We start from the raw sequence: 72,089 nt of genomic DNA, 5'->3' as shown, positions 1-72,089 counted from the left end.
CTGTCACGCCCTGACCGTAGAGATCCTTTTTATGTCTCTATTTTGGGTGGTCAGGGCGTGAGTTTGGGTGGGCATTCTATGTCTGGTGTTCTATGTTGTCCTTGTTTTGTATTTCTGTGTGTTTGGCCTGGTATGGTTCTCAATCAGAGGCAGATGTCTATCGTTGTCTCTGATTGAGAATCATACTTAGGTAGCCTGTTCCCACCTGTGTTGGTGGGTTGTTGTTTTCTGTTTAGTGTATGTCACCTTGCAGAACTGTTCGTTTATCGTTTTTGTTGTTTTGTTCTAGTATTCGTATTCATTAAAAGGAATTATGAATACTTACCACGCTGCACCTTGGTCTTCTCCTTCTCCTATATACGACGATCGTTACAGAACCACCCACCAACAACGGACCAAGCAGCGTGGTAAAAAGGAGGAATGGACATGGGAGGACATTCTGGACGGCAAGGGATCTTACACATGGAAGGAGATCCATGGGAACAGGTGGAGGCAGCCAGGAGAGCGGAGGCAGCAGGAGAAAGGAACCGGCGGTATGAGGGAACACGGTTGGCAAGGAAACCCGAGAGGCAGCCCCAGAATTGTTTTGGGGGGGTGGCACACGGGGAGATTGGCGGAGTCAGGTAGGAGACCTGAGCTAACTCCCCGTGCTTACCGTGGTGAGCGTCGTGCTGGTCAGGCACCGTGTTATGCGGTAGAGCGCACGGTGTCTCCAGTACGTGTTCATAGCCCGGTACGTTACATCGCAGCTCCTCGCATCTGCCGGGCGAGAGTGGGCATCGAGCCAGGAAGGAGTGTGCCAGCCCTGCTCTCCAGGCCTAGTGCGTCTCCTCGGCCCGGGTTATCCTGCGCCAGCTCTGCACACTGTGTCTCTAGTGCGTCTGCATAGCCCAGTGCGTCCTGTGCCTGCGTCCCACACGTGCAGGGCCAAAGTCACCATACAGCCAGGACGGGTTGTGCAGGCTCTTTGCTCGAGACCTCCAGTGCGCCTCCACGGCCCAGTGTATCCGGTGCCTCGGCCAAGGACAAGGCCTCCTGCATGTCTCCCCAGCCTGGTGAGTCCTGTGCCTTATCCCAGAGCCAAGCCTCCAGTGATGATCCATGGCAAGAAGCCTCCAGTGATAATCCATGGCACGAAGCCTCCAGTGATAATCCATGGCACAAAGCCTCCAGTGATGATCCATGGCAAGAAGCCTCCAGTGATAATCCATGGCACAAAGCCTCCAGTGATGATCCATGGCAAGAAGCCTCCAGTGATAATCCATGGCACAAAGCCTCCAGTAATAATCCATGGCACGAAGCCTCCAGTGATGATCCATGGCAAGAAGCCTCCAGTGATGATCCATGGCAAGAAGCCTCCAGTGATAATCCAGGGCAAGAAGCCTCCAGTGATAATCCATGGCACGAAGCCTCCAGTGATGATCCATGGCAAGAAGCCTCCAGTGATGATCCATGGCAAGAAGCCTCCAGTGGTGATCCATGGCACGAAGCCTCCAGTGATAATCCATGGCACAAAGCCTCCAGTGATGATCCATGGCAAGAAGCCTCCAGTGATAATCCATGGCACAAAGCCTCCAGTGATGATCCATGGCAAGAAGCCTCCAGTGATAATCCATGGCACAAAGCCTCCAGTAATAATCCATGGCACGAAGCCTCCAGTGATGATCCATGGCAAGAAGCCTCCAGTGATGATCCATGGCAAGAAGCCTCCAGTGATAATCCAGGGCAAGAAGCCTCCAGTGATAATCCATGGCACGAAGCCTCCAGTGATGATCCGTGGCAAGAAGCCTCCAGTGATGATCCATGGCAAGAAGCCTCCAGTGGTGATCCATGGCACGAAGCCTCCAGTGATGATCCATGGCACGAAGCCTCCAGTGATGATCCATGGCACGAAGCCTCCAGTGATGATCCATGGCAAGAAGCCTCCAGTGATGATCCATGGCACGAAGCCTCCTGTGATGATCCATGGCACGAAGCCTGTGAGGATCCATGGCACGAAGCCTCCGGTGAGGATCCATGGCACGAAACCTCCAGTGAGGAGTTATGGCACGAGGCCCCCAACGAAGGACGCTAGTCCGGAGCCTCCAGCGACGCCCTCTAGTCCGGAGCCTCCAGCGACGCCCTCTAGTCCGCAGCCTCCAGCGACGCCCTCTAGTCCGGAGCCTCCAGCGTCGCCCTCTAGTCCGGAGCCTCCAGCGTCACCCTCCTGTCCGGAGCCTTCAGCGTCACCCTCCTGTCCGGAGCAGCCAGAGTCTCTCTCCTGTCCGGAGCAGCCAGAGTCGCCCTCCTGTCCGGGGCCCGCGTTGCAGAACTGTTCGTTTATCTTTTTTGTTTTGTTTTGTTCTAGTATTCGTATTCATTAAAAGGAATTATGAATACCTACCACGCTGCACCTTGGTCTTCTCCTTCTCCTCTATACGACGATCGTTACAATGACACTCCAAATTGAGCTCAGGTGCATCCAATGTCCTTTGATCATCCTTGAGATGTCACTACAACGTGATTGGAGTCCACCTGTGGCCAATTCAATTGTTTGGACATGATTTAGAAAGAAACACATCTCTCTATATAAGATCCCACAGTTGACAGTGCATGTCAGAGCAGTAACTAAAACATGAAGTCCAAGGAACTGTCCGTAGACCTCCAAGATAAAATTGTGATGAGGCATACTGTATATCTGGGGAAAGGTATAAAACTATTTCTAGAGTGTTGGAAGTTTCCAAGAGCACATGGTCTCCATCATTGGGAAATTGAAAAAATATGGAAGTACCCAGACTCTGCCTAGAGCTGGCTGTCCAACCAAACTGAGCAACCGGGCAAGAAGGACCGTGGTCAGGGAGGTGACCAAGAACCCAATGACCACCCTGACAGAACTACAGAGTTCCTTGGCTGAGATGGGAGAACCTGCCAGAAGGACAACAGTCTCTAAAGCACTTCACTAGTCTGGGCTTTACGGGAGAGTGGCCAGATGGAAGCCACACATGAGAAAAAGGCAAATGACATGACGCCTGGAGTTTGCAAAAAGGCACGCGAAAGACTCTGAGATCATAAGGCAAAAGATTCTGTGGTCTAATTAGAAAAATTTAACTATTTGGCCTGAATGCAAAGCGCTGTGTCTGGAGAAAACCAAGCATAGCTCATCGCCCGTCTAACATCATCCCAACCGTGAAACATGGTGGTGGCAGCATCATGCTATGAGGATGCTATTTAGCGGCAGGGACAGGGAGTATGGTAAGGATAGAGGCAACAATGAATGGAGCCAAATACAGGCAAATCCTTGATGAGAACCTGCTTCAAAGTGCAAACGACCTTCGACTGCGGGCAAAGATTTATGTTCCAACAGGACAATGACCCCAAGCATACAGCCAAATCAATGCTGGAATTGCTTCAGAACAAGAATGTGTAAGTCCTTGAGTGGCCCAGTCATAGTCCAGACATGAATCCCATTGAAAATCTGTGGAAAGACTTGCAGATTGCTGTTCACTGCCACTCCCCATCTAATTTAACAGAGATTGAGAAAATTTGCAAGGAAGAATGGGAGTACATCCCCAAATCCAGATGTGTAAAGCTGATACAGACATACCCAAGACGACTCAAAGCTGTAATCACCGCCAAAGATGCTTCTACAAAGTATTCACTCAGGGGTGTGAATACTTGTGTAAGTGAGATATTTATGCATTTCATTTTCAAATAGATTTTCCACCATTTTTAAAAACTTGATTGAGATTTTTGTTTTTATCCATTTTGAATTCAGGCTGTAACACAACAAAATGAGGAATAAGTCAAGGGGTATGAATACTTTCTGAAGGCAATGTAGCCTTGTTCTCTCTTTAGACATCCACCTTTTGTTCCTACGAATCTGCAGCAATGATGAATGAACTAATAAACAGTGTGCCATTCCACTTGCTGTGCTGCCCGCCGTCAACGTAATGGTGCCTCTGTACCAGGGCTGTGAACCGTTCACCAGTACTTTGGCACTCGCTGGAATGCAAGGGAAACACAATTTGTAACACTTCAGCTATTCCGGTTGGAACCACTCGTCTGAAACAAATCCAATGGCTTTGACTAATACACACATGCAGATGGTGGGACAGAACTAGCCGGCTCATTATACAGTGATCCTACGAGCTGACCATAGTCTCTGCTTAGATATTATTCAATCAATTTGCTTACTCTACCCACAATTACTGTTCCCGATAATATTGTTTTACACACAATGCATGCATTATATCATAGTATGTCTACACTCTTAGAAAAAAAACATGCTATCTAGAACTTAAAAGGATTCTTCGGCTGTCCCCATAGCAGAACCCTTTGAAGAACCCTTGTTGGTTTCAGGTAGAACCCTTTTTGGTTCCATATCGAACCCTATATGGAAAGGCTTCTACATGGAACTCAAAATGGTTCTACCTGGAACCAAAAGGGTATACCTGGAACCAAAAAGGGTTCTCTTATGAGGACAGCCAAAGTACCCTTTTGGAACCCTTTTTTCAAAGAGTGTAAATATACATAGAGTATGTATTTATGCATTAATGTTTCATGTATTATGCTCTAGTTATTATGGCGTTATGTACACCTTATGTGAGGCTTGAGTGGGATAATTTCACTAGTCGCATTCTATTTCCGAACACACTTAAATCCCATACTCTCTGACTCATGGCAAACATACCCAAGAACTGTACAGTATAGTCAGTCACTGCAGGGAGGCACCAAGAACCTCCTCACACTACATTTAATCTAGGAGTCAACACAGTATGACAGCAGCCTGAGGTTGGGCTATCATCATAATCCACACTGGGGAGAGAAGCTCGGGAGACAATCATCCAATCTGTCATCAGCTATTCATGCCACTATTAATACGAGTATCAACGTTAGTCATCTACACACAGGGCTGAATGATGTGCCAAAAAGGTTCAAGTTTACCGTCGCATGGGCTATCAATTTTAGCCACATGTCCACATGTTAAAATGTTTAGAACTCAGGTACCAAAAGCAATAGATATCAGGGCTTGGGTCATTTCGAATTGAAGGCAGTCAATTCAGGAAGTAAACTTAAATAACAAATCCACATTTGAAAAAACAGCATATATTTTCAATTACTTCTCAATAAACTGATGAGTAGAAGCTTTTTATTTGAAACGTGTTTCCATTTTTGAATGATTTATTAAAATCGCTTCCTGAATTGACTGATTTCAATTTGAATTGACCCCAGCCTTATCAATAAATGAGACATAAAAGGAGGCTAGACTTTGAACATCGTCCCCATGTGCAGAAACAGGAGCTGAAATAACATAAGGTTCATGAACATTAGGCTTTGGGCCAACAGGCATTTTAGAAATGTAAAGCAATAAAATTATTTTCACAGCACAGAAAATTTACCAGAAAGCTAAATATGGGTTGTCCGTCAGAGCTTGCCTTGAAGATTCAATGGACTTCCTGCATAGCCAGGGGCAAACACTGAAGTGCATTGCCATGTAGTATGTCATATAGACTAAGTACACACGGGAGCACACTGACTCTGCATAGATATATATAAATATATAGATACAATAGACCAAATTACATTTCAACCAACTGATATCTCTTGTTAATTTCGCGTATTACATAGAGCTTTTGCCAGAATGTATATTTTTTACCTCTCAATATGTGTGTTTAATACACAATTTGTGCCTATTTCTAAACCATTTTTTGATTCCACATCAGCAGCAGTCAGTTAGAGAACTATATACTGAATAGACTATATCTGCTATTCATGTGACTGGAGAAACAACATATTCTGGGAGTAACAATGTTGGACCAGGGACAAAGGGAACTTCATTTTTCATGTTAGTGTTGTCCATTTTCTATTCTCTACAAAGGCTAGGGTTAAGTGGTAGAACATCCTTTTGTTCCAAAGATAAACAACACTACTCATAAATATCAGTGTTTACTTGGTGAGTACAGTGTCCAAGCACAGATTCAACTGGACGGGTGGGATGCTTTCAGCCATCCATTATTTACCGCAATAATTGCAGGGGCCCGCAAAAAAAGAAGAAGTTTGTGTTTATTTTATTTATTTCTTAATTCCATAAATAGAACCCTTTGAAACTTTCTCTATTAAATATGTATTTGGCCATTGACCATAGGCGTACAATTTGTGTGGTCCCCTGAACAAATCATAACAACAAATTAAACAAATTCCTTCTCTGCCTTTCCAAAACCTTAGCGTTGAGAAACAGGGTAATTAAAAATAGATCACAAGCAGTTTGATGAGTCCACGTCTGTACTTTCAGGAGGACAACTAAAGCGTCTCACTAACGTAAATCCCAAGATGTATAAATATTCTGTGTATTTCAAGTGTTCCCCAAAGTACATTAAATATGAGTACATTTACTTCAAATCTTTGAAGTTGAGTGGTTTCTCATCTTTTCACTCCATTATCCAGGCCAGTTAGGCAAGTTAGGCAAGTTGACATGTATTCCTTAGTGTAAGATGTCAATGAATGCACAAAGAAATCCTTGAAAGTAGGTACTTTGGGGATTGTGTGTTCAGATAGACTACCAAATTATTTTCATCATGTCAGAAATAGAAGTTAAATATATACATATTTGTCTCAGATTGTAAGGTTGAGAATATAATGTTTTCATATTATGTAGGTAATGGGTTATACCAGTCATATATCAGGGGGTTTCTTTTTCACACATACATACATACATACATAGGGTACACACAAACACACAATATAGCTGTCTAAGAGCAATTGTTCTCAAACAAGCAATCAAACCAGTAGTCACTCAACATTCCAGTAGTCACAAAAAATTCCAGCAAATCATAAACACACCCAATGTCATCCTCAAGACCCCATTCTTCCCTTGCTATTTTATTTTATCCCCCGAAATGTTTTGAGATTTGCCGAAGTGCTTCAACAGATTGTTATGTCACCATTAGGGGGCTATAATAAAGTCCTATTTCTTTTGCATTTTGCATGACTGGAGGGCCTTCCACTCTCGCCTGTCTGCTCCTCTCACATCACGCTGCATTAAGTGGAGCAGTTCTGCAGGTTTTGCCTCGCTGCCGCCAGAGAGTGTTTGTGCCAGATAGCATAGCACGATTACACTCAACAGAAATATTTTGCAGACAGCAGTAGCAGGAGAATAAAATATCTTAGACCTCATTAGTTGCCTGCGTATACACTGGCAATTTGCACCTGTTATTTGGCTATAGGAGTGGAAGAAAACGTGTTTGAAAACATATAGAGTGGTGTGACATTATTAAGGATTTCAGGGGAATGTCCTCCATCTTTTTTTTACTACTACTGTATAGTAGTCAACATATACAGTAGATATCACAGAAATAATACTGTTGTTTATTGGTGTATCAAAACATTTACTATAGTAACTAAAAAACATAACTTTTTGCATATTTGTAAGAAAGCCTGTCCCTTTAAGGGTAAATGATGACGGCACAGCTAGCATGGGCTTGCAGAGTGTTCAATGTATTACCAAGTTCAGCCATCTGCTGCTTTGGCCACAATCTCTCGTTTTTATGCTAGCTCTGTAACAGTGGTAGCTACATTTTTGCCAGTCCATGTTAGCTGGCTAGTCTTGTTGTAGCTAGCTACCTGTGTTATCATAACAGATCATCATTGTATTGAGAGCTGTTTCTTGCTTTGTTGTGCTTCCTAGTATTGATGCCATTGTATTCATGTTTATTATTTCCAGACCACATCGTGTATGGATAAATGGATAGGTTATTGGATAATCATAGCTGAGTGATAATGGCACAGAAGTGTGAACCTTTGCTAAACTACGATCAACATTAAAGGCCCTAAACTGAGGAACTGTCTCTCTCAAAGTCTCTCTAATAGGAGTACAATCTCCATATCTCTGCCTACTCAAATCAGGGTAATAATCTCATAGGCTTCATCCTCTTCAACATGGTCCTTCAGAGCCGGATTAAGTAACCACCTAAAGATATGGCAACAGCACATAAGTACACACCTGACCCATCCATGCGGCCCCGTAATCCCAGAGAGAGACATCCCTCAGCATGCCTGGTCTTTGCAACAGGAAAAACCACAAAACACCAATCCAAAGGGAAGAAGCTCCTCACCTCCCCTTCGTCTCCCTCCATGGTACCCTGGACCAGCAACCAAGCTCCCGCTGGCTGATCCAGCATGACTATCTCCGCAACCAGCTCCAGCACCCACAGTTCCACATCCCAGCTCCAGCATCTGCAGTTCCACACCCCCTCTCAAACCCCTGTGGTTCCACACCCTGCTCCAGCTCCCATGGTTCTGCACCCTGCTCCACCTCCAGAAGTGCCTCTTCTGGGATTTCCACCATACCCGGTTACGGTAGCACCCTACTTCCATCCGGGTTATCCCAATCCAGCACAACACTCCAGACCACACACTTCCCTGTACCTGCTCTGCCACCTGGCATGGAACATCTGATCGCCTCATCATATGGCCTTCCAAAGTCGTTGATGCCCTATTTCAAGAGCAGCAGAAAGAGTGACTTTGCATTCCTCAAAATGACACTGGTGAACATGATGAGCAATCACAGACACCTGAATGAGTTGTACAAGCATCAAGTGCTCCTTGGACACCTAAAACTATCAAGTGCACTCCAGCTCTCCAAGACCTACGTGCATGAGCCGAGACCTTACACTGCGGCCTTACAAGCCTTGCAGGATAAGTACGGTCATCCCCGGCAACTCATCCAGTATGAGCTAGCCACCATCCTAAACTCCCCCGCGGTCGAGCTCGATGATGCAGAAGCTTTTGATGATTTTGCACTGTCTACCTACGCCTTCGTAGGCATGCTTAGGTCCCTTGAAGGCCAGAACGGCTATGAGCTCAGACGCGGATCCCATGTCAACCGGCTCTTAAGAAAGATGCCACAGAACTACTGGTATGCCTTTGTAGTGTATTGCTTTACTCACAGCATTCTCAAGACAGGGACAGACCAAACGTACACTTTACCTGATCTGGCGGCCTGGTTGCAGAGGAAGTCCCAGGCTAAGCGTATTGTAAGCAGAGCTGTGGCCCTCTACGAATGTGTCACGCTCAAGCCAGCTAAGAAAGACCAACGTGCCTCTTCTCGACCAAAGGAGAGATTCGCTTCGACCTACTTCAACTCAAGTGAAGATCCCAACTCTCAGGAGTCTGCGTCATCCATTCCCCCTTCCAAGCCCAAGCCATACTGTCCTCACTGTGATAACAAAGAACACTACCTAAATGTTTGTTCTGAGTTCAAGAAGCTGAACACAGGAGAGATCATTGAGTGGATAAAGGACGGACAACTGTGTTGGAACGGTGGACGATCCCACAAACCGGATGCTTGCAACCTCAAGTGACCCTGCAAGAAATGCAACAAGCTGCACCTAACGGTGCTTCATGAATCCATCCAGCAAGATCAGAAAGTGATGTTGAAGGTTGTGAAAGTTCTACTACACAACGGAGATGGAGCCATGGAGATGGAGCCATACACCGTGCTCGACGATGGCTCAGAGCAAAGCGTTGGCCTGCCACAAGCTGTGTTACAACTGAACCTCACTGACTCACCCTCAGAACTATTTGCCAAGATGTTGTACAACTCCAAGGTGCCTTAGCATCCTTTGATGCTTCCCTTCTGCTCGAACCCTCCAAGAAGTATCAGATGCATCAGGCATCCACCGCCGACAACTTAGGCCTTACCGAACACTCCGATTCAGTTGCAGCTCTCCAAAGGCAACACAACCACCTCCAGAACCTGCTCAACCTCTGCTGCTGATCGGTTCGGACATGCCTCACATACTGATACCTTTACAGCCAGTATGTGAAGGCCCATCAGGTGGACCCATCGTAGTCTTTACAAGGCCCCACCACAGTCCCGCATGCTCTTGAGCTCTTCAGAAATGTGGAGTTCCCCAAACAAATGTGGATTTCTCCCAACAATGGCCAACAATGATCTCTGATGAGCTGGAGCCCATTAACAGCAAACTGAATGAATCAGCCTTCTGTGGACCTGTGCCTGTTAGTTCCAGTGCTCAGCTCCCAAACATCAGCAGGTTCACCAAATATAACGTCCTCATGTAGGCAACAACCCTTAAATAGTTCAATCATATTTTCGGCATTACTAAAGCATTTATGTATCTCGTTTTTATGCTAGCTCTGTAACATTGTTAGTTACATTTTTGCCTTTCATTGTTAGCTGCCTAGTCTTGTTGTAGCTAGCTACCTGTATTTTTGTATCAGTCACTATATTAACATAACAGATAGGAGCTGTATCTTGTTTTGTTATTGCTAAATAAAATGTAAAAAAATTAAATTATTTCCAGACCACATTGTGTATGGATAAATGGTTAGGTTACTGGATAATCATAGCTGAGTGATAATGGCACAGAAGTGTGAACCTTTGCTAATCTACGATCAACATTAAAGGCCCTAAACTGAGGAACTGTCTCTCTCAAAGTCTCTCTAATAGGAGTACAATCTCCATATCTCTGCCTACTCAAACCAGTGTAATAATCACAGAGGCTTCATCCTCTTCAACATGAATGAATATAGAATATTGACAATGTATTAACATTTCAAAACATAGTTTATTCCCCAGTTAAATAACACTACTGTAGGTTTAGAGTCATACCTGAGGCACTATGTGTAACTGTCTTCAAAATGTCAATTGCAAGTTAATATTAGCTAACGTTAATTTGGTGCTGACATTTCCCTTCAAATGGCCTATAAGTCTTTGACTGTCTTTCTATTTGAGCGAGAGTCAAAAAAACATAATTTCAGAGAATACAATTTAGGAAATATTACTGTTTCAATGAAGACACCGTTTGGGGAATGCGAGGAGTAGCCTACACTCAAAGGAATATAGTATAATAAACCTAACAAATCACCTCAGAAGGAGATATATTGTAATTTATTTACTGTAGTCCCATGGGCACCGATATCAACAACAAAAGATGTGTAGGTAATGATGAATTACCAAGCCTTATGATCAAAGCTGGACTTTCAAAAGGATATCATTACGAGGCACCCTTCCTTTAGTGGCATTGTTGCAGCCCTGGTCTTTCTCATGCCTATCTGGGTTTGATTTTAGCCCCGGACCCACAGGATACGTCTCCCAAGGCATTAGCATTCCCAGCAGTCCCCCAGCAATATTTCAACTCACATTAGTTTAAACTGACGTGCTGCTTAAACTACAGTACATGGGGTCTGAAACAAGCACCTCTTGCTAACCACAAACATATTATGTAAGACATAGTGGAGGGGCCCCAATGCCTTTTTCATCTATACAACACCATGTTTCATATTCCTCAACACTATAACGTTACTCCTCTTAGGCATGAACATGCCAATTCCATTTAAGCCTTTTCTAATACTCCCACTTTTGTTCATTTACAATAAGTTAAAAGTGTAATGATTGGCAGAACATCCTCAAATTGAAACTCAAGGCCCGGAGTGCCCCTATTCAAACACAAGTCATTGTACAGTACAATACCTAAAGAATGTGTCACACCTTGTAATCTAGATGAAGAAGTGTTACCGGCCTCCAGTTCGTGTTTAATTCAAACTGGTCATCAGCCCCCTGTTGGCTGTACCTACACCACTTTTTCCATTTCCTGTCCTCCATTTCCTATTTCGTTCTCTTTGATGTGAGCTGTTGGATTGTGGGAACTGACCAGCATCAGTGTTATTCTGCGACCCATTAAGAGAGCAGGGGGACACTCTCTCCCAGAACTCTGCCTGCAGTGACAATTAGTAGTAATTGCAGTGTGGGTGAAAGCTTTGAAGACACAGTTTATCTTAAGACTCTCTGGCACTGATGACTTTAAGGACCCCTTTCACTTGTCATTAGCAATAAAGAATAACATTCATATTTATAAGGCAGATCCCTACATTAAGTACAAAGGGTAAATAGCTAATGCTAACTATGGTTTAAAAAAAAACACCCCTATGGCTTAGTCATAGTGTTATAAAATATATTTAGATCATTCATGCTAATGAACATAAAGTGGACTTGCAGGCATATTGCCAATGGCTATTGTCATCTAAAGGACAGACTAATAATGTCCAATATAGGATTTAATGATGTATTTACAGGGTAATTCATAAACAATTTGATGATATAATATTTCAGTGCCAAACCAAGAGGTTGCATGGTGAAAGCAATGGTAGAGGTTTGCACAGCTACCGAAATGGGTCACCCCACATGAAATACATTACCTTTGTGGAGACCTGGGCCTCCATTAGGACTACTGTTTGATCTCAATGGCACAAATTGATCCAAGGTGATGAAATTGTTAAGTAATTATGATTGATGATGACAAGTGGGCAAAATAATTTGTTACGTTACATTCCCTTTGACTAAGTATTCTTGTTTTTGCATATAATCTGTTTTGGAATGTAATGAATTATGATGATGTATTATGATGAATTGCAGAACATCAAATAAATAACATAGTACAGTAATCTAAAAAGAGTTTTAACTTTTAAATGTAACGTAGGTAAAATGACATGCGACAATACACACAATTCAGGAGCAGCTAGTGCTGTGATATAAATGTGTTATAGCACAGTATAGCGTAACACTAGAGGAGTGATACAAATTAATATTGCACTTTAATACAGAAATAGTTTTTCAAGTCACATGATCCTACAAATGCAGGAGAGGCAAAACAGAACCATGTGGCCCAGTAGGCTGGCGCCCAACCATGACCAAGCTCACCTCACCTCCACTGTGTACAAAAGTCAGTTATTAACATGATTAGTAACGCCATGACATTTTGTAAAAAAAATCGAATAAGAAAAGGGGACAAAAAGCCCTTTCTCACACTGGGACACACCTCCATAGACAATAGAACAAACCTACCAAAATAACATTTTCTTTTTCGATTCATAGAGAACATCAAACAGTTATAAAGAATTTATCATGGGCCCCTCAGATCCTAAAAAAGTTCTACAGCTGCACCATTGAGAGCATCTTGACTGGCTGCATCACCGCTTGGTATGGCAATTGCTTGGCATTATCAAGGATCAAGGTAAGACCTAGATGCAGACTGTCGAAGTAACACTGTTTATTGTAGCAAACAGGGGCAGACAAAGACAGGTCAAGGCAGGCAGGGGTCTAAAATCCAGGGTAAGGCAGAGGTACAGGACGGCAGGTAGGCTCAGGGTCAGGCAGAGAGGTCAGGCGGGCGGGTACAGGGTCAGGATAGGCAAAGGTCAAAACCGGGAGGACTAGCAAAGAGAGGCTGGGAAACGAAAGCAGCTGACAGGAAAAACGCTGGTAAGCTTGAACAAACAAGACAAACTGGCAACAAATAGACAGAGAACACAGGTATAAATACACAGGGGAGAATAGGGAAGATGGGCGTGAGAGTACCCTCCCCCCTCTCGGGAAGCCACCTGGCGTTCTACCTGACTGGGGTGCCGGCGGTGAAAGTCGGCGATGAGGGCCGGTTCCAAGATGTCTTTAGCGGGAACCCAGTACCTCTCCTCCAGGCCATAACTCTCCCATTCAACCAGGTACTGGAAATCCCTGTCCCGTGGTCGAACCCTCAGGAGGCGTCTCACTGTGTATGCTGGCTGGCCCTTGACACGGGGGGAGGGATGGGCCTAGAAACAGAAGACAGGGGGCAGTCAGACATGGTTTTGACTCTAGACAGAGAAAGGGTAGAAAGAATACGGAGTGTACAGGGCAACAGAGGATGAACAGCAGAGGGGCAAATGATCTTGGCACGGGGGGGACAGGTCTCGGCTTCCGTGGGTGTAGCCGTGGCCCTATTGCGACGTGCCAGTGCCTCCGATTTGACCTTCTCGGATACCGGTCGGTGCTGCAGAAGCGAAGTGGCCCGGGCCTTGCTGAACCCCTCCCGGAGGTCCTGCTACTCTGCGGAGCTGACGGAGAGGTCCGGGACAATTTCCAAGTCCCCAGGAGACGTCCCTGGGCAGGCGGAACTGACTTCAGGCAATGAGTGTGGCAGGACGGGCTCCAGCCCACGATGGCACCAGTAGCCCAGTCAATGGAGGGATTGTGCCGCTGCAGCCAAGATAATCCCAATACCACGGGGGCCTGCGGAGACTAAACCAGCAGGAATTGGATAGCCTCGTTGTGGTTTCCCGACACTCGTAGGTTGACAGGGGTGGTTTGGTGGGTGACCCAGCATATAGAGCGCCCGTCCAGCACTCTAACACCCATGGGAATGGGGTGGGGTTGAGTGGGGATGCACAGCTTGGACGCCAGGGTAATGAGACTCACATCAGCCCCCGAGTCGATGAGTACCTGAAGAGACTTGGAGGACTAGCAGAGGCTGGGAAACGAAAAGAGCTGACAGGAAAAACGCTGGTAAGCTTGAACGAACAAGACGAACAGGCAAAGAACACAGGTATAAATACACCGAGAAAAATAGGAAAGATAGGCGACACCTGGAGGGGGGTGAAGACAAGCACAAGGACAGGTGAAACAGATCAGGGCGTGACAGGCATCCAACCTATAGGCGCTACAGAGGGTAGTGCGTATAGCCCAGTACATCACTGGGGCTGAGCTCCCTGCCATCCAGGACCTCTATACCAGGCGGTGTCAGAGGAAGGCCCTAAAAATTGTCAAAGACTCCAGCCACCCAAGTCAGAGACTGTTAACTCTACTACCGCACGGCAAGCTGTACCAATGCACCAAGTCTGAAACCAACAGGACCCTGAACAGCTTCTACCCCCAAGCCATAAAACTACTAAATAGTTAACCAAATAGCTTCCCGGACTATTTGCATTGACCCTCTTTGCACTAACTCTTTTGACTCATCACATACGCTGCTGCTACTGTTTATCTATCCTGTTGCCTAGTAATTTTACCAATACCTACAGTTGAAGTCAGAAGTTTACATACACTTAGGTTGGAGTCATTAAAACTCATTTTTCAACCACTCAACAAATGTCTTGTTAACAAAATATAATTTAGGCAAGTTGGTTAGGACATCCACTTTGTGCATGACACAAGTAATTTTTCCAACAATTGTTTATAGACAGTGAATTATAAGCGAAATAATCTGTATCACAATTCCAGTGGGTCAGAAGTTTACATACACTAAGTTGACTGTGCCTTTAAACAGCTTGGAAAATTCCAAAAAATGATGTCATGGCTTTAGAAGCTTCTGATAGGCTAATTGACATAATTTGAGTCAATTGGAGGTGTACATGTGGATGTATTTCAAGGCCTACCTTCAAACTCAGTGCCTCCTTGATTGACATCATGGGAAAATCAAAAGAAATCAGCCAAGACCTCAGAAAGAAATTTGTAGACCTCCAAAAGTCTGGTTCATCCTTGGGAGCAATTTCCAAATGGCTGAAGGTACCACGTTCATCTGTACAAACAATAGTACGCAAGTTTAAACACCATGGGATCACGCAGCCGTCATACCGCTCAGGATGGAGATGCATTCTGTCTCCTAGAGATGAACGTACTTTGGTGCGAAAAGTGCAAATCGATCCCAGAACAACGGCAAAGGACCTTGTGAAGATGCTGGAGGAAACAGGTACAAAAGTATCTATATCCACAGTAAAACGAGTCCTATATCGACATACCCTGAAAGGCCGCTCAGCAAGGAAGAAGCCACTGCTCCAAAACCGCCATAAAAAAGCCAGACTACAGTTTGCAACTGCACATGATCGTACTTTTTGGAGAAATGTCCTCTGGCCTTTTGAAACAAAAATAGAACTGTTTGGCCATAATGATGGGGGAAAGGGGAGGCTTGCAAGCCAAAGAACACCATCCCAACCGTGAAGCACGGGAGTGGCAGCATCATGTTGTGGGGTTGCTTTGCTGCAGGAAGGACTGGTGCACTTCACAAACTAGATGGCATCAGAATTATGTGGATATATTGAAGCAACATCTCAAGACATCAGTCAGGAAGTTAATGCTTGGTCGCAAATGGGTCTTCCAAATGGACAATGACCCCAAGCATACTTCCAAAGTTGTGGCAAAATGGCTTCAGGACAACAAAGTCAAGGTATTGGAGTGGCCATAACAAAGCCCTGACCTCAACCCTATAGAAAATTTGTGGGAAGAACTGAAAAAGCGTATGCAAGCAAGGAGGCCTACAAACCTGACTCAGTTACACCCACTCTGTCAGGAGGAATGGGCCAAAATTCACCCAACTTATTGTGGGAAGCTTGTGGAAGGCTACCTGAAACGTTTGACCCAAGTTAAACAATTTAAAGGCAATGCTACCAAATACTAACTGAGTGTATGTAAACTTCTGACCCTGTAACGCACTTCTATGCGTAGTGGGTGCGGAGTCAGGCGCAGGAAGCAGAGGGTAAAGGACAATGTTTTATTCCGGCGCAGGAAAATGGTCACGCCAAAACACCAGGCGCAATAACAAGACCGGCCCAAAACCAGGACCCAACCAGTCCGGAGAAAACCAAAAAAAACACACAACCACAAACATGAACAGAGGAAAATAAGCCCGCACAAAGAGCAGGCGGGCATTACCAGCTTAAATAGCCCAACTAAAACCTAAACAAGAAACAGGTGTAACCAATAAGACAAAACCAACAGAAAAGGGAAAAGGGATCGGTGGCAGCTAGTAGACCGGTGACGACGACCGCCGAGCGCCGCCCAAACAGGAAGAGGAGCCATCTTCGGTGGGAGTCGTGACAGACCCACTGGGAATGTGATGAAAGAAATAAAAGCTTAAATAAATTATTCTCTCTGCTATTATTCTGACATTTCACATTCTTAAAATAAAGTGGTGATCCTAACTGACCTAAGACAGGGAATTTTTACTTGGATTGAATGTCAGGAATTGTGAAAAACTGAGTTTAAATGTATTTGGCTAAGGTGTTTGTAAACTTCTGACTTCAGCTGTACATATCTACCTGAATTACCTCATTCCCCTACACATCGAATCGGTACTGGTACCCCGCGTATATAGCCAAATTAACGTTACTTATTGTGTATTTATTCCTAGTGTTATTATTTTTCAAAAAAAATAATATTTTTCTCTCTGCATTGTTGGGAAGGGTCCCTAAGTAAACGTTTCACTGTTACTCTACACCTATTGTTCATGAAGCATGTGACAACTAAAATTTGATTTCAAGAATCATACCATTTCAAAATGGTTCCCCAGACCTCATGTATGCAGTCTAATAACATTCCCAAGTGTGAGTGTGACATAGCGTGATTATCAACTTCTCATCCTCTCACAGTGATTAGTGTAGCTTTCTAGTATCCTTACCATGATAGAAACCTGTCTAAAGACAAACGGGAAACCCTGAATGAAGTGTTCTACTCTCCCACAGAGCCTTACTGTTTGCCCCAGATATTCTATCCACAACAGCCTCAATTGAGCAAGGCAGATTTACATCAGCAGGGCATCTGTATGACTCACTGGCTAGAATAACTCTCTAAATAAAGAATCAAAACAATCTTCTCCTGTTTCACTTAGTGCACATTTTCTTCTCTTCCCTGTTGCTAGGGGGATGACCAAAAGCATTTTGTATGCAAGCATGCGCTTCAGTGCCCCCAGAGCACGGCATGGAATCGTGTTCCACTTTAAAAACGTTAATTTTACATTTTTAATGACGCGGCTGATGGCTTAAGTGAGTGAGTAGCACTTACAAGGGGAGCTGTAACATTCTAGCAAAGTTTCTCCCTGCCTTCAATCACTCCTGATGGATTAAATTATTTGTCCTGGTGAATAAAGAATACAACTGTGGCTGCCCGTTGAGGACAAATTCTGATGAACTCCTGTTGCAATGAATGATTTTAAACATCTGTTCACACTTGGACGTCAATAACTTTTAGTACATACGTGGTCCTTTCCCAACTATAATACATGTATTCAAGAATACTACATTTAAATGAGTGTAATTAGCAAAGGTTTGACCTCCTTGTTCGACCTCCTTGTTTGACCTCTGATTGCTGGATAAGTATTTTTGCATCACGCATGAGTTGACAAATTGAATTTGTTGCAGCGGCATCCAGCTATGGGAGTCTCCTCAATTTCATGACTGATAACCACTACGATAGGATTATCTATTTTTATTTTAAGGCAGATAATACAAGATTAGATAGAATATACTAGGTTACTCTCTCAAACAGTAACCTAGTGTCCGGGATGGTAAACCTTGGCAACATGCAGTTCATATTTATATAGGCCTGCTGTATATCAAATTACAACTACAGTGAACCCTCTTGTTGCACCCTGACATTGGTACGAAGACTTGGGAGCAGGCGGTTAACCACTAATCTATGTCCGAAGAGGGGTTTTGGCACATTAAATAATTTTACTAGCAACATGTGAATGCAGTACATAGTATGCAGTTGTGGGGGCACCATGTTCCCATTGCTATCCTCATGTGCTCTGTTTAGTACTTAGAATTCCTTGTCTGAAGTGCATTTTCATCAGATTAGGCTCATTGGCTTTATATGGCGGACACATGTTATGTACTCACTATATACAATGTTCGGGAATTAAAGGATGTGTAAAGCGTCACATACACTAAATGACCAAAAGTATGTGGACACCTGTTCGTCAAACATCTCATTCCAAAATCATGGGAATGCCTTCCCCAAACTGTTGCCACAAAGTTGGAAGCACAGAATCATCTAGAATGTCATTGTATGCTTTAGCGTTAAGATTTCCATTCAATGGAACTAAGGGGCCTAGCCCGAACCATGAAAAACAACCCCTGACCATTATTCCTCCTCCACCACACGTTACAGTTGGCACTCTGCATTGGTGCAGGTAGCGTTCTCCTGGCATCCGCCAAACCCAGATTTGCCCATCAGACTGCCAGATGGTGACGCGTGATTCATCACTCCAGAGAACGCGTTTCCACTGCTCCAGAGTCCAATGGCGGCGAGCTTTACACCACTCCAGCCGACGCTTGCCATGGAGCATGGTGATCGTAGGCTTGTGTGCGGCTGCTCGGCCATGAAACCTATTTCATGAAGCTCCTGACGAACAGTTCTTGTGCTGACATTGTTTCCAGGGGCAGTTTGGAACTCTGAAGTGAGTGTTGCAATCGAGTACAAACAATTTTTACGCGCTACGTGCTTCAGCACTCGGTGGTCCCATTCTGTGAGCTTGTGTTTTCTGCCACTTCGCAGCTGAGCCGTTACTGCTTGTAGACGTTTCCACTTCACAATAACAGTCCTTACAGTTGACCAGGGCAGCTCTAGCAGGGCAGAAATTTGACTAACTGACTTGTTGGAAAGGTGGCATCCTATGACCGCTCCACGTTGAAAGTCTCCGAGCTCTTCAGTAAGGCTATTCTACTGCCAATGTTTGTCTATGGAGATTTCATGACTGTGTGCTCGGTTTTATAAACCTGTCAGCAACGGGTGTGGTTGAAATAGCCAAATCCACTAATTTGAAGGGGTGTCCACATACTTTTGTATATATAGTGTACCATTATATTCCATTTCTCATGAGCAGCCCTCTACATTAGCTGTCAAGTGTTGAAACGGGAAGTTAAAAGTGTCTCAGATATGAGCTAAGCGGTTTAGCGCACAGACAAACTGTGTTTTTTTAAGGTAATTAGCTTCTGCTCATTGCTGTCATATCCATAAGTGCAGTTGCTCTTGAAAAAATGGGACAAGAAAACAAGAGCTCAGGCATCCCTCTGGGTCAGTGCCCACCAAGGCCTGGATTACAGCACCAAAGGAACCCTGGGAAGCGTATATTGATTTGACCTGACACTTGCTGCCACATTTAGCCTAGCCGCAGCCTGACTCGCAAAGGCTTCAAGCAGTTATCTGCCATATCCTCCGCTATCTTTTAAGAGCATTGAGAAATTGCCGTAGAAGATTTATCATCACATAATTATCTCAGTGCACCTAACAGCAGATCGGTTTTGACTACTAATACGAGCTTAAAGTTCATGTGCAGAGGATTACGCTTAATTAACTTGTTAGCTTGTACACGCTATGATGAGCATTACATTTTTTTCGTTTACCACGTTTATAATACAAATTGTCCAGGCTCGGTGCTTGTGTGTTATGTTATACCTTCATAACAACTGCAGGGTGGCATGGGCAACAGTTTAGAATGAGATATTGCTTTGACAAGTACAGAAATGATGTGTCAAAGTGACAGGCGTTCGGAGTGGCTTAAAGGTGCTGTCTGTAACATTCAACAACCATGTCGACTTCTCTTTGGTTTTTGAAGAATTTTACTTAAATATGCCTGAAATAGCTTAGGGCAATTTTCTTGTCTCATCACAGCAGGGATGTGAAATATCGTTATCTCATTTATATTCCGAAAACAAGAAGCAAGAGTGAATCTGGAAGACACTGCTGCTTACACAAATGTGCACATGAAAGTTTTTGCAAGGCTTTGCAATTGGTGCGTATTCAAAGTTAGTTCCTCAAAAACAGCATAGGTGTTTTGTCTTTAAAATAAATCTCCCCCCGAAAACTATCTTTTGGTATTTGTTTCATTCGTCCATTGTTGATATAGTCCCAAAATGTTTGGCATGTCAGAAATCAAGTCTTCAAGATATGTAACTTTCAAAATACAGAAAGTTACAAAATGCATCACACGGGCCAGATTTCTGTATTTTGAAATGTACATCTTGAAAACTTGATTGCTGACATGCCAAACATTTTGGGACTATGTCAACAATGGACCAATTATACAAATACCAGAAGATTGTTTTTGGGTGGAGTTTACCTTTCAGAACTGGTCCAGTACCTTATATTAAGTTTGGACTTTAGGAAAGGAAAGCTGATCCACGGGAAGTGTTTCCGGGCAATGGATTATTCCATGATAAACACAACTAGTCAGTCTTCCTTTTCGCTCCAATAATGAATTTACAGAAGTGATAAACAAAAAATATAATAGATCCGCACACAAAAATATAAATCAGTTTCACTGCACAGGGGATCATACACAGATGTTTCGACTTAACAGCCTTCTGATTCTGGTGACCAACAGGGCTCCATATTTGGTCCCCTGCTGTTGTAGCTTTCATCACATTTCTACTGTACTCCACTAATACTACATCATTAGTCTCGTTTTCACCCTCTTATTATCTAATACAATCTGGAGATTACCGAGAAAAGATGGAAGTTGACTAAATGACCTCAATTGCATGTATGTTAGCACCAGAAGTATTATGCTGCCCTGTAGGCCTTAGCAGCCACAGTTCAACGTCATATTCTCAAGTGCCTGGTGCTTTTACCTCATTAACCATTGTACCACTTGCCTTATTTGTTATGTTCAGTGAAATTTAGTGCTTGATTAATTCAGACATTTCACATGCCCATTGGACAATTACACTTCTCCAGTTGATTGTAAACATCAGAACATCTTATGACGTACTGATGTGGAACCACATGGATCTGGGTAACTACCCTATTAAACAGGCAAATCTTGGCCAATATTAGGCTGAAACCAGCCTGCACTTTACCCTATGGAGCACCCATTAGCTCAAAAGGCCCCAATGATGTCTTGTTTAATTTGAGTTATAGCACTTTCAAAGCCTTGGCTTTTGCATCCTTGGCTATTTGTCATTTAATATCCCTCTCTGGGCAACATTGGCAACATCATAAGGAATCTTCATCTGTATTTTTGTCAGCTACAAATGCAGTTATGGGGCTTTGCTGGGACGAAATTCACAAAGACAGCTTCACACTCGCCAGGGGTGTTTTTCTAAGATCAGGCTGGAATCAGAAGTTTTGTCAGTTTCAGTTAACCAGGGCGCTGCTAAATGGCTTAGGCCAAGCATCAGTGCACTCAGCGAATGCACTGAGATATTGCTGCATGACAGCTAAAGTAGCCGGGTGCATCACGGACATGTACCCAGCTTCCAGAGCCCTCCGGCTTTTCTCTTCTTCCTGACTCACTTTTAAGTGTTTTATCCGTGGGACACGGCAATAATGTGCATTAAGATCAAGAACACTTATTTTGATTGCGCTTTATGTTTTATTCCTGCCCTTTAATTTGGCTGTGTCTAGACTGTGCTGTGTCTAGAATAGCTCACATATGCAAGAGAGAGAACCCCCCATTGCGAGAGAGCAGTTGGGTGTATGAGCTTCAGTGTATTAGCACAGTCCCTCCCATGCTTATTGAGTTATTCACTCTGAAAACCTGAGGGCACTGAGAAATCTTTCCTCAACAGATTGCAAAGAGACGAAACGTACATAGTGCCATAAGGGACTGAGTTCAGAGGAAAAGTGCTGTACAGTGTGTAATGCATTTGATGTTGGAAGGACACATATGGCAGCTCTTGCTTCAGCCCCTGTGGCTTATTCAGACAGGCAAACCTCTGCAACGTCTGTTCAGTAGTGACACAGTCACAGCTACAGGCTGCCTCAGGAACATTCAGGGCAGTCAAATGCCTGAACACGAACACTTGACATCAACTGTGAGTCAGTCGACTGTGTATAATAGACAACATGACACTCGTCATCATTTCCATCATAGTTTCTGACAAATTATGTGTTCTAATTTGTTGCAAGGCATTTTAGGAAGTATAGTATAGAATGGTTAATAGTTAATGGGTTTGAAAAGTAAAAAAAAAAAAATTGAAGAAAGTGTATGAATAAATTGACCATGTAAATGGTCCAAAAATTCAAATGTTGTGCATTTTTTAAATGTTTGGATTGTTTTCTATAGAAAACAGAACCAATTAGTACAGGCTTTGCCCCAACATAACACTGTGTACACTGAGTGTACAAAACAAGAACACTTGCTCTTTCCATAACATAGGGGTTTCAGACACCTGAAACCCCACCTCTTTAAGGAATACCTAGGATAGGATAAAGTAATCCTTCTAACCCCCCCCCCCCCCCCCCCCCCCTTAAAAGAGTTAGATGAACTATTGTAAAGTGGTTGTTCCACTGGATATCATAAGGTGAATGCACCAATTTGTAAGTTGCTCTGGATAAGAGCGTCTGCTAAATGTCTTAAATGTAAATGTAAATAAACTGACCAGGTGAATCCAGGTGAAAGCTATGATCTCTTATTGATGTCACTTGTTAAATCCACAAGTCAGTGTAGATGAAGAAGATGATGCAGGTTAAAGAAAGATTTTTAAGCCTTGAGACAATTGAGACACGGATTGTGTATGTGTGCCATTCAGAGGGTGAATGGGCGAGACAAAATATTTAAGTGCCTTTGAACGGGGTTATGGTAGTAGGTGCCAGGCGCACCAGTTTGAGTCAAGAACTGCAACACTGCTAGGTTTTTTATGCTCAACAGTTTCCCGTGTGTATCAAGAATGGTCCACCACCCAAAGGACATCCAGCCAACTTGACACAACTGTGGGAAGCATTGCTGTCAACATGGGCCAGCATCCCTTTCAACATCTTGTAGAGTCCATGCCCTGAATGGCTGTTCTGGAGGCAAGGGGGGGTTGTCATTATGCTTAAAAAAATAAAGCCCATTGTTGTCTGGCCCTGATTTGTTTTTAAGCCAGCAAAGATAGAGAAAAGGCTGATATCAAGATCTTAAAGCTTTTACACAAGATATTGAGAACACTAAACCCGAAAGCCAAAGCGAGAAACTGAACATGAATGGGGGTTGTAATAGAATACTGTTGGTGACATGCTTTCTCCAACGATCACAAATAGATCCTGGTGTAGAAAAGCCCAAATATGAATAAATACCTATACTCATAAGCTGCAGACACTGGCATCCCCCCCAAAAGAGGATCACGTTTTAGCAGACAGTCACAGTCACTGTAAATCTTAGTCAGACAGAGTGTTGACACATGATCTACGATCTCAGTGCATCACAGGACACCATCTGATGCCAAGTGCACCACAACAACATGTCACCAAAGTGGCTCTAGTGAAATGTGACCGTACGTCTGCCTGGCGTCACTAAAACAGCTTGCAAAATGTAATACAGGTCTTTTACAAAAAGTAAGCAATCACATTTTTGTTTTGCACATTGAAACTACCACTGAAGCCTAGTCATCTACTTGTTATCTGTTTTAATGTGTTTATACTACAAGCATTTATTCATTATTGCACTGCGGAAATAATGCACACTCTTGAGTGTTCAGTACAATGCATAGCCTAAAGAAATAGTTCATAAAAGGTTCCCTGTATCGTATTCAAAAGCAAGCATAATGTTCACAAGCATGTATTTGGTAGGCTAATGTGTTATGTAAGTGCATGAGAACTTCAGTGATGAAAAAAGGCTGCATCACCATTGCCTAGGGGCTGGATCCAATTGAATGGAATAGTTACGGCACTAAGTACATTTATGCAAAAGCAAAAAGTACTGCCTAATGACTAAAAGTGTTTAATGTAAATAAGACTCAATTACAAAACCCCATAACCCACATCGTAGTGCTATTAATAAGGCATTTCGATTATTTACCATACAACAAAAATTGCTATGCAATTATAATGCATTATCATCTCAGATCATATAATTTTTTTGGTGTGTTGTATAATCCATGTTCATGTATTATATTCACAGCGAGTTCACACACACACACACACACACACACACACACACACACACACACACACACACACACACACACACACACACACACACACACACACACACACACACACACACACACACACACACACACACACACACACACACACACACCAAGGATAGGGGCATGGTGGACTGTGGAATTCATCTCCTGCTATGTTTACTTTACAAAAAATGTAAATTTCATTTCGCTCAAGCAAATGATCCGATTATGACTTTTTACCTTAGGCATATGCATTCATTACTATCTTCCCCAGTGCCCTAATGTTCCCACAGACTTCAGAGTCCACTTGTATTGTTTGAACTTCATTTGCTTCAAGGCATGCACCTATTCAACCTTGGAAAATTGGGTTGGACTGTGGATGCATGTAAATAGATTTTTAAAGCTTCAGTTATTTTAAGCAAGGAAATACATAAAATTGGTCGAGACTAAACAATCAAATAATGATTCTTATAGAGCCCAGTTGTAACTACTTTATCATGCTTAACCTAAGGTTAATTTGACTTGTGTCAGTATGACTAGCTATGCTACTGAACATTACGTTTACGATCAATTCATTTTCGCTTTATAATGCATAGATGAGGTACATTCTTCCAGTTTTCCTTAGTAGAGCTACACACTACTACAATGTAGTAGGATGCTTCTCTTGCTGCAATTTGATCTGAAGTGGTTGTGCCTAAGGCTCCTCAGACCTTCTGTTGGGTTAGACTGCTCCGCCTCACTGCCGTCTGGGTTCTGTGAACTGAGTGCCCTATTTTTCACCATTGCTCTCTATGAAATCCTCTCAGGTGTTTGGCAAAAACGTCTGGATGTATCGTACAGCATACAGCTATTGTCAGATGGAAGACGGAGGCAGACTTTTGTAATTTTCCTCTGGGTTTTATAGTATCTGTCTCAAGGGGGCAGAACTCACATGAGAATAACAGAATGTCTACATTACATAGAGGTTGTTTGATGCTGCGTGTTTGTCATCAGTCAAATACATACCTCCAGCAGTATTCTATTTCTTGTGAAAAACATGTTTGAAACCAAACTCTACCACTAAGGTTAAGGTGATGTATACACTTCTGCCTAGTTTAAGTTTATTTACAGCAGGCCTATGGATTAGGTGGATTCAGAGTAAAATGTTTACAATTTCATACCTTTCTGAAATTAATGTGAAAATTATTTTTAGGCCCCGTTGCCTGCCCAAGCCCCATAAAGTACTGTATAATATAGCAAAATAAATCCTTCATTCTAATCACACCTTCCCTTTCAGTGTTTGATAGTGTTGTCAATTGAAATAAGTAGGTAAGCTTGAATTGGGTTAACACTGGGTAGAGGGTTAGCTGTCTCACACATTTAAGCTGCTCCTCTGCCAAGAGGAGGGGCCTACTAGGGTCAGGTTTTGACCTGGAAAAAAAGGCCCACTCGTTATAGGGCCTCGCCTTTGGTCAGGAACAACGAGGAAGTAGCAGAGCGTTTCAGAGACGAATCAAAACAAACAAAATAAAGACAAACTTGGCGGCTGTATCTCAGTCATCATTCACAAGGGAGTCAAATTAATCTTATGGTCACGTCTGAACAGGCCTTTTTGTACAGTGACCTCCGGTCGTCATGCTTCTGGAGGGAACACCAAATAAATCAATAGAAACCCACCCATCCTTCCATAAGCCACCCCGGTTCATAAACCACTGGTGGTCAATCAAGCCGTAAACGCCCTCTTTAGATTCTCAAGGAAGTGACTTCCACAAACGAGCAGCTGTATTTCGTCTTGTTATATTTCTATTGTGGTCAGGGATCCCAACACTATTAAAGTGGAATCACCTTAACTCAGTTGGACCTGCTTTTGTTATAGTTGAGGAGTTTTCGACAACGAACGATCTGCTGGTTTCTGTATGCGTTCACGCTCGACTTGGCACATTATCTCTGCTTCACGTGTTTCACCCAAGTTTGTTCAGGGTCTGTAACAAAGAAAGTGGCTTATTATCGCCCGCTGGAGGAGTTGTCTGCACATGTACGATTCAGTAATTGCTGCCGCTGAACAAGCAGACTGAATTGGACGTGACACTGAGCCATTATTAGGAAATCAAATGCTGTTTTTGCAATTATGTTAGTTTGGCTGAGCACAGTGAATCGCCCTTGTGAAGCCCATAAAAAGTTAATCTAGCCACAATCACAGGGCTTCAGCGGTACCACGTGAAGGACAATGAGGCCGCAGGAAAAGTTTGAGAGGAGCGACTCGGAGCTCCACTATCCAAACCCAGAATTGTGGTGCCTCTGAATGTGAATGGGGTGGGGGGGTTTGTGAAATGGTGGATTGGACATTAAAGGTACATCCCTACCACAGTTTTAAAGTTTGTTTGTTTTGACTGTGGGGGCATCTGAGTTCATTTCATTCTTTTCAACAAGAAAGGGTTATTTAGGGCATTGGTGGGACATTTCTACAACTGTGATGTGGTTATATCTACTTCAGGACTGATTATGAACACAGCTGTCTACTCAAAATAGTTACAGCTTTCAGGTGAACTATGAAGTATTTCACTATCGGTGTTTAGATTCAATGCTATGATCATGTTGATAAACAGTACTGTAGGCCTACTAGGGATGTAACAATGAGTTTCAAACTTTGTTTTGTTTAATGTCTTTTTTCTCTTGCTTTTCTTTTAAAACAAAAACAAAATAAGATGTCATTTATGGTACCATCAGTTCATGTTTTTGAATTCAATTCAAAATCCAGACTGGTGGTGCCTCTGAATGGGAATGGGATGGGGCATATGGCTTGAGGGAGAGACTTTTACAGCTGCTTTGGGAATAAAAGCAGCAGATTCATTGAACTGAACCGAAGCATTGCTTTGCAGTAGGCTCTACTTACCTCAGCAGCCTGATGCTAACATAACATAGCAGAGAAGGGCAGCTCCATGCAACTTTCTCAGCCTTCCTTAGTAATTGGTGACCCAGCACCCCAACTCACATGAGCAGGTCCCACCAAGGCAAACAGGTCAATCACATATAGAATTGTCCTCAGACCCACTAGGAAGCATGTGACCTTCTTCCCATTATTCCCTCTCTCATAGTCAGAGAGGAAGTCCTTGGCTGGCCTCAGGCCCATGAGATTGCAGTTTGAACAGTGCACGCTGTTCAGTTTGTCTTGAGCATCAGTCCAGTCAGACGTACAGGAGCAGCCTAATGTCAGTGTAGGCCGACAGTGAGAGTTGGTAGGCCTGCAGTGCTTGTGTCCACTGTGCCCACACACAGTGAATATTTTCTATGAAACTTTTCTGCTATATTTTCTTGTGTTATGTAAGGGATCATCAATGAGGCTTTGTGCAGTTTTATGGAAATATACCATAATGCAGGAGGTGATACGGCTCCCGAGGCATAAATTGGGAAGTGGTATTTTCCATAGAAGTGGAGTTGATTATCCTGCTTATACCTCAGACTTAAACAAAGACTAATAAACTCTGTTCTATTCTACAGTACCCTACTTTCATGTAGATGAGTACCTTCAGGTTATGCTCAAACCTTACACACCAACCTGAGGACAACAAAGTCTCTGCCCATCTTCCAACATTTTTTGAAACCCTACCTCTTCAAAGAGTTTGCTAAATAATCCCACAGAACCCCAAAACCAGCCCCCTTACCCCCCGCCCCAAAAGAAAATAACTCACTTGCATTTCCTGAACTAACACTTGCACTTGATACTTTTTTTACTGTTACTGAGATTCAGGTAACTTCAAAAATAAAGGAAACACCAACATAAAGTCTCTTAATAGGTCACGTGGCCACCCTGAGCCAGAATCAAATCAAATTCAAATCAAATGTATTTATATAGCCCTTCTTACATCAGCTGATATATCAAAGTGCTGTACAGAAACCCAGCCTAAAATCCCAAACAGCAAGCAATGCAGGTGTAGAAGCCAGAACAGCTCCAATGTAACTTGGCATAGATTCTACAAGTGTCTAGAACTCTATTGGAACTGCATTGTTGGTTAAGGGCTTGTAAGTAAGCATTTCACTTTAAGGTCTACATCTGTTGTATTCGGCACATGTGACAAATACAATTTGCTTTTGATGAGACACCATTCATCCATGAGTCCATAATTTGGTGTTTTGTTGATGGTGGTGGAAAACAGTCTCAGGCGCTGTTCCAGAATTTCCCATAAGTGTTCAATTGGGTTAAGATATGGTGACTGAGACGGCCATGGCATATGGTTTACATCGTTTTCATGCTCATCAAACCATTCAGTAAACACTTGTGTCCTGTGGATGAGGGCATTGTTATCCTATGGGGGCATAGCCATGGTAGCCAAAATAATAGCCAAAATAATGACCTGCCCAGCATTTTTATACATGACTCTAAGCTTGATGGGATGTTAATTGCTTAATTAACTCAGGAACCACACCTGTTTGGAAGCACCTGATTTCAAAATATTTTGTATCCCTCATTTACTCAAGTGTTTCCATTATGTCAGTTACCTGTATGTGGTTGTACCACAAGCTATTTTAAAAATGCACTATGCAGAAATTGCCACGCCATTTCCTGGTTGCTAAAATTATAATATTTATCCTAATTTCAGTTTATGTAACATAACAAGCAGTCATTGTGTAGAGAATCATTGTTCCATCTAAACCGCTGTGAAATATCTTTTCCATAACCAAAAATATTGTATTTTCAGCTTTTGACGCTGGTGTACAAAACCGGAAGTACATTCTCAAAAACTAAATTTAAGAACAGGAAGCATAGACATAGCGCACCTAGACTTGCTTTCAATGGGAATGAAAGACCTATAACTCACATTTCTATATGAATTTGGTCAGGTCGCCCAAAAGGTTACATGTAGCTTTAAGATGAATGCACTGGATAAGAGCATCTGCTAAATAACTAAAATGTAAATGTTATGTGTTATTTATTTATAACAGACTGAATTCCATGAATGATAAATGCACAACATTGTGGAGCAAGAGAGAGAAGTCCATGCCATTGGGTTATCTAAAAGGGATAGACCACCTAAATTACAATATTACTGAGAAAAAAATTACTATGCAATGTGTGTGATTTGTGCATGCAAACAACAAAATGCTAATTGGGATCCATCCACTCGAATACATTTTTGGTCATGAATTCTAAAAGGGTCTATGGGAAGCCATGTTTGACTAAGTGTGGGTCGCAATCTCCCTTTGCCCATGCTTTCAAGGTAATGAAACACACAAGTCATTTCATAATTTGTGTGAATAATCCCTTTAAAATAATGTATATTTATGCATTATTGAAGTGCTTATAAATTCTTACCAGCAGCGGCTCAATGAGGGATGTGTTGGCCATGGTTTGGTCTAGCTTTGTGATTCAAGGAGATGATGTTTGGTCAGATTGGGTCAAGGGACAACAGCCTAGTAAGTACAGCAGACAGTGGTCAACTGTTTGGTATGTCAGGAATGCTGACATCTGGAAATATACACAAACACAAATGAGATTAGGCCTCCGTTTACTAATCATAACTGAACATCAGCTCAAGTGTATGGAGGGAAGATTGAAGAAAGCATTTATTCTCATTGCTAGCTGAATACTGTGGAGTGGTGCACATGGTATTAAATAATGTAAGCTATTGCAAGCCTATACAGCATCCTTTAACATTAACAAAGGGGATTGTTCTATTCTTTCAAGGCACAGTGTTTGCATACCTGTTAAGGGGTTACCTTAATGATATACACAAGTTAACATCAGTTGTGGCATTGGTGGCAAAACAAGACATAACAAGATATGACTGAACATTTCGTTTCAGATCAATTCATATCTAGGTAAAATGTAAGACAAATACTGAAGGTAACAACTAGATCCACAAGAGTAAATTGATGCCGAGCGCTATGTGAAATGACACTCTTTCTAGTTCATAAAGCACGGTTGACTGGTACCACAGACTGACATATCACAGCCTCTGGTTCTACTTTAACAGATGCTATACGTGGTCGTGTGGTAGAGAGGGGGGGGGGGGGGTGCAGTATGGGGTTGGCTGGAATGGTTGTCTTGCTTGGGATGGCAGTTCAGTTGAATATGTAACATGGGCGACAACAAGTGAAATTAGGCTGCCCTCTTATGGCCAATCAGTTTCATTACATCTTTTAAAGAGACGGGACCCATTTACTACCATGTAAACACATTTTAGGGACACTTATTGTAAAGTGGAACTGGGACAGTTACTGTCTGAGAATTAGATACTTTACAGTGTTATAAGAATTAAACTTGCCTCATTTTGGAAGATTTAAAGGGAAGTAAAATTTAACTGAAGAGATTGTGTTAACAATGTGTCTCACTTTTATTTAACATACAATAAGCCAGTAGTAGCAATAGTTATTGTTATTTAATCATTTTTTATTGTAAACTCGTACAAATATGTGAGGATGGAGAGACAACTGGTTTGAGCCTTTCAACCTTCCGGTGTTGCATTATGGGCATAAAGTGAAGCAGTATAACAGGGCAAAAGCTTGAGAATGGGGGCTACCTTTAGGAGAAAACAATTTAAATTAACTATGCCTTATTAAGCTTACATATTGCTATCATGAACAACTTGATGGCCACCCAACTAGCTATTTCCTCTTTTGCTTCAGTTATGACAACTTTGAAGCAACGGATAATAATGGTAACGTTAAAATGTGTTACTTTTATGATAACATTATGTAAATCATATTCAACTCAAATAGTAGCCTGTCTTTGATCCTGTAATGCAGTGTTCTCAACTCTGGTCCCCGAGTACCCCCAGGGTTGCACATTTTTTATTCAAGTCCTGTACAGGCACACATGATTCAACTAATTATCAAGCCGTTGATTAATTGAATTATGTTTGCTAGTATTGAGTTGTAACAGACATCTGCAAACCTTGATGGTACTCAGGGACCAGAGTTGAGAAAGGGGGCTATAGGAGGAACGGGAGCCATAGAATTAGCCATAGAATATTCTATTTTATTGGAGTGGAGGAGCTCTAATCAATTCTGAGAAGCCAGGTGGGAGCAGATCCGTGGGCGCGGCTAAAGTAGCTCCACCACCACGGTTTCTCCTGCCTCTCCTCTCTGTTCTGGTTCTGCTCCCTAATGGCATAGCGCTCAAACTTGTTGTAGGGGTCAAAGCGCTCATAGGTTCCCATGGAAGGGATGTTATAGTCCTCCTCTATGTCAGGCTCCACCACTGCCTTCTGCAGAACAAAGTCCACCCGGCCTGCTTTCTGCATGCGTGCCGGGAGGTGGATCTTTTTCATGGCCCTGGTGTAGCCTGGTGCAGAGGCAGTCAGGATGTGGATGCCAGCAGTTAGCATGCGCCAGTAGTCTCCGTTTTCAGCTAGAAAGAAAGGGTGGAAGGGAGAGAGGATCTTTTGACTCAATGGGTTACACACAGCCTGACATCTCAAACATTACATGACTGTTATTTTACACAATTAAAATGGGATCTCTTAGAGCTTTAGCATTATAGAAAATGAAACTACTTCAAACTACTACTAAAATCCTCAAAGCTACAGTTGAAGTCGGAAGTTTACGTACACCTTAGCCAAATACATTTAAACTCAGTTTTTCACAATTCCTGACATTTAATCCTCGTAAAAATTCCCTGTCTTAGGTCAGTTAGGATCACCACTTTATTTTAAGAATGTGAAATGTCAGAATAATAGTAGAGAGAATGATTTATTTCAGCTTTTATTACTTTCATCACATTCCCAGTGGGTCAGAAGTTTACATACACTCAATTAGTATTTGGTAGCATTGCCTTTAAATTGTTTAACTTGGGTCAAACGTTTCGGGATGCCTTCCACAAACTTCCAACAATAAGTTGGGTGAATTTTGGCCCATTCCTCCTGACAGAGCGGGTGTAACTGAGTCAGGTTTGTAGGCTTTTTCAGTTCTGCCCACAAATTATCTATAGGATTGAGGTCAGGGCTTTGTGATGGCCACTCCAATACATTGACTTTGTTGTCCTTAAGCCATTTTGCCACAACTTTGGAAGTATGCTTGGGGTCTTTGTCCATTTGGAAGACCCATTTGCGACCAAGGTTTAACTTCCTGACTGATGTCTTGAGATGTTGCTTCAATATATCCACACCATTTTCCTTCTTCATGATGCCATCTAGTTTGTGAAGTGCACCAGTCCTTCCTGCAGCAAAGCACCCCCACCACATGATGCTGCCACCCCAGTGCTTCATGGTTGGGATGGTGTTCTTTGGCTTGCAAGCCTCCCCCTTTTCCCTCCAAACATAAGAATGGCCATTATGGCCAAACAGTTATATTTTTGTTTCATCAGACCAGAGGCCATTTCTCCAAAAAGTACGATCTTTGTCCCCATGTGCAGTTGCAAACGTAATCTGGCTTTTTTATGGCGGTTTTGGAGCAGTGGCTTCTTCCTTGCTGAGCGGCCTTTCAGGATATGTTGATATAGGACTCATTTTACTGTGGGTATAGCTACTTTTGTACCGGTTTCCTCCAGCAACTTCACAAGGTCCTTTGCTGTTGTTCTGGGATTGATTTGCACTTTTAGCACCAAAGTACGTTCATCTCTAGGAAACAGAACGCATCTCCTTCCTGAGTGGTATGACGGCTGCGTGGTCCCATGGTGTTTATACTTGCGCACTATTGTTTGTACAGATGAACGTGGTACCTTCAGGTGTTTGGAAATTGCTCCCAATGCTGAACCAGACTTGTGGAGGTCTACAAATTGTTTTCTGAGGTCTTGGCTGATTTCTTTTGATTTTCCCATGATGTCAAGCAAAGAGGCACTGAGTTTGAAGACAGGCCTTGAAATACATCCACAGGTACACCTCCAATTGACTCAAATTATGTCAATTAGCCTATCAGAAGCTTCTAAAGCCATGACATCATTTTCTGGAATTTTCCAAGCTGTTTAAAGGCACAGTCAACTTACTGTATGTAAACTTCTGACCCACTGGAATTGTGATACAGTGAATTATAAATGAAACAATCTGTCTGTAAACAATTGTTGGAAAAATTACTTGTGTCATGCAAAAAAACTATAGTTTGTTAACAAGAAATTTGTGGAGTGGTTGAAAAACAAGTTTTAATGACTCCAACCTAAGTGTATGTTAACTTCTGACTTCAACTGTATGTATTCATCTAATAACTACCACTTAGATTCCCAAAGCATACAATAAAAATGACCAATCGCAATCTGTAAGGCTGACTATAGATATTACCTGTTGTGATGTCATGCCTTATTCCTCGGACAGATATCCTTGCGCCTTTGATTCCATTCCCATCCGCATCCTTTACTATTCCCTTTATTCCACGGTGGACCTGGGAAACATTGAGAAGCAGTGTTAGTGGAGAAGTCCTCTCAGATTTGTGAAAATGAGTGATTGAAAACAGAAGGGTTGATTGGGGGATGTTTTGGAATGAATTGCTGGGTTTGAGGTCTCTCACCGACTCCATGAATGTGAGCAGAGCCTCTTTGTTGTCCTGCCAGCCTCTGTATAACTCCTCCTCAGCTGGGAATTTATCACAGCCCAACTCCACCGTCACTTCCAAACAGTTAGTGTGGAGGTAGTTGAAGTCCTGCATACCTGGCCACATTACAAGAGGAAATATGTACCAGTGAAAGAAATGACAAACTCATCATCGCAATAATCCATTACTGTAGAAAGAAAATAACTAGAAATACCACCAGGTGGCATTCATACTTCATAATACAACTTGCTAAGTAAGTAAGTGCAGGTTTTCATTGAGCCTTCATCAGCTATTTTAATCTAATGTTATGAACTCACTTCAACAGTCTGATAGACTGATTTGACCATGTTTTTTTAAAGTAAATGTCCATTGAAAATCTAACTTATAAAAGTTAATATTCTGTTAACTCATACCCAAATAATGTTGTTGACTCATCTTACACTCCTATATGCTATTCGTGGCCAAAGCTTAAAGTGGAGAAGAAAAAAAAACATTTTATATATTTGCAATTTTCTCATAGAGGATGATGTCAGGCTCCTGAGATGAGCTTTTTCGGAAGGAAAACTATTCCAATTAGCGAAGCTGTGAAACCTATTGTCATTATACATTTTTTCCCCCTTGATATGGTCAAATAACTCAAGCATAGATTGGTAACTTTTTTCTAATTTGACACAGAAACTTGAGGCCATAAATAACTTGGTCAAAAAGAATGGCACTGATTGGCCTATAGGTGGCGCTGTTATTAGCAGTCTCACTTAAACCCTCATATCTGTCGCCCCATTTGACCTAGATACTTGAAACATTGTATGTAGGCGTCTTTCCTGATGATTAACACATTTGTATCAAGGACCCATAAGGTCCATCAGTATAGATTTTGGAAAACCTTGAGAAAACTTCTCATGAACCATAAGTCCAAATAACACCACATGTGTTAGTAGGCCCATGGTACATCTCTTAATTTAGTTTGAGAAAAGCTAAGGCATTGGTTAAGAGATGGCTGAGTTAATGATAAATCAGGAAATCAGATTTTATGCATCCATTTAAATCCTTTTTAAATCCACTTCATGGCTTATCAACTTGAAACTTTTTAGGGTCATCAAAGACATTACCATGATGAGCCATGTTAGTTTGGCATTGATATCTTAAAGAATAAGGAAACTATGAATAACTTTTTTGACTATGTAATGCTCATGCTTAAAATACACTGAATAAAAATATTAACGCAACATGCAACAATTTCAAAGATTTTACTGAGTTACAGTTCATATAAGGAAATCATTCAATTTAAATAAATAAATGAGGCCCTTATCTATGTATTTCACATGACTGGCAATACAGATATGCATCTGGTCACAGATACTTTTTTTTAAGTAGGGGTGTGGATCAGAATATCAGTCAGTATCTTGTGTGACCACTGTTTGTCTCATGCAGTGCGACACATCTCCTTCATATAGAATTGATCAGGCAGTTGATTGTGGCCTGTGGAATGTTGTCCCGCTACTCTTCAATGGCTGTGGAAGAACTGGGACATTTTCATATTTCAGAAATTCTGTACAGATCCTTGCAACATGGGGCAGTGCATTATCATGCTGAAACATTTTGTGCTTATGGAACATTTCAGGGATCTTTTATTTCAGCTCATGAAACATGGGACCAACACTTTACATGTTGCGTTTATATTTTTGCTCAGTATTAAAAAATAAAAATAAAAATAATAATCTAAAAGTCAGATTCACTCCAAATTTGGTCTTTGGACTCATTACAATAGTCCCTAAAGAGTTTGAGAAAATAACGTTGATGCATTCAAAGATGTCCACATAATACCAGTAGATGCATATGAGTACATACGCTAAAATATGCTAAATGTTACGTTCCCCAGTTTCTGTGTTGTAGTTTCTATTTGAGTGTGTGTGTTTCAGGAGATGGCTTCCTGGAATTTCTCCCCAAGCAGCTGATTGGTCGGCCCCAATGGATGATTGGAGAGCTGACCCCGCCCCCTCGTCAAGATACAGCTGTCTCTAATTACCATTGCCACCTGAAGCTATATAAAAGCCAGTGTTCTGTTCAGGGAGAGAGAGAGATCATTGCTGGCAGAGATCATTGCTGGCAGAGATCATTGCTGGCAGAGATCATTGCTGGCAGAGATCATTGCTGGCAGAGATCATTGCTGGCAGAGATCATTGCTGGCAGAGATCATTGCTGGCAGAGATCATTGCTGGCAGAGATCATTGCTGGCAGAGATCATTGCTGGCAGAGATCATTGCTGGCTGAGATTGAATGTGATATAGATCATTGCTGAGAGAGGAGGTTGATGGCTGAGGGGTATAGCATGTTGGTCGTGAGTATGTACTATGTTAGTTGTTATTGGTAGCAGCTTTGGTATGTTCTGTGTTTGTTGCTTTGTCAGAGCTTCTTTAATGGCCTGAGTATTTTCTCAGTTTTGTTGTGAAGTGGATTGTTTAATATTCTGTTTCATTTGTTCCCAGGGGGGGAAGGGGAAGGCACCTAGGGAGTGCTTAGGCAAGAGGCCCGCGGGCATACATATACCCGTAGTATATTCAATGTCTAGGCACACTAGGTAAGACCTGGGCGGACCACCCCCTGTATTTTGGTTAGTGCACCAGGTGGTGCTAAGTTAGGTAAGTAGTGGGTAGGCAGGTTAGATAGGAGAGGGGGAGCTTTGATATTTACTTTCTTTGCTTTGGTTCCGTCCAGCCCCTTTTCCCCATATTACCGTGTAAAGGAATACAGTCCTAATAAACGGTCAATTCTGCTTTTGTGTCAGCCTTACTTGCACCTACAGCCCATACCTATTTCACTTCACGGGAGTTGAGTTGCAGCAGGGTGTTGCGTTCCCTCTTCACAGAGGCGTGCGTAACACTAAAGAATACTTTACAAAATCTTCTCATGAACCATTAGTCCAAATGGCACTACATTTGGAATGTAGGCCCATGATACATATATATTTTTTTTGTTTAACCTTTATTTACATGTCTTAATTTAACTTGAGAAAATCAGATTTTACCTGTCCATTTAAACATGTCCATTTGGCCTATTCAACTTGAAACTCGCTATCATGGATGTCCCTAAGACACTGAATTTGGTATTGATATCTCAAAAAACAAGGAGATTATTGACAACTCATTCTTTGCATATGAAACGCTTACGCTCAAAATCATCTGCAATCATCTTCTCATGAACCATACATCAGATTCTCTCCAGATTTTGTATTTAGACTCATTACATCAGTCTTTAATGGTTTTGAAAAATAATTGATGCTGCATTCAAATACGGCTACACTGTACCTATAGATGCACATCATTTTTTTACATTAGCATATTATCCCAATACTAAAAATACAAACAAACAAAAAACTTCTCATGAATCATAAGTAATAGGGATGTAACGACTCGCTGATAAGCATCGGCCCCGGGTCAAATGTTTAATCCTGGTTCAAATGTTTAAGATACAAGTGCATCGGTCCACGGGAGCCCAAACCGATCCAAACGGTAAGAAAATTGATTAAAACGCTACGAAACATTGTTCTGAAAATACAGATAATCTGCTGTGACTGAATTGATGCGTCCTATCCTTCAGCCTATCGAACTTTTATGGATTTAACTGCATATGAGATTTAAATATTTTTGGTAGTTCTGCTTTAACCAGTCAGTGCATTTGGTCATTTTTACATGAACAGGGTAGTTGTCATTTCATAACAAGGACAGCAATACTTTTTGAGAGCCGCACTGGTTGGAACGAAAGAAGCACAGCTCTCCTCAGTAAAGCTCCAAACGGTCAAAACCATTACCTTTTGAGACGGGGTGAAAACAAAAGCTGTGTTATATTAATTTGCTGTATGTCAAATTAATGTACTGTATGTCATAGCTAATTTCACAAGATAAATATTGACATATTACTAGCTCAAAACATTTTAATCTGCTATATGACAAGTTAATCAGTGAGTGATGTGGATTTCAGATAAAAAGTAAGGGGGACAAAAACATAAATAGCCCATCCTTATCTGATAGTGGTAGATGCTCAGTCTGCCCTATGGCTTAGCTCAGGTCCCTAGACACACATGAATCGTATCGAACTGAATCAAATCGATTCGTTCCACTAATCAAACTGAATCACACCGAATTGATTCAAACTAAAAGTATGGTTCCTGTATTGTATCGGAGCACATGTATCTAGATACATAACGAATCGTGCTTGTAAGGAGAGATGCACATCCCTAATGAGTCAGATTGACTCCAGATACACTCAATGAATTAGCCTCTGATGAATTTGAGAATGATTAGTTGCTGCATTCAAAGTTGGCCACGCTAAACCACTAGATGGCACCATATCACACCAGGGCTATAAGAACTTAAATGATGGACATGGAGCTATGAAATTTGGTATGTATACCTTATGTATATGTCCTTAGAAGCTGTGTGGCTATAGTCACTGCAATCTTAGATGGCTGCACCCGACCAGTTGGTGGCACTATAGAGGTCATTGGCACCAGTGGCACCAATAACTATTGATCAAGTGGACTTTGTCTTATGCAAATGAATGCTAGATATAAATTATGCAGACGAACAATGTGAAATATCATGAAAATAAGCTGAAAATATTCAACAAATCTTAACATTAGTGAAATTGACCCTAGAATTGTATATAAAATCAAAACATTAAGTAATTACTTTAAGAATGAATACCTGCTCTATTTCAAGCTACAGCACTAGACTAAACTTCACTTGCGTCATCCTTGTGGTTTTGAGAGATAAACATGGTAATACTTTCACTGATGGCACACAAAGGGAGATAGTTCCTACATGATGGAGTGCTTGCTTTGTTATCCAACTGATATTGTCTCCTTTCTGTCATCCTGTGAACCCTGTTCATTGCTGCTCGCAGCTATATTTATAGGTCATATTTATTAGAAATCTGGAAACACTGGACAGTTACTTTAAACTCACCACCTGCGAAACTGTACCACTTTGCTCCATTAATGATGCCGTCCTGGCCGATGCTGCCAAAGTTCCCACACCTTTCAGAGTTATTTCCTGACATGGTGGCATGGGCATCTGCATATGTTCTCGCTATCTGCTTGAATATCTGCAGCAAAAAATAAAACATATGTCTTTCTCATTCATAAAAAAAGATAATGGCTAGTTCTGTTTACTGTTAAATAGATTTGAAATGTTAGTTTGATTTGTAAGCAGCTAAGATACATTTCCTACACATGTGACCGCAAAGGAAATCTCGTAAATGAAACTTTTTTTCTCAAGAATGTGGTAATGAATCATCATAAATGCAGAGCATGAACAATCAATTGGACAGCTCTCTGCAATAGACACACTTCAGGTCATAGAGTGCAGTCCATTCTGGAGAGTATTGTTCATGTTGGAGTGAAGAGTACATGTTGCTGTCAGTCCTACATACCTGTTCGTCTGGCGTGGGGGAGAACATCTTCTCCTCTAGTGGGTGTTTGGAGAGGTCGTAGGGATAGGACACCACCAGCTCCCCTCCGTGGAAGTTAGCTGAGAGCACAAAGGGAATGGACCTGATCCACTTCATGACTGCGTATGTCTCTGGAGCTACCTGATTTATATAAAACACATACAGACCGGCTTATAAATCATATGTCACCATCTTCAGCTGGTCATATCACAACAACAAAATAATGATGGCATGACAACAGGAAATGATTGGTGAAGCTCAAAGCTCAATTACATATCTTGATATCAAATATTGACGATACATCAATAAGGACACACAAACTTGATTTACTATTTAACGGATGCCCTGCTTGACCTTTCTTTTAAAAATGCAATAGTGTGCAACTGCAGCCCGCTATTCAGGGCGTTCCTGCATGTGGGCATTCCTGATTCTGCAGGAATGCCACCCATCAAGCATCCCATTGGTTCCTTCATGAACACCCCCCATCGAGCATCCCATTGGTTTCTGCATGAATGCCTCCCGCCTGTCTTAGCTTAAAAATGGACAAATTGAAGTATAAAGAGGGGTTCCTGCAGATGCAGGAATGCCCCAAATTGAAGGCCACAATTGCACCCTTCTCAATTTATGAGGTACTTTGTTCTTATTCTGTAATGCACTGTCCGCTCTACCTTGAGGATTTCCCAAACTGATACGTGAGAATCAAAGACCAAACCCCTCAGATCACGTGATTGTTATGTTCAGGCCTCTAATTGGACAGTGACACACATGCTCGGGACATGTATGTGAATATGTTTAATTTCCCTCGCATGCCAGCATAATTGAGGCCACCGCAAATTCTCACTATTTATGTGTCCAGGTTAAACGTGGTGGGGAGTCTCGTTATTAACAAACAATCGGTTAAATTCATGGTTAATGCATAATTTTCTGACCTTTTAGAAGCAATTAATAACCCAAAACAACAATGTCATCATCGAACCGAACGACTGGCCAGAGATCAGGGCATTCCCCAGTGCAAGCTGAGAGTATTTTGCAAAACCAAATTGAAGTCAAAATGAGTGATGAAGTCAAAGTGTGTCGGCTGTATGATGATTTGCGATTCATAACTTACATTTGACCGGAAGCCTACTGCCTGTAGACAGAATGTGTTTGAAGTTATCATGCGCCCGGAGAACAGCATATCCTGCAAAATGCATCGCCAGTGGCACGCACACACTTCGCGCAGATAAGGACCTCCACAATGATGTGGTTGACAATCTCCAAGGTGGGTGCTTTTCCTGGCAGCCGGATGAGGCAATTGAAGGAGGATGCGGTGAGTGATTGACTGTATAGGCCTACTGACCTCGAATTTAATAAAGCTTGCTCTGTAATGGAAGGATGCTTCTAATTGCGCATTTTAAATCAAACAAATATTCTGTAGATTATACGATAGATAGGCTATACTCTATGGCCGGATTGAAATTAACTTTTCTCAAAGCTACATTCATTTGACAGACCTAACTTGAATGATTGTCCCTCTTTCTTCAAATTAAAGGCCTTGTCTATGATAGGCCTATTCATATTTGTATTCATATTTTGTTTAGCCTATAGCCTACAGTATATGATACATTCAGGTAATGAACTCATTATACATTAACATTTCATTTTATTACAATTCTTTCTTGTCAATCAATCTTGAATTAGAAAAACATAAATATTCTACTCTATGCCTTGCAAAAGTATTCCCCCCTTGGCATTTTTCCTATTTTGTTGCATTACAACCTGTAATTTAAATTGATTTTTATTTGGATTTCATGTAATGGACATACACAATATAGTCCAAAACGGTGAAGTGAAATGAAATAACTTGTTTCAAAAAATTCAAAAAAATCAAAAAAGGAAAAGTGGTACGTGCATATGTATTCACCCCCTTTGCTATGAAGCCCCTAAATAAGATCTGGTTCAACCAATTACCTTCAGAAGTCACATAATTAGTTAAATAAAGTCCACCTGTGCGCAATCTAAGTGTCACATGATCTGTCACATGATCTCAGTATATATACACCTGTTCTGAAAGGCCCCAGAGTCTGCAACACCACTAACCAAGGGGCACCACCAAGCAAGCGGCACTATGAAGAGCAAGGAGCTCTCCAAACAGGTCAGGGACAAAGTTGTAGAGAAGTACAGATCAGGGTTGGGTTATAAAAAAAATCTGAAACTTTGAACATCCCACGGAGCACCATTAAATCCATTATTTAAAAATTTAAAGAATATGGCACCACAACAAACCTGCCAAGAGAGGGCCGCCCAGCAAAACTCACGGACCAGGCATGGAGGTCATTAATCAGTGAGGCAACAAAGAGACCAAAGATAACCCTGAAGAAGCTGCAAAGCTCCACAGCGGAGATTGGAGTATCTGTCCATAGGACCACTTTAAGCCGTACACTCCACAGAGCTGGGCTTTACAGAAGAGTGTCCAGAAAAAAACATGTTTGGTGTTCGCCAAAAGGCATGTGAGAGACTCCCCAAACATATAGAAGAAGGTACTCTGGTCAGATGAGACTAAAATGTATCTTTTTGGCCATCAAGGAAAATGCTATGTCTGGCACAAACCCAACACATCTCATCACCCCGAGAACACCATCCCCACAGTGAAGCATGGTGGTGGCAGCATCATGCTGTGGGGATGTTTTTCATCGGCAGGGACTGGGAAATTGGTCAGAATTGAAGGAATGATGGATGGCGCTAAATACAGGGAAATTCTTGAGGGAAACCTGTTTGTTTTCCAGAAATTTGAGACTGGGGCGGGGGTTCACCTTCCAGCAGGACAATGACCCTAAGCATACTGCTAAAGCAACACTCGAGTGGTTTAAGGGGAAACATGTAAATGTCTTGGAATGGCCTAGTCAAAGCCCAGACCTCAATCCAATTGAGAAGCTGTGATATGACTTAAAGATTGCTATACACAAGCGGAACCCATCCAACTTGAAGGAGCTGAAGCAGTTTTGCATTGAAGAATGGGCAAAAATCCCAATGGCTAGATGTGCCAAGCTTATAGAGACATACCCCAAGAGACTTGCAGCTGTAATTGCTGCAAAAGGTGGCTCTACAAAGTATTGCTTTTGGGGGGGCGAATAGTTATGCACGCTCAAGTTTTCAGTTTTTTTGTCTTATTTCTTGTTTGTTTCACCCCAAAAAATATTTTGCATCTTCAAAGTGGTAGGCATGTTGTGTAAATCAAATGATACATACCCCCCAAAAATCTATTTTAATTCCAGGTTATAAGGCAACAAAATAGGAAAAATGCCAAGGGGGGTGAAAACTTTCGCAAGCCACTGAACATTAAATAAAGTTTTATCCTGTAGATGACAGGGATTGGATTGCACTTTTTCCAGTGATGCATTCATTTGACAGACCTAACTTGAATGATTGGCCCTCTTTATATACAGTAGTCTATTTCTCCTATAATGTCTCGTCTATGATAGGCCTTTTAATATTTGTCTTGTATTAATATTTTGTTGAAGTCGAGTTAGGCTATACATTTAAGTAATGAACTGATTATACATTAAGTCAATAATTTTTTCACACAGTTTATATTGTATCCTATTATACATCATATGTTAATAATACTGCTATTGATGTTTATCGGTGATATGTTCAGAATAAAGAAACTGTCACAAGATATACTGCCTATTGCTTAATTTCCCATGATTATAACAATTAACATTGTAACATCATCTGCATTCTTTTTCAAAATAATACAGGAAGGATTTCCTAGCGTAGGTTTTCACTTGGAATAATATAACTCTTGAAACCCACATTAGGCCTAGAGCTTGCACAGGTGCGTAGGACAATGTGGTAAAGTACTAATTTATTCCTTCTCCACTATTTATGAAAATGTCACGCCCTGACCATAGAGAGCCCTTGGTTCTCTATGGTGTTGTAGTTTCAGGGCGTGACTAGGGGGTGTTCTAGTCTTTCCATTTCTATGTTGGAGCTCTTAGTATGGTTCCCAATTAGAGGCAGCTGATGTTCGTTGTCTCTAATTGGGGATCATACTTAAGGGTTCCCTGTTCCCACCTGCTTTGTGGGATATTGTTTTTGTGTTGTGCATGTTGCACCACTGCTTTCACGTTTCGTTGTTGATTTATTGTTTTTCTGGAAGTTTCACTACAAATAAAGATGTGGAACTCAACACACGCTGCGCCTTGGTCCATTCCTTTAAATGTTTGTGACAGAAAAACCCTTTCACTTGGTATCAATTTGGAGTCATTTGTTTTTTTGTTTTGTTTTTTTGCCTCACTTTCTAGAACAAAAATCAGTTAAACAGTAAATAAACTTTGTCCGGCCTAATGCCAAAATACACGTAAGGCAATTGTCATTTGATATTTGACACATGTATTCATATCCAGTAGCATAAACACCACACAATCAATGCAAACATGCATATAAATCGATAGGAATTCATACGGTACCTTATCAAACCAGTAAGCGTCTGGGATTGGGATGTGGTCGCTACGGAAATGCCGGTGTCTGCGGCGGCCGTAGGCGACAGCGGTCAGGTCAGGGAAGTTCCTGTTCAGATCAATGTTTTGGGCGTTACCTCGACCCAGGGTCCAGCTGTAGTAGTTCTGAGCCTGTAGAGTTTCATACAGTGGATAGTATACTGTAAGTATCGAGCAGTGAATATTATACGATTGATATTTGATTGGTGTTGTCGACTAATGTGAATTCAGTGTTGAAGACAGGAGGCTGCTGAGGGGAGGACAGCTCATAATAATGGAAACCATGTGCCTGATGTATTTGATACCATTCCACTGATTCTGCGCCAACCATTACCACGAGCCTGGCCTCCCCAATTAAGGTGCCACCAACCTCCTGTGGTGCTGAATAAACTTAACGTTCCGACCTGCCGTTGAATTCTGGTAAAAACCTGGTAGAATGTGTGTATACTTTCAATGCTAGTAAGTCTTCCATGTTGATTCACCATCATGTTTGAATTACGTTCAAATAACATAGCAACAACATTGATTCAACCTACCTCCTCATTCTCGGGGTCGTTGTTGCCCTGGACCTCAGCAGCAGCCAGCTCATAGCCGTCAGGGTTCATGGAGGGCAGGATGTGGATGCGCGTGGTGTTGATCAGGCTCTGGATGCGATGGTTCCCCAGCAGGTACTCTGAACACAGGTACTGGGTCAGATAGATCAACAGCTGGCGACCCAACACCTCGTTCCCGTGCATGTTGCCTATGTACTTCATCTCCGGTTCAACTGTTGATATGAGGCAACAGGATAGGGACTTACATAACATTTATTCAGCAAGAAAGTCGCTTGAGATGAATTATCTGTTTTTCAAGGGAGACCTGGCCAAGACAGCAGCTTACAGTCAAGTTCAACAATCAGAAAAGACACACTATCTCTGGTTGAACTCTGAACCCAGGACTCCCTCTCACTGTACTGTATATTTGAGGACCCTTTGTACTCACGTAATTCATGTACTCCAGGGTTGTTTGAGAACTCGATCACTAGCAGGTCTTTGCCCTCCACACTGTGGCCAATGCTGTAAGTTGTGGCAATTTCAGGGCATCGCGCTGCAGTCTTCTTCAGGATGCTGTTCATCTGGGCGTTAGACTGATAGCTAAACTGGATGACAGTATGAGGCTCCTCAGAGGTATTATCTATACTGGCCTGGTCTTCTTCCTGTGTCACTATGAGAAAGAAGAGATGGTGACATTTTTATAATAATGGCTTATTCGTAAAAGTTGTTGTAAAGTGTAGCCAAAGATATAAAGATCAATAGTGTTCCAAGCCAGTTAAGACACTTTTGTATTAACTAGCAAACGTGACTTTTGATTCAATGTCATAGAAAAGTTTACATTTGAAAGCATAACCATGCTTCAATAAACCGCCTCACTTAAATAAATTGGATGGATATCAGAATACCATTTTACTAAATACGGCCTTAGTCTTTCATCTCATGCCGAGTAGAGCCCTGTAAAATGTCAGGAGACTGATGAATTAGAGAAAGTGGAAAGTCTACATTCTAGCCCAGGTCTGCACATCTATATAAATGTGCTCATTTAGGCAAATGTGCCAGACCTGAAAGGTAAGCAACCAATCAAAGTTGAGACATAAGACTAAAGATATAAGTTCAAAATAAATATCAGCATGGAAAGAATTATAAAGCTTAGTAGGGTTGCCAGACATCAGCTTGTGTTTCAGTTAGAATCTAATATCCGTTTGGAAACAGATTTCACACTACACTAAAAACTGTTATGCAAAATGTGGTACCACCATCTGTGTGCATATCTATAACCATATCATATTGTATGTATAATATGTAAATTAATATCTATGATATGTTTCTGGGAAATGGCTATATGAACATTCAACTGTTATTTTGTCAGTATAGGCTACTGTAGGACCTGTTTATGGTGGGAAAGAGCAGCTGTGGAGTTAAATAGAGAAAGTACAAAGGAAGAGAAGACTCATGAACACTCATTGAGAGCAATTCCACAGCTGGGGTGTGCGTTGGTTGCAGCCACAGAGAGAAACAAACTGTACAGAACTGAAGTTAGACTCATCACTTCGCGTGAATTCATAGACTTGTTAAAAAGCACACAGTATATCTTGTGCGAGTCAAGATATTAATGGCAGATATGTTAACAGCGTTGCCTTTGGACATAAAGAGACATAATTTGTATGTGTTCCCATATGGCTGACACATGATGTTATTGCAGTTGTCAAATCTCTAACATCTTGCTTATGGGTTCTTTTTGAGGGCTTTGTATAGTTGATACAAATATAGATCCTTTCTAGGTCACAAAAGCCTACGTGGGGGCAGCTGCATGAAAATATAATAAACAATGGCATGGAACTATATTTAACTACACATTTTCGCTATTTTCCATTCTAATAGGCTACTTGTATTAATTATAACACAGGAACTGATTACCCTTCCACAATTTTCTTAATCCTGTGAAGTAATCAAAAGTTCTCATAAAAGAAGCAGAGCAAACAAGTTTGGTACTGTGTTAGACATAATTTTTACATGCAAATCTGATTGGATACAGAGTTTGATTATTGAAATATCAGCCCTCTAACTTCAGAGTTGCTTTTTTCTTTCTGAGGGGCTAATCAGGGACAATTTCGGGGACAACTCGAACTGGGGACAGGCCACTAAAATTGGGAAAATCGGGGACATCTGGTCACCTTACCACAAGGGCTCATGTGGCAACCAGGCGACTGTCATAAATCTGCGTAGCAACGCCATTCTCAGTTGGCCCTCCAAGGATGCTTCTGTTATTAGAGGGGGTTTGGGTGCTATTTTTCTTTACATTGATATAATCTTGTAATAATATTGACACACATGGTTATCTCTAGTCGTACATTTTGCTCAGGTGATTGTTTTATGTCTGAAAATACTATTTGAGTCAACATCCTACTGTACAGTAGTTAGTGTCCTATTGTAGTCTCTATCATAGATTGATAGTCACTTTTATGATATGACACCAGTTAAACTGTGGTTGTTACCTCGTAGGCCCTCCAGAGGGTCGTAACAACCCTCCTGGTCGCTGACAAAGAAGCGGTCACAGTCCAAAAAGTAGGGCCAGGCCATCTCGATGCCCTCGAAGGCGTGGCGACAGTTCTTACGCACCGCCTCGCAGGTACTCCTGCACGGCTTGAGCACCTTACATTATAAAATAAAACGTTCTTACTTTAATGAAAGTTATGACATTATTGAAAGTTATTACATTATCCAGTGTTATTACATTATCCTTTGTTAGCTACACACCTTCTCCTTCTCACAGCGTGGCACCAGCACTGAGCAGCCCAGCATGCGGATGTCCGGGGTGCACTCTCCATTGAGCAGGTTGTGTACCACACTGAGGAGGAGGTACTCGGGGCCCAGCTCGGCCTCCTCACGGATCCTGTGGCCCAGGATGTTGGGGAACATGGTGTGGGTGTAGGACATGTCGTCGCAGTAGTTCATCATGATGTCCACGCACTTGGCTGGGTAGAGGAGAGAGGCAACCAAGAAGCAGGTTCAGAAAGATGGAAGAGATTCAGTACTATATGGTGACTGATCTGAATGTAGACTCATAGCTTACCATGTTGAATCATTCATGCATAAAATACACATAGTACATCAATAGGCTGTAATATAACATCATTAACATAATGCTTCATAATACCATGTATTGTTTCATACTATTATGTAATCTTTGCAATTAACTTCGATGGAACCTTTGGATGCTTTTGTAATGTGAGTGGCAAAATATTCTTAGAACAATTGATTTGTTATTAATTATTTTCAGGTGGGGCGTAGTGTCAACTCGCCCCACCTGTTCTCTCCATTGTAAATCAGTATGTTTAGGGGTATTGGCCAGGTGTTTTCCTCTTGTATCTTTACATTTGTTCTCAGTTCATTTATTTAAGAAATATAGCTAAGATGTTCAGTAAGCAATCATCACTCATTTCCTTGACATGGAAAATATACATAACCTGATATTAAACTGTCATATGTATATGCATGCAAGAATCCATCCCTTTGTCTAAAACGTTTTTATTATCTCATATATAGCTACCTCTCTGCAGTACCAAAAAGGATGAAGTCCAAATATTTCTATTATGTCTGGAGATTAAAATGTGAATATTTCCTACAGCTATGTATCATCCAAAAATACACTTGATAGCTCGGATGTGCCTTAAGGCCGTAATATCCCATTGAATATCCTACTGCCCGCCTAAAGCCATAATTACCTTACTAGATGTTGTCAGTCAACCCTGTACACACATTACATTTACATAAGTTTGAAGGGTTTCTTGATGAAAGAAATACATACGTTTTTCCGGTTCTGGTTCTTTGCAAAAACGACCTAAAAGACAAACCTTTGTTAGTTTATTTCATACCTTCAACACTAGATGGCAGAATAACATTTATCACCACCGTTATTGGCGACTTTAGTCTGTTTTTATGAACCCTCTATCTGGCTTTACCATCTCTCCTCACAAATGTCTGCCTGTCTAGCCTGGTCTCATAGACTAGACGTAATATAGTAAACATAAATCCAAGACACTCAAGTTAGTATAATATGTTACGATTGTATGGTTACGTAAGACAGATGGTTACTTTAGGCAAAAACAAGGGTGCAAGTTCATATCTCATCACGGATAACTTTAACATTTTACCTCATTAGAAACTTTTCAACTACTTACTACTTTCTAGCTCTTTGTAACTACTTAGCATGTTAGCTAACCTGTCCCGTAACCCTAACCCCAACCTTAACCCTTTTAGCTAACCCTTTTCCTAACCCTAACCTTAACTATTTTAGCTAACACTTCCCCTGATGCTAACCTTAACCCTTTAAATGTTAGCCAGCTAGCTAACGTTAGTCACCTAGCCACCTAGCTAGAATTCGTAACATAGCATACGTTTTTCTAATTCGTAACATATTGTACATTTGCAAATTTGTAACATATAATACGAATTGTACTTTCTAACATTTCATACTAAATGGGTGATGGACAATCACAAATTAATACATACCATACGAAACTTAACATATCATACTAAAGAGAAGGTATCGGATTTACGTAAAATATAATACGAAATGCTCTGAGACCAGGTTGGTCTGTCAGTAAAATCGTATTAATTTTCTAAGAACTCTCATTCTTAGGATCAGATGACCTCTCACTAGTGATGGATATCTACCTCAATATTTCTATATAACTCTACAATTCTATCATTCTCTAAAGAAATTAAGCATTTTATTTCGCACTCATTTAAGACACATGCTGTAAGAGGTTACTTTTACTTTTGTTACTGTTAGCAGCTTGTGAATTAAAATAGACTACAATAGTTTGTCTATGTTTTAGATTAAATTCCTCTGAACCAATGCCTTGTAGATAAAACATATTTCAGGAATAGCATCACATCACTCCTGTGAACAAAACACACCATGTGTGTTATCATAGCAAGCGGAGTACTTTACCGATAAATTCGTATCCAGGGTCGCAGCGCGGAGAGGCACACCAGATAACCGTTACAAGTGCATTCAGAAAAACAATAGTCTTAATTTTCCTCCGCATAAATTCCATATTTTGTGATGTGGCACCTCAAGCCTACTGCGCCTAATTACACGAAAACTTTGAGAGCTTCCCTAAAAAGTGAGTTTATTACAAGTATTACGGTCCACTATCAAATTACAGAGGGAAATGTTCCGGACAGAAGTGGCAGAAGGCTGGAGTTGGAGGATTGTGCTTGAAAACATGCTGCAAATAAACTTTCTGAAATACACCTCTTACCAATCCTATAGTGTAAACAGTTTTACTCAACCATTTCCACATATGTTAACCTTTCATTTCTTACCTTAAAATGCATTCATTTATTGGACATGTATGTTGACAGTGCATATGCTCTATAAAATAAATAGGCTTGCTCGATGAATTTTTCCCGCCCTTCAGTCCTCGCTCGAGCCAATCCTTTGATCCCTTTTAACCAATCAACAATCAATCATACAGAGGCCTTTAATAATATCACTGTACTCCTACTTACTGCATGGCAACTAGTTATTGGATTATTCGATCGAGGTGTGGTGACACAAACGCTGAATTGTGTATCCAGGCAGCCTCTAGTCTAGCACCTGCAAAACAGCTGGTGATGCATCTGCCAAGATAAAATGCCAGATGGGCATTAGATATGAGATAAGCTTCTAAATGTCTCTGTTATGTTGTCTCATATGGCCTGGTATCAAATGATGCTTGTTATTTGACAGCTTTATTGCACATTTTTCACCAACATCTTTACTCACACACTGCCAATGTAGGCTACAGCAAGTGGCTTACAGAATTAAATAATTTGTGTCTATACATCTAAAGGAACAAGTTCTGATGAAGCAACTATAGGAGCTAAACAGTCATACTGTATATTGAATTCTGGCACACACACAATAACGTGTTTAAAGCACTTATTGAACGTAACATTATTCCCCTATAGCACATTTATTTCATTTTAAGATCAAATAAATAATATAGTTTCTAATACAGTGCAACATAGTTTGATAAAGTTAACATCAGGTATTTATAAATATCCATATAAACATTACCAGCAATGACTGTAAATGTTAATATGGATATTTGGCAAAATAAAGTATTATACACAATAGTACAAAGCCATTTCAGTCAAAATTATCTTTATGTAGTACATTCAGTTACAACATGCTAATATCATAGTAAACATGATATTTGCCTTTGGCTCCTGTAACTAGTAGCTCTGAGAGAAATACAAAGTGCATTCATTTCCAGTGATTGACATGAAGAAATTGTGAACAACTGCAGTAGTAGTCTAACCCAATGAGTCTAACACAGTCCATAGTCTACATAACATGGCCATCTATTTAGCAGTACTTGCCACAGCGAGTACCATTCATTGACAAGTACACATTTTAACTTCAAGAAATTGCTTGATGCCCCTTGAAATTGCACCAGTGGCCCAATGGCTACTAGCCAGCAGCTAGCTAAGCGTTCCCATCCTCCCTATGCACTGTTAACAGTCCATAACCTTGTAAGCTCGGGCACCCAGAACTAACATTTTGAATAATTGCGTCAAATGCTCCATTAAGTTCTGGGGTGAGACGTGTTAGAAAATTTACGAACGTGACTAGTGAAGTCGCCACCCCTCTAAACGGAAACTCTCAGCCATTTCAGGCAAGTCCATGGGCCCAATGTCCCTTCCCCTACCGAAATTCGAAAGACTTGAGCACCTGCGAAATAGTGATTCGTTCAACTGATCAGTGACGAAAAATCAGCGTACCGGAACAGAGTTCCTCGTTAGTCGTAGCATCCAACTGTCTGTCGACATATGGTACTACCATTTATGTTATGTGCATCTGTCAACAAGAGATTAATAACCTTCATAGCACTTCCCTGTGTTCTATATGGGTGTCAAAAGGTCTGTACATTTGGCTATGTCAGCTTCTTTATAAAGAGGTTGTTATGGTAGATAAGTGCCCACTAGCATACCTTGCTACTCAGCAGAGACAATAATTCTGTCTCTAATGGTGTGATTCATCCGTTTATGATTCAACGAGCCCCTGGCTGATTCAATAACATTGATACATTTGATTCTGACTATGTGCCATCGTGTCGTGTGTGTGGTTCTACCAGTGAACCATAGATCAATAAACTTGCTTTTTTACCAATAAGCCTGGAGCAAACGTCCCCGAATGCGATCATTCTTTGCACAGTCCATCTTGCCATCTTCCTCTGTCTACCCCTCCGATTTTCCTGTCTCCCTATATCCTACTCCTCCCCTCTTGCTTTTCCTCCCACAACATCTCCCTCTCTCTCACTATCTCTTTTCTTCTCCAATAATCCCTTTTTCTGACCATCTCTCAGCTCCTGCCCTTTTGCCATAAGGAAACCTTTATTTTTGGGCTGTCTGTCTGTGGTATATTTGTTATGTCCAAAATGGTGCTATTAACTGATCCTATGGAGAGAGTAGTCGTTCTCTGTGTCCAGAGAGCTGTTGTGGCCAGACGATGGGTACAGGTCACGGCGCAGCAGCCGGTTGATGACGGTAACCAGGACCTTTTTGTACTGTTGACGCAGGAGGGAGTAGGCAAAGGGATCGGACGCAGCCTTGCTGTATGTCAGGCACTTACTGAAGATTCCCCAGTGGCGATTGATGCCCACGAAGGGAAGCAGCTCCGTCAGCCTGAGAAGGCAGAGGTCAAGTTAGAGTTCGGAAAATAGCCTTTTAGAAAGGGCAAATGTTATCCCATATTCAAAGCATGGTATTTATCTTGCAGCGAGTTGTTCTGTTTGCTATTGAGATTGTTTTGTGGTAACTCAGTTGTTATTCTATGAAATGCCATGAGGCTCTAAGGTTGCAAGGAAGAAAATAATAAATGTGTCTTTATTGTTCGGCCGATAAACAGCGTGGGCGACTAGCATTATACTAAAGGTAATAATAATATACATAAAATATTTATTCATTAGAAATATGTATAACATGAACATTGCTACATTATTATTGCCCACTGGTATGCATAAATGCTAATGACGCATGCAGTTGAGTGATAGAGGATCAATCCTGCCAATAAGCAGCAATTTCCCCTTCATCAAGTAATTCCGACTCTTTCCATTGTGTGCACAGGGGGTTAAAGGTCATGCCAATTACTGAGACAGTTTTCCTCATTAAAATGTTTTTTGTTATTCCACCCCCACCCCCCTCTACACCCCACCTGTCAGGTGGGGTCAGGTGGGGTCTAGAGTCCCACACCCACACACTATCTAAACCAGGGGTATTTCCCTCTTACCCTACGAGGTCCAGAGCCTGCTGGTTTTCTGTTCTTCTACCTGATAATTAATTGCACCCACCTGGTGTGCCAGGTCTAAACCTGGCGGGGAACAATTAAAAGAAGTAGTGGAACTGGCTTCGAGGTCCAGAGTTTAGTTTTAGGGATCTAAACTATCACCCAGGTCTGTTTAACACACCTGCATCGGATTTCATGTGATGTTCTTTGAGGCATTTTTATTGCTCTGAAGTAAAGTTTCGGACTGATGCATCTAAAAAAACTCCTCTTGAATTAATGTGGAGTTCTATGGAACCCCTGTTATTCCTAGTCAGGCACCTGCCCATAACTACCATGCTACATTCCCTCTAGACCAGTGGTTCCCAACTCCAGTTGCCGAGTACTCCCAACAGCACACATTTTTGTTGTAGCCCCAGAAAAAAAAACCTTGATTCAACTAATTGAGGTCCTGATGATTAGTTGATGAGTTGAATCTGTTGTTCTTGTCCGGGGCTACAATAGAAATGTGTACTGTTGTGGGTACTGGAGGACTGGAGTTGGGAACCACTGCTCTAAGTCATGCTGTGCGTTCTTGGAAATTAAAGTCTCTTTGTATGATAAATGTCATCTCATGGTTCAGTGAAATTAGATGACAACAGATAATGGATTGTTTAATGATGGATGTTGCAGTTACAGATGGAGATCATTGTCATAAACACAAAAAAATCCTCATTGGGTGAAATTGAATTATACCTTCCGTTGTGCATGCATATGGCTCAATCTTGCATATTGCCTCACCTTTCAACTGAACTTTGTTCAATCAGTTATTTTGCTGTGTGGCAAAGATATTAGACAGTGTATATACCATTTGATTATAGCCTATATATTTACTGTTCATTAACTGAGTTTTATGAGCAAAGTCTGTTCACCCGGTTATGTGTTAATCTCATAAACCCTATAATACCCCTTTAATAGTGTGTGTTTACAGTAGGTGAATAAAACACCTGTTTGTACAGCTGCCTGTATTGCAGTTTACTGGAAATCCACTTACCTCGTAATAACATAGGGAGCAAAACAGATGATGAACGACCCAATGAAAATGCTGATTTTCTTGGTGGCTCTCTGTTTCCTCCGCTTTTGCTCTACCAGGCACCTTTGTTTCACACTGAAAATAGAAATGAACTTTTATTAGTCCAGCAGAACAAATGACAAAACAATATACATTTAATATTTCCTTACACCTTCTTCTAAGCATGTTTCCTCAGGGTTGACGCTATAACCTCTTATCATAGACTACTGTAAAGTTATTACAGCCCATTGTAACGGCTATTCATTCCACACCTCATAAGTAAAGGAACATACATACGTTGGGTGAATATCCACCAGCAAGAACAGGGTCTGCATGGTTATAACGTCAATCCTCTTGCAGTGGAAGCGTGCAACTTTTAACACCTTCAGATAGGTGAAGCACAGGATCAGTAGAGAGAGCATGAAACTAGTGGCGTGGAAAACGACGGTGAAAATTGTGAACTTTATCCTGTCGCTCTCCTCGCTCAAATGCAAGGTGCACGAGGCGTAAATATGGCTATAGTCAACCCAGGAGAACAGGAGGGCGATGACGGAAAACGCGAGGGAATGGAGCCACGAGTAGCACATCATGATCACTGCGTCCTTGTAGCGCATTTTACTGGAGTAACTCAAGGGAAAGACCACCGCTATCCAGCGGTCTATACTGAGTGCTGCCATACTCAACATCGTGTTCGCAGTCAAAAAGGTCTCCAGAAAGCTCACTGTATGGCAAAGGCAATCCCCAAAAGGCTGCTGGTTTCCGATAATCCCCACCAATGTCGATGGCATGTTCAAAAGGGTGATAAGTATGTTGCAGAAAGACAGGTTCATGGTGAATATTCCCGGCACCTGTCGGCGGATCTCGGTGCTCTGGACAAAACATAGCAGCACCAGTAAGTTCGACAACAACGAGACAATTGCGACCACAATAATGAACAACGCGAAGATAATTTCCACAAAGTCCATGTCTCACTTCGAAAAGTCCACTTGCGTTTTACATACACCTGTAAATAATAAACACGTAATATCCACCATGATTGCACCGTCGTTTATCTCCAGTTGGTCCTCATTACAGAACGTAACTCCTGCAAGTCTCGCCGTCTCCAAGTTGGTGGAGCGCTGTCCAGAGTGCTGAAGTGAGGAGACGCGGTCGCGTCTTTCGAACCGCAGACCATTTCGTTAGTCAAACTTGTGGATTTTTCTACTCTCACAACAGACCACACACGTATTTGGAGCAGCATTCACTGGTATGTGTAATTGAGCGTTTGGGTCCCACACGGGCTGATGTTTCGTATCTCCTCTCCCTCCTACGACTACCTCCACAAGAACGCAGTGGGACCGCTACGCGCCGCATTGTCTTGTAAACAGAACATGCGTACTAGAGAAACAAGGTGACTGTTAGGGGAGCCTGCCCTGTCTATTGCAGTCGTTTGAATAATAAAAATGAGCTATCACATTAAGCTAAAGAGAATGTCATCCATATGGTTTTATAATATGGGGAAGTTTCCCCCATTGGGTCATTCATAAGTTTTGTCATTTACTAATGTGTTTGCGAAGTGATACACATTAGACCACAGATGGCAACATTATTTTCATAATGAACTAATATAAACACCTTTACTGCGTCCTCATTTAATGATTCACTTTCCCAAATTGATAGTGGCTCAGCGACACCGCGCAGTGATAGGCCTGCTTGACAGATACTCAATAATTATGCGCGTCTCCCGTAGTCGAACGGCACCAGCTGCACATTGGAGAGACATGCAGGGAAACAGGCAAATATATCCGTTTCCCTGACATGAATTATTCACAAACCATAAACAATTGTGTAAGATTGTTTAAACTGAAATCTGTCTCAACTGTTTTGTTGTAAAATATGAATGTGACCAATTATGAATGCAAGGTTGGAAGAGAAGGTACACATACCTGTATTGCTGAAATCCATGCAGCCCCAATAGTTTAGATTCTTTCATTATAATATTGGTGTAATATTTGACTGGATATCATCATGTCAAAGAAAGACACACTGGAAAAATGATGTGTTTGCATATTCATGAGGCAATAACTCTTACCTCATTTGGTGGAAAAGTACTGTACATCCCTACAGCCTACTAGCATAATTTACATGCCAGAGACAAATTAACTCATCACTGATGCTAATGCAGTAAATGTCCTGTATCTGAAAAGAACCATCATCAGAGAAACTATAACCGTCATCACCGGCCTCAATTATGTAAATAAAGAATTTTGTCAAACAGAAAGTGAAAGAATAACAGTTCTAATATATTAGAACTCCAAAGCCCAGAATAGCAGCATTGTAATGGACAAAGACTAATATGCGTCATCGGTCAATGGGGGTCAATAAAGGTCAGATAGTCTCTTATAGCTATGGTTTTTGCTAGTCCAATTGATTCCTCATATATTTCTCATTTTTTTATTATTCCACGAGGGGCAATAAAATCCAACCCCCACAGTCCACCTGGCTCTTATAATCACAGTCACTAATATGGTAAGTCTACTGTTAAAATACAGTATAAATGAAAGTATGCAAGACCATATGTACCATCTGTACTGTCTCTATTGTATGAATAACTCTTCCAAGTAAAAGCAGTGCTACACAATCAATCAAATGTATTTTACAAAGCACTTTCTACATAAGCATGTGTCACAAAGTGTTATACAGATATCCAGCCTAAAACCCCAAATAGCCAGCAGTGCAGATGCAGAATCCTAGAGGGAAACCAGGCTCCGAGGGGTGGCCAGGCCTCTTCTGGCTGTTACGGGTGGAGATAATAAGAGTACAAGGCAAGATCGTTCTTTAAGACTTTCAAAAATTCATAGATAAGCAGTAGGGTCAAATAATAACCACAGTGGTTATAGAGGGTGCAGCAGTTCAATACCTCAAGAGTAAATTGTTACTGTAATGTAGGCCATGAAAACTAATCTCCAGCTCTAAGCAAGCAAATCAGTGAATATAACCCACATTTGCAGTACTAAATCAATGTGCTAGTTACTGCAGACTAGTAATATAACTAATCAACAGCCCTGATGAAGTTAAGGCACTTCATGAGTCCCCCTCCCCCTGTTTTTTGAGGAAAACAGCTAACTTCCTACTATTCTACACATTTTGACATGGAACAAAGAGAAACATGTGCAGTTTTATAGCTAATCTCATGCTATTCTACACATTTTGCCATGAGGCTGAGAGAAAATGTTGCTGTTGTAAAGCTAATTTCCTGTCATTCTTATTTTTTTTAAATATTCTTATGATGTGTTCATAATTATGCTATTTGGGAGGCGGGCGGGGGGGGCCCAACCCACCACCAAAATAAACAAAATGATCTGGCCAATGGCCTGGGGTCCCCTACCCAGCTGGGGCCCCTGGGCTATACAGCCTTGGTTAGCCTGTGCATTGTGTGTGTGTGTGTGTGTGTGTGTGTGTGTGTGTGTGTGTGTGTGTGTGTGTGTGTGTGTGTGTGTGTGTGTGTGTGTGTGTGTGTGTGTGTGTGTGTGTGTGTGTGTGTGTGTGTGTGTGTGTGTGTGTGTGTGTGTGTGTTTGTGTGTGTGAGTCAGAGATTAAGGGAGGTGAAGTGAGGCAGCGTGCAATGTCAGCTCCCTACAAATGACTGATCAAATGGCTGTGAGCGGGCTAGCTATAACTGAGCTCCTGGGAGGGAAATGGATGGCTATTTATAGCCATGATTGGGTGTCACATCCAATATAACTCTCCCAGCTCCCGCTGCATTAACCAACCTCAGGTGGGCACTGGTGTGATGCGCAGTATTGGGCACCAAATAAAATACGATTCTTGGAGGGTTTGCTTATTTGGAGTTGGAGTTGTTAGCTGTGCTATTTAAAGACAACAGGTCTGGATTAATAACGGCTCTAAGTTTACACTTACTGTGACCTCGTTAAAGGCGGGCTTTGCAATTTGATTGATGATAATCTTTCTTTGTTGGCACAAGATCTATGAGGACTTACTGAAGATTGGAAGTGCATAAATACCTAAAATACAGTATAGTCTGACAGGTTAGTCAAATGGGGATTACACACTTGACATCACGTCACTAACAACAGTGGATGTGTACTGTCCCCTGAGCAATGATTCACACAATTGGCACCAACTGACAATGGATCACAGAGATGAAGAGGTGTCTGTCAGACAATGAATGTGTTTACTTTGCACTTCTATATTGCTTTGCAAAGTGCATCGCAGTGCTCAGTTTTCTTTCAGTTCAAGTGTGAGGCTATGTTCTTCGGCGCTTATGTAACCATGGTTGAGCTTCACCCAAACCAACAGTCCTCACCTTAGGATAGCAACTAAGAAGATCAAGAGAAGTGATGTTATTCCCCTACTATTCCCCCATGGCTGACAATGTACCTGGGATGTCAGTTAGTGTGTACCCATACGGTAGCAACCTTAAAATAGCAGCCTGCTGTGAAGTGCCTGGAAGTACATAGCATAGGTGAGGTGAGGGAAAAGGGCTCTTGGATGGTCACAGGTTGAGGAAGTCAACCACAGAATGGCAGGTTTCTGAGAATCAGCAGTGGTCACAAGGGCTGTGGCAGTCCCGAAATTTCATCAGCCGGTGATTGTCAAGTAAATAACTGTTGGTCTCACGGCAATTGACGTTAATTAAAATAAGCACATTTAGGATCTCCTGTCTTCCACACATAGACTACAAGCTACTGATGCAGACCTTTGGAACATCTCAATTTTAAGAAGTCTTATAAATCCATATAATATAGCCTAGACCTTTACAGTAAATCCATTATTTATTTGAGACAGGTCTAAAGAAGCATGAAGCATGAACAGAATAGCATCCTGAGTTGTCCCTATGTTAGGCCCTGATCTAGCTATGCCAAATGGCTGTGGGCTACACTAGTTAATTTAACAGACAAGATTTGCTTAGAATTCCGTGGCATTATTTTATACTATTTTATTGTATGAAGAATACAATTGAACAAAGCTGAATAAAATAGAAAGGATATTTTCTGCAAACGATTTGAGTCAACAAAGAAATAGGTACTCCTATATGTTTAATTTAGAGTTATTAATGTAACTTTAGTTGTTCTACAAAGGTTGGGCTATATGTTCAGATTTTTAATACATTGTAAGGCTGCATGATGCGTCTCTAATTATGATGGGAAAAAAGTTGCTTGACAGGCATGAGCTCTGCTTTGTTTTTTTTGCGTATGCTGTACACCCTTTATCAGTCTCTCATTCACAATTTGACAAGCACTTGAAAATGCCTCGAAGTTCACACCAGCATCCCCTTTGTGTGGCCGTAATGCACCCTAAATCCATGCCTTTGCGGCCAGTGGCCGTTGTGCCCTTGGCCCGGAGCGCTGCATTGTGCCCTTCTCCCTGAGTGCTGCGCGCTCAGAAGCACCTCTCACTCACATGGCTCTCCATCACGTGAACGGGTCTTTCTCACAGACTACAAGGGAAGACAGACACATCTACACGTTGAGACAGACACGGAATTATCCAATTCCGAGATGCATATTGAGATATAGGAAGAACTGTCCACATTTACTTTTCATCTGCCAACAAGATGAGTAGGCCTACCGAACAGCAAAAGCACCAGGCTATGTCAATCTAAGCTTTACACCACTCCAGCTGACGGTTGACATTGCGCATGGTGCTCTTAGGCTTGTGTGCTGCTGCTCGACCATGGAAACACATTTCATGAAGCTACCGACAAACAGTTATCGTGCCATCGTTGCTTCCAGAGGCAGTTTGGAACTCGTTAATGAGTGTTGCTACCAGGGACAGACACTTTTTACACGCTACACATTTCAGCACTATACCCCATAGTACAAAAGTTGACCTATTCTATTCTGTGTGAGAAATAAATATTCCAAACATAGTCTGGGACAGTTGTGCGATGCGATAGATCCCAAATGAATACAACCACTAGCATTAAAAAAACGTTTTTATGCAATGTGGCTGACGCAATAGATCAGAACGTTGAGGCTATTTGTTCACATTATAAGCACAGCAATAAGCACATGGCAGTAGGCTATAAGCACAAATGTTCCATTAGCGGGAAAACACCATTATCAAAAGTGACTGCAAATGCGATTATGCATGTAATGTTTTTATTATAAAGGTACCTTTTTATGGTGAATATTGTCTTCCCCAAATTTGAAATTCACGTGCTGCTTATGTATGCCAGTTAAGATCTACACCCCTTGTAAAGCTGATCAATGGGCTTCGTTTTAAGAAGTGATTTGTCCACTTTAGTTATGATACAAGCCTTATCAAAACACATAGGCCTATGGGCTAGGCTACATGAGGTGTGCAACTATGATTTGAAAATGTTTAAATAAAGCAAATGCTTCTTGCCTTATGCTGGGCATCATTCACAAGTGATAATATATAAAGTGATAGGCTAATATTGTCAACCATCAGACTATTCTTGATTTAATCTTGTCTTTACATAAACTAAATAATATGTTTAAAATTTGTTTTGATTTAGAATGGACCATTATCATGCGCCTGTAGCAAAACAGGGGCAGTGGAAAAAATACATGTAATCTTTGCACTCAAATAGCGAATGGAGGACGCTTTTTCCGTGGTTCATTTTCATGCCAGCAACGTAGTCTATACTCCTGTTGTAAAGATAAGACATGTGATAATATAAGGAAAGTTGATAAATAAATATAGCAGGCCTAGCCTATGGAAAGCTGATGGGATCCTCCTCTTTTTAATAGAGGCCAGCACTCTGTTTTCTTTTGCAATTGCATAGCCTATAGAAATTAATTACTTAAAAATCATACAATGTGATTTTCTGGATTTTTGTTTTAGATTCCGTCTCTCACAGTTGAAGTGTACCTATGATAAAAATTACAGACCTCTACATGCTTTGTAATTAGGAAAACCTGCAGAATCGGCAGTGTATCAAATACTTGTTCTCCCCACTGTATGTGTGGAACTTTATTTAACCTTTGTTTATTGGTCAGTTGACTGTGAAAAAGACAACAGGTTGTTGTTCTTAATAGCTACCATAAAAATAATGAGATCCTTGATTTCTATATTTGAAGGGGAACTCCACTCCAAAATGAGATTTTGACATGGGCCAAATTCAACTGGGCACAACATCGCGGAACATTCCGCTAGATAGATATTTTTTAGAACAGTGTTTCCTCTCTGACATGGAGAATCATGTCAACTGTGACTCTGCTTCTCACTTTTAATAGTAGTAATAATAGTAACTTTTTTGACAGTACTCCAGGGCACTAAGTGTCTACACAGTGGTGGAAAAAAGTACCAAATTTTCATACTTGAGTAAAAGTAAAGATACCTTAATAGAAAAGGTCTCAAGTAAAAGTCATCCAGCAAAATTCTACTTGAGCAAAAGTCTACAAGTGTTTGGTTTAAAATATACTTAAGTATCAAAAGTAAATGTAATTGCTAAAATATACTTAAGTATAAAAAGTAAAAGTATAAATCATTTCAAATTCCTTATATTAAGCAAACCAGATGGCACCATTTTCATTTACGGACAGCCAGGGACACACTCCTACATGCAGACATAGGGATGACCAGGGATTTTCTGTTGATACGTGTGAATTGGACCATTTTCCTGTCCTGCTAAGCATTCAAAATGTAACGAGTAATTTTGGGTGTCAAGGAAAATGTTTGGAGTAAAAAGTACATTATTTTCATAAGGAATGTAGTGAAGTAAAAGTACAAGTTGTCAAAAATATAAATAGTAAAATATAGATATTTGTACTTATGTATTTTACACCACTGCCTACACTTGACACTTACATCCGACTTCTGCTGTCAGAATATGAAAATCACATTGAAAAGATGGGTTTGTGGTCTGATTGTCTTTAGTTCCGGCTGACCGCTTCAGGAGGTGGTTAGGGATGCATTGGGTGTGGATTTCTCTTCAGTCTGGACAGCACATAGCACTACCGATAGCATATACAGTGGGCGACGTCATCAGCACTCCTCCCACAAGTCTCCAGAAAACTGTTTTGGGACCGAGAGGCACCTTTTCATTATAAAGTTAGAGGAAATATGTTCCTAGCGTGTGAGGAACATGCTTAATGGCCTCATAAATGCTAGCCAGCTTGCTAATATTTCGAAAAACGCTTTTTGGTTTGGCTAGAGTTATGCTAACCCGTTTGCAAACCCTTTAGCGTTGCTTGCATCTTTGTGGGCTATACTCGGCCTTGTCTCAGGATGGTAAGTTGGTGGTTGAAGATATCCCTCTAGTGGTGTGGGGACTGTGCTTTGGCAAAGTGGGTGGGGTTATATCCTGCCTGTTTGGCCCTGTCCGGGGGTGTCATCGGATGGGGCCACAGTGTCTCCTTACCCCTCCTGTCTCAGCCTCCAGTATTTATGCTGCAGTAGTTTATGTGTCGGGGGGCTAGGGTCAGTCTGTTATACCTGGAGTACTTCTCCTGTCTCATCCGGTGTTCTGTGTGAATTTAAGTATGCTCTCTCTAATTCTCTCTTTCTCTCTCTCTCTCGGAGGACCTGAGCCCTAGGACCATGCCTCAGGACTGTGTAAATGTTAGCAACACCTCCACCTTTGCGGGATGCACGGGGGATATGGTCACTAGTGTAACCAGGAGGTGAGGCCTCATTTAACACAGTAAATTCATCAGGCTTAAGCCATGTTTCAGTCAGGCCAATCACATCAAGATTATGATCAGTGATTAGTTCATTGACTATAACTGCCTTTGAAGTGAGAGATCTAACATTAAGTAGTCCTATTTTGAGATGTTTCTTAATGGCAGGAATGGAGGAGGTCTTTATCCTAGTGAGATTGCTAAGGCGAACACCGCCATGTTTAGTTTTGCCCAACCTAGGTCGAGGCACAGACACAGTCTCAATGGGGATAGCTGAGCTGACTACACTGACTATGCTAGTGGCAGACTCCACTAAGCTGGCAGGCTGGCTAACAGCCTGCTGCCTGGCCTGCACCCTATTTCATTGTGGAGCTAGAGGAGTTAGAGCCCTGTCTATGTTGGTAGATAAGATGAGAGCACCCCTCCAGCTAGGATGGAGTCCGTCACTCCTCAGCAGGCCAGGCTTGGTCCTGTTTGTGGGTGAGTCCCAGAAAGAGGGCCAATTATCTACAAATTCTATCTTTTGGGAGGGGCAGAAAACAGTTTTCAACCAGCGATTGAGTTGTGAGACTCTGCTGTAGAGCTCATCACTCCCCCTAACTGGGAGGAGGCCAGAGACAATTACTCGATGCCGACACATCTTTCTAGCTGATTTACACGCTGAAGCTATGTTGCGCTTGGTGACCTCTGACTGTTTCATCCTAACATCGTTGGTGCCGACGTGGATAACAATATCTCTATGCTCTCTACACTCGCCAGTTTTAGCTTTAGCCAGCACCATCTTCAGATTAGCCTTAACGTCTGTAGCCCTGCCCCCTGGTAAACAGTGTATGATCGCTGGGTGATTCGTTTTAAGTCTAATACTGCGGGTAATGGAGTCGCCAAAGACTAGGGTTTTCAGACTCCGACTCGCTGCTTAATGGGGAAAACCGGTTGAAAGTTTCTGTCGGCTGAATGAGCGACACCGGTTGAGCATTCCTACAGCATTTCCCTCCAGAAGCCATGAGAAAGTTGTCCGGCTGCGGGGACTGTGCGAGGGGATTTATACTACTATCTGTACTTACTGGTGGCACAGACGCTGTTTCATCTTCTCCTACACTGAAATTACCCTTGCCTAATGATTGCGTCTGAAGCTGGGCTTGCAGCACGGCTATCCTCGCCGTAAGGCGATCGTTCTCCTGTATATTATGAGTACAGCGACTGCAATTAGAAGGCATCATGTTAATGTTACTACTTAGTTTCGGCTGTTGAAGGTGCTGACGAACCATGTCCAGATAAAGCGTCCGGAGTGAAAAAGTTGAATGGAAAAAAAAGTTGAGGGAAAAACAAAAAAATATAAACGGTAATTAAAAAGTAAAAACCGTAAAGTTGTCAGGTAGCAAAGTAAGATTGGCAACAAAACGCACAGCAACACGTCTGCAAGTTCAAGAGGAAGTGACGACAAGTATCCAATGACTCCTTGCTGTCCCCAGTCCACCTGGCCGTGCTGCTGCTCCAGTTTCAACTGTTCTGCCTGCGGCTATGGAACCCTGACCTGTTCACCAGACGTGCTACCTGTCCCAGACCTGCTGTTTTCAACTCTCTAGAGACAGCAGGAGCGGTAGAGATGCTCTTAATGATCGGCTATGAAAAGCCAACTGACATTTACTCCTGAGGTGCTGACTTGTTGCACCCTCGACAACTACTGTGATTATTATTATTTGACCATGCTGGTCATTTATGAACATTTGAACATCTTGGCCATGTTCTGTTATAATCTCCACCCGGCACAGCCAGAAGAGGACTGGCCACCCCTCATAGCCTGGTTCCTCTCTAGGTTTCTTCCTAGGTTTTGGCCTTTCATGGGAGTTCTTCCTAGCCACCGTGCTTCTACACCTGCATTGCTTGCTGTTTGGGGTTTTAGGCTGGGTTTCTGTACAGCACTTTGAGATATCAGCTGATGTAAGAAGGGCTATATAAATACATTTGATTTGATTTGCTAGCTACTGTAGCTACAGAGGTTAGCTGGGTAGTTAGCTCCAGTAGTTAGCTACTGCCATCAGGTGTTGTTGTGTTATTATCTATTTAGCCTATTCCACCGTTTGTAGAATGCATACTGGCATTTGAATACAGTGCGGGAAAACGGAATCCGGACACATTGTGGATACTGTAGACACATTTATATGTAGGTGAAGATGTGGGCTCCCGAGTGGCGCAGTGGTCTAAGGCACTGCATCTCCGTGCTAGAGGTGTCACTACAAGCTCTGGTTCGAAAACCGGCTGTGATTGGGAGTCCCATAGGGTGGTGTACAATTGGCCCAGTGTTGTTAGGGTTTGGCTGGGGTAGGCTGTCATTGTACATAAGAATTTGTTCTTAACTGACTTGCCTGGTTAAATAAATAAAAAGATGCATGATGCATTTGTAATTCCATGAGCAGAATACTAAAGCGGCATGAGTTGTCTAGACATGGCCTGAGTGTGTGTTGCAATCTTCAAGTCCAATAATCATGCCAATATCTAAATATCCCACATGATATTTGTATCATATGCCCTAATATTACAATACTTCCCTAGTTAAACTGTACCATCAAAACCCTCTAAGAAGGTATGTTTCTCTATAATAACCAAATTCCTTTTTGCGAGTTAGACTTGCTTACCCACCCCCATACAGTAGGAGTAGGTGAAATGGTCTAGTCCACTTCACATGACTACAGCCTCACTCAACCCCTTGCTGATGAAATGTCTTGGTTGCTCGACCACAGGTGGCCAGAGCTCTGTCAAACCTTTGCTTTGTTCACCAGGCCACCCTCTTTCATGTGGAGACCAAACAGTGTGGACAGAGAGCAAGCAGGTAGAGAGATAGGCAGGACGCATAAATAATGCCTTTTCAGTTGGATGAATAGAATGAATCCCTTCTACCCGGCCATAACACAGTGTGGTCACTTTTGAAAGGGCTCCTTTCTTGTTTTATTGATGACCCGGTTTCTGTACACTATTCGGTTATCTATCGTTCTATCTATGTGTTTTTTTTCATTTCTTCAACGATATCAACAGTAGTATATAGCACGTGTACGCATTACCCTACTCTCTGCCTTGACTGGTCATAACTGTTGAGTCATCATACAGATAGTCATTTTAATTGGGTAGAAAGAGGTCACATTTCTGACTCACCATACTAACTGTGTCCTCTTCGCTCCCTGTAGAGCATAGGGCTGCTATAAGGTCATGCCATGCAAGACGGACGTTGAAGTGAAAACAGAAAACATTCAGTGACTGACCATTAACAGCCCTCTCGCAAACAAAGTGAACAAATCAAATTAAACTATATTCAAAGAGCATTTATATAACTAAAGCTTTGAACATCCTCATACACTTTACAGTAAAATAGACAACAAAATACATTAAAAAGCAAGAATTAACAGAATTCAGAAAGTGACTGAGGTAACTGAGGAAAAGCCCATAGCAGCTATTCAGTGAGAGAGGACTATGAAAGTTGAGCTCTGAACTCAGTGAGTTTACAGTAACGTGTAAACGGAGACTGTGGGAACAGATTGACAGTGAGCCATGGCACAGCACAGGCAGACACGCTGCATTCATTATCATCCGGAGACAGGAGCTCTTTGAAGCCAGCCCAGGAATCATCTAGCAGACAGGAGTGGCCGGCAGGCAGGCAGCGCTAACAGCTTCTACAGCACGCAATGAAAAGGCCCTCATAAAAAAAACTAGACCAGTGATAGAGAAAACACCACCAAACAGCTTTTAAAAAGAGGATGGTGTAATGACATAATGGGTCACTTGGGATTATGTGTGTATAATGTTATTTGTGTGGCGGTGACAAAAATATGTTTAGGGAGTTTTATTAACGGTTGCACGGCCACTGTCAAAGTTTGATATGTTTGTTTGAACACAGATTGAAATACAGATTGTACATCTGAAATACTTGGCAGATTTTAGCTGCCTCTGTGTGCCTACTGAAGAAAAGTTTAGTATATTACGTTTGGTTCTACAACAGAGGGAGTAAATGGAAGTGCAGTTTGTTGACACTGTTGTCTATACAGTGATAACAATCGTCTCTACACGATAATGATCCCATTCATATTATGACCCCCTGCAATTATATCATTATGTCAAATGGAGCTACTATGTAACATAGATTAATGTTGTACTACTGTCTGTGTTACATAATGGTTTAATGTTATTGTAAGCATAGAAATATAATTCTATGATTGGAAGACTGCAGATTGGAGTTGATGATGATTGATTACCAATGCCTGACGAGTGTCATTTGATGATATGCCGGTTATCTGAGCACTGGTTTGTGATCCCAGTTCTCGATATTCTAGTGTCGTTTTTGTGGGTTTGTTGTTCTGAGAAATTCCGTTTGATTTGGCTTTTACAACCTTTGACAGTAAATCATTAAGGCGAACAAAACAGGGGTGCTTTGAAAGTCCTCTCCTCTCACTTTCTCTTCTGTTCAGCGGATATGTAGGATATTCAGGATTTCACCACCTGTTTGCCCCCCACACATACAAGTCCACACACACACACACCATCTTTAATAGATTGCAGTTTAAAAAGGCAGAGTTCTAAGAAACACCCCTCAGTTCTTCCCATAATAAGCATTTTTCTCTTGTTCACCCCCCATCACCTTCTTTACCTTTTCCTTTTCCCAGGGGGAGGAAATGTCCTCGTGGGCAGTTATACACGGCCTGCATCTAATACAGAAGAACTAAACTGACAGTTTCGGCACTTAAGCCATCCATCAAGATCCATCAACGCCACACAGACATGGCCACTCTGTTCCTGGGTTCCGACCGGGGGCCCCGGAAAGTGCTGGGCCAGTGTTACGTAATGGGTGAACGATGCATGACTTATGTCCCAAAGCCCCTGGGCACCACACTCACTACTATACAGACTTCAGCACTCAGCCTGGAGCAGGAGGTCTTACGCCAACATTGCTGAGCAATACATTCATTGCACATTATAAGGGCCTCCATAATGCAGTCTTAACTAGCACTAAACTACTACATTATGTCACCTGTTATAATCATTTGGGATGTGTTATTGTGGTAAGTGAGTTTGGTGGGCAATGTTATTATATATGTTTAACATACAGTGCCTTCAGAAAGTATTCATGCCCCTTGACTTATTCTACGTTTTGTTGTGTTACAGCCTTAATTCAACATTTATTAAATCAATGTTTTTCTCACCCATCTACACACAATACCCCATAATGACAAAGTGAAAACACGTTTTTATAAACTGTTGCTAATTTATTGAAATTTCAATACAGAAATATCTTGTTAACGTAAGTATTCACACCCCTGAGTCAATACATGTTAGAACCATATTTAGCAGCAATTAGAGCTGTGAGTCTTTCTGGGTAACTCTCTAGGAGCTTTGCACACCTGGATTGTACAATATGTGCACATTATTTATTTTTTTAATTCTTCAAGCTCTGTCAAGTTCATTGTTGATCATTGCTAGACAGCCATTTTCAAGTATGGCCATAGATTTTCAAGCCAATTTAAGTCAAAACTGTAACTAAGTCACTCAGGAACATTCAGTGTTGTCTTGGTAAGCATCTCAAGTGTATATTTGTCCTTGTGTATATTTGTCCTTGTGTTTTAGGTTATTGTCCTGCTGAAAGGTGAATTTGTCGCGCAATGTCTGTTGGAAAGGAGACTGAACCAGGTTTTCCTCTAGGATTTTGCCTGTGCTTAGCTCTATTCCGTTTCTTTTTATCCCCCAAAAAACTGCCTAGTCCATGCCGATGACAAAAACATAACTCGTTGCCCCAACATAACATTACCCCAAACATAACTCGTTGTATTCAGGACATAAAGTTAACCTTTGTGCCCCATTTTTTTCAGTTTTACTTTAGTGCCTTATTGCAAACAGAAGGCATGTTTCGGAATACTTTTATTCTGTACAGGCCTCCTACTTTTCACTCTGTCATTTAGGTTAGTCTTGTGGAGTAACTACAATGTTGTTGATCCATCCTCAGTTTTCTCCTATCACAGCCTTTAAACTCTGTAGCTGTTTTAAAGTCACCATTGGCCTCATGGTGAAATCCCTGAGCTGTTTCCTTCCTCTCCGACAACTGAGTTAGGAAGGATGCCTGTATCTTTGTAGTGACTGGGTGTATTGATTAACCCTCAAAAGTGTAATTAATAACTTCACCATGCTCAAAGGGATATTCAGTGTCTGCTTTTTTTAACCTATCTACCAATAGGCGGCATTGGAAAACCTCCCTGGTCTTTGTAGTTGAATCTGTGTTTGAAATTCACTGCTCGACTGAGATGAGGTAGTCATAAAACAATCATGCTGAACACTATTATTGAGTCCATGCAACTGATTATGTGACTTGTTAAGCAAATGTTTACTCCTGAACTTATTTAACTAATTGACTAAAGGCGTTTCAGCTTTTCATTTTTTACTCATTTGTAAAAATTGCTATAAACGTAATTCCACTTTGACATTATGGGGTATTGTGTGTAGGCCAGTGACATAAAATCTCAATGTAATCAGTTTTAAATTCAGGCTGTAACACAACAAAATGTGGAAAAAGGCAAGGGGTGTGAATACTTTCTGAAGGCACTGTAACTGTTGCTTGAGAGGCGAGAAAAACTAAACCTGTGACATGCTTTTTGGGAGGGCTTCATTATCTATTCAAAGCGATTTCATAAAAATGTACTTTGTAAGTGATTGAGTAGTTGCAATTGGGCAACTTTCTCTTTTTTATACAAGCGCTTTGCCAATATATTGGGTCCCGATTTCACACAAGGCAGTCATCAGAAGAATGATTCCGCCACAGTCTCGGATGTCATTACTTTTTCAACAGGCCCATGCAGTATTAACTAACCAGTGTTACATAAGTCTAATCAGGGACGTAAGTGAAGGCTTCTAGAAACCTCCGCCGCACCACCAGCCGATTTCTCGTTCATCTTTAATTAAGCATAAGGTGCAGCGTTGATTCATCTGTACTCGACGAGATCTATTTTCAGCCGTCGTTGCCCACTCTCCGACACTCTCTGGGGAAGGAAGATGGGAGTCTTTAAAAGAACGAAGGGCTATAAAAAAATATCCTGGTAAAATGTGATTGTATTGAACTAGCTCTACTTCCATAAAGAATGGACCTGTTTAGTTTTTTGACATGTCGGGCAGGTATTAAAACCAGTCTGTTCCTATCTACTCAGCTATACTACCGTTCAAAAGTTTGGGGTCACTTTGAAATGTCCTTGTTTTTGAAAGAAAAGCTCATTTTTTTGTCCATTAAAATAACATCAAATTGATCAGAAATACAGTGTAGACATTGTTAATGTTGTAAATGACTATTGTAGCTGGAAATGGCTGATTCTTTATAGAATATCTACATAGGCGTACAGAGGCCCATTATAACCATCACTCCTGTGTTCCAATGGCACGTTGTGTTAGCTAATCCAAGTTTACCATTTTAAAAGGCTAATTTATCATTAGAAAACCCTTTTGCAATTATGTTAGCACAGCTGAAAACTGTTGTGCTGATTAAGGAAGCAATAAAACTGTTGTTCTTTAGACTAGTTGAGTATCTGAAGCATCAGCATTTGTGGGTTCGATTACAGGCTCAAAATGTCCAGAAACATGTTCAGGAGTCTTACTACCCTCAGAGGCCGAGCAGTTGCCATATCAGGCAGTGATGCAACTGTTCAGGATGCTCTCGATGGTGCAGCTGTAGAACCTTTTGAGGATCTGAGGACCCACGCCAATTCTTTTCAGTCTCCTTTGTCGTGCCCGCTTCACGACTGTCTTGGTGTGCTTGGACCATGTTAGTTTGCTGGTTATGTGGACACCAAGGAACTTGACGCTCTCAACCTGCTCCACTACAGCCCCGTTGATGAGAATGAGGGCATGCTCAGTCCTCCTTTTCCTGTAGTCCAAAATCATTGTTGTCCTGGCACCAGGTTGTTGTCCTGGCACCACACGGCCAGGTCTCTGACCTCCTCTCTATAGGCTGTTTCGTCGTTGTCGGTGATCAGGCCTACCACTGTTGTCATCGGCAAACTTAATGATGGTGTTGGAGTCTTAATCACATCGGCTGCAGAGAGCGTGATCACACAGTCGTCCGGAACAGCTGGTGTTCCATGTTTCAGTGTTATTTGCCTTGAAGCGAGCATAGAAGTAGTTTAGCTCGTCTGGTAGGCTCATGCCACTGGGCAGCTCTCGGCTGTGCTTCCCTTTGTAGTCTGTAATGGTTTTCAAGCCCTGCCACATCCGACAAGTGTCGGAGCCGGGGTAGTACGATTCGATCTTACCTGCTTAATAAACAAACAGCACGGCTTACAGTAGTGGCTCTCTGTTTTGACATTACTATTTGCCCACCCCTGGTCCACATGTTTGACTTTTCCATATTCGCTGCCAGACACAGCATTCCTGACCAGTTTAAACACTGGCTTGTGTCAGTGTATTTGGAGAGGCCTCCTTGATGAAAGGCAAATACACATTCTGTGTTCAAATACAGTGTATTATGATGATTATTTGTGTGCCTGGCTCACTGAACAACAGGTAGGCAGCACTTTCACAAGGAATCTGGGTGTGACACTGTTACAATGTTATTTAGACGTTATCAAACAGCGATATTTGGGGGCGATTGTGTAAAAAGAGCTGTCTACGTCTCAGTTTGTTAACCACAGATGTGATTCGGATGCCATGGAAACGACGCCCCCAGTCTGGCATCTATGGTAACCCCATTCCCCTTCCTGCATCAAAGCTGTGTATGGCAATATAACACCCACTTTGACAGCTAGGGAACCACATTTTGCTAGCCCAGATATCATTAAGGTATTGTCATGAATGGCTATGTCAGTTGTCATGTGGAGTGACACAATGTCATACAGTGTGACACAATATGTGTATACTGTGTGACAGGGTGTGTATATACTATGACATGAAGTGCATACTGTTTTATGTAAGGGGTGTTTGTTAGTGTTTTCTCTGTGGTCAGCTCACTGTATTGTACAGTACAAGTGACTATTCCTATACTGTTGCCTCTGGCCTGGTAGGATTTGCCTGTGATATGATCTGGGACAAAATGAGATAAGAGACAGAAAAACAGTAGCCTACGGCGCCCAGAATGAGGTCATCGTGCCGTCAGTGTTGTGACAGGGAGAGTCCTCAGGTCTGCAGTAACGCTTCGAAACACACCAACAGCGTCATTGCATTTTGGTACATCAGAATTACATTTATTTCCAATGAAACGCTGCATTTGCCTTGCAGCATTGCGTTACAGAGACAGTTGGAGTGCGTTCGGTGTGGTGCATATATTGGATTTATCGAACGTATGCGTCAAACTGTATGCGTAGACGTCTTGACAGAAATGGTAGCAGAAGGTGATTGTTGAACTTTTGTTGCACACATATCCAGATGATGCTGCGTACTATTTTGCACAACGACGCTGTCGGTGTGTTCGAAGCGTTAGTGGGAGTGTTTGTACAGCGTTTCTATGAGGGTGAACATGCTGTTCCCATCTTTCCCCAGGTCCTCCATTTACAGCCTCGTGGCGGGCAGGCAGGCAGCCAGGCGGGCAGAGAGATGGACAGACAGGCAGACACAGACAGACCAAACAGTTAGGTAGTGGAGTGGCAGAGACAGCCTGAGTTTCTTTGGCACCTTTCCTCTTAGTCACCTCTTTCCATTAAAGCCGTTCCATTAAAAGCCCTGCCAAGGGAATATGTGATGGTCTACCTACTGCTGGAAGGGAACTCCAAGAGGAAGAAAATTAACCAAGCAATATTTTTCACATCTTATAGAGCAGCACCGTCTTCAAAAGCTTTTCTCAACAATAGGCAATCATTTTCAAATTTTGTCTCTTCAAGACACGTCCATCCATAGTCT

At 41.8% G+C, this 72,089-nt stretch overlaps 2 protein-coding genes across 3 annotated transcripts; both read right to left on the bottom strand.

Moving 5' to 3' along the window:
* Positions 1–30,704: 30,704 nt before the first annotated feature.
* LOC139561355 (carboxypeptidase Z-like) lies at positions 30,705–49,455 on the bottom strand. Of its 2 annotated transcripts, XM_071378386.1 has the most exons (12): positions 49,275–49,453; positions 48,126–48,158; positions 47,075–47,292; positions 46,813–46,969; positions 44,766–44,987; positions 44,321–44,550; positions 43,755–43,916; positions 39,286–39,444; positions 38,820–38,958; positions 33,832–33,971; positions 33,606–33,705; positions 30,705–31,744 (listed from the first exon to the last, which is right to left on the bottom strand). In XM_071378386.1, the coding sequence occupies exons 1-12, from the start codon at positions 49,378–49,380 to the stop codon at positions 31,392–31,394; spliced, it is 2,019 nt and encodes a 672-aa protein (XP_071234487.1). In that variant the 5' UTR covers positions 49,381–49,453; the 3' UTR covers positions 30,705–31,391. The 2 variants fall into 2 exon arrangements, with proteins under 2 accessions (XP_071234487.1, XP_071234486.1); XM_071378385.1 differs by having other exon boundaries at positions 33,606–33,971; positions 49,275–49,455.
* Positions 49,456–50,054: 599 nt separating this feature from the next.
* On the bottom strand, positions 50,055–54,981 carry LOC139561657 (G-protein coupled receptor 26-like). Its single transcript, XM_071378906.1, has 3 exons — positions 53,944–54,981; positions 53,629–53,742; positions 50,055–51,997 (listed from the first exon to the last, which is right to left on the bottom strand). The coding sequence occupies exons 1-3, from the start codon at positions 54,609–54,611 to the stop codon at positions 51,760–51,762; spliced, it is 1,020 nt and encodes a 339-aa protein (XP_071235007.1). The 5' UTR covers positions 54,612–54,981; the 3' UTR covers positions 50,055–51,759.
* Positions 54,982–72,089: the final 17,108 nt, after the last annotated feature.

Source organism: Salvelinus alpinus, chromosome 31, assembly GCF_045679555.1.
Source record: "Salvelinus alpinus chromosome 31, SLU_Salpinus.1, whole genome shotgun sequence".
Lineage (NCBI taxonomy): Eukaryota > Metazoa > Chordata > Actinopteri > Salmoniformes > Salmonidae > Salvelinus > Salvelinus alpinus.
Note: the sequence above shows the minus strand (reverse complement) of the source record. Positions and strands in the feature narration are given on the sequence as shown.

Coding starts and splice junctions, on each gene's coding strand:
- LOC139561355 (XM_071378385.1), bottom strand. CDS start 49,380: ATGGAATTTATGCGGAGGAAAATTAAGACTATTGTTTTTCTGAATGCA. Junction 44,988..46,812: donor CCCTCTGGAGGGCCTACGAG/GTAACAACCACA, acceptor TCTTTCTCATAG/TGACACAGGAAGAAGACCAG. Junction 44,551..44,765: donor CCCTGGAGTACATGAATTAC/GTGAGTACAAAG, acceptor TCATATCAACAG/TTGAACCGGAGATGAAGTAC.
- LOC139561657 (XM_071378906.1), bottom strand. CDS start 54,611: ATGGACTTTGTGGAAATTATCTTCGCGTTGTTCATTATTGTGGTCGCA. Junction 53,743..53,943: donor CTGGTGGATATTCACCCAAC/GTATGTATGTTC, acceptor TTCTATTTTCAG/TGTGAAACAAAGGTGCCTGG. Junction 51,998..53,628: donor GCTCCCTATGTTATTACGAG/GTAAGTGGATTT, acceptor CTGCCTTCTCAG/GCTGACGGAGCTGCTTCCCT.